At 32.5% G+C, this 72,089-nt stretch overlaps 2 protein-coding genes across 2 annotated transcripts; one reads left to right on the plus strand and one right to left on the minus strand.

Annotated features, from left to right (window-relative positions):
• Positions 1–4,848: 4,848 nt before the first annotated feature.
• Positions 4,849–39,909, minus strand: LOC126885709 (ragulator complex protein LAMTOR1). Its single transcript, XM_050652430.1, has 5 exons — positions 39,711–39,909; positions 34,513–34,589; positions 34,354–34,443; positions 31,681–31,891; positions 4,849–13,039 (listed from the first exon to the last, which is right to left on the minus strand). The coding sequence occupies exons 1-5, from the start codon at positions 39,756–39,758 to the stop codon at positions 12,944–12,946; spliced, it is 522 nt and encodes a 173-aa protein (XP_050508387.1). The 5' UTR covers positions 39,759–39,909; the 3' UTR covers positions 4,849–12,943.
• Positions 39,910–41,139: 1,230 nt separating this feature from the next.
• LOC126885710 (uncharacterized) lies at positions 41,140–47,660 on the plus strand. The gene is made up of 2 exons (XM_050652432.1): positions 41,140–41,723; positions 46,970–47,660. The coding sequence occupies exons 1-2, from the start codon at positions 41,394–41,396 to the stop codon at positions 47,432–47,434; spliced, it is 795 nt and encodes a 264-aa protein (XP_050508389.1). The 5' UTR covers positions 41,140–41,393; the 3' UTR covers positions 47,435–47,660.
• Positions 47,661–72,089: the final 24,429 nt, after the last annotated feature.

The following is a 72,089-nucleotide window of genomic DNA, read 5'->3' on the forward strand; positions in this document are numbered from 1 at the left end:
TTTTATTATAGTGTTATTTCTGTATGTTCAACAAGTTGGACGGGTTTAAAATATACGGTTTTTGAAAAAAATAAGATCAAATTATAGAGAGCATTTTTAAATTTTCTTAAAAATCTTCCTTTTTCTCCGTTAAAAAACCCGTCCAACTGTTTGAATGTAGAAATAACACTATAGTAAAAGGTATTGTAGAAGGAAAAGATGCATTTAAATTCTAGTGGATGAGGGGTTAAATATACTTCTCATTTTTCCTTAAAATACATTAGTCATAAGTTTTTTGCACCATATCTCGCTTAGTTTTAATGTAACCGACATTTAACAGTTCTCGTTTTAAAGGTCTTTTCAAGCACTACAAAAGGTATTCGTAGCATTATACCCCTAAAATCGACCATTTCTCTATTTTAAGTTAAATACACCGATTTGAGCATGAACCAAAAAAATATTTTTTCACCTACCACCCAGGCAACCAAATAACGTTTACAAAACGTTGAAAAGGCGTCATAATTATCACCAAACCACGTCAGTTTATCTCGTTTTTTCGACGTCGAAAGTCACGTGAATTTGTCCTCTCTCAAAGTTAGGCCAAGCATGGATCTTTCCATTTTTCATTGTGCTACTTGTAATTTTCTTATTGATGCTTTAGTCAATGTCAGTGTTTCAGCTCCATAAGTAAGCACCGCAAGTACGCACTGGTTAAATGCTTTTCTTTTAGCTTTATTGGGATATTTTCTTTAACACGTCTCTTAGTTTGCCATACGCTGCCCATCCTAAAGCTATTCTTCTAGATAATTCGCATGTTTGGTTGTCTCTACTTATTTGTATTTCGTGACCCAGATAAATGTATTTGTCAACTGTTTCGATGTGGCAGTTTTCTAGTTTCAATGGTCGTACAGTTGGTAGTTTATTTCCTACCCTACTTTTTGAGAAACTGTTGTAGTTCTTGCAGCATTTCGTGGGCTTCCTTTAAGTCGTCACTTATTAGAACTGTCATCTGCAAATCGTAGGTGGTTCAGCCTTTCGCCATCAACATTCAAACCTGTTTTCCCATTCTAACATCTGGAATGCATGCTGCATTGTGGCATTGAATAGTTTTGGTGACATGTCTTCTCCTTGTCAAACTCCCCTTTTTAGTTCTATTTTTTGAGTTTGGGTATGGAGGTTTATTGCTGTTGTGGCACTTGCATATCGGTAGTCGATTCTACAATCTATCAAAGCTCTTACGATGGCTACCATCTCGACAGTGTCAAAGGCTTTTTTGTAGTCAAAAAATACTAGAACTAGCGGCCGGTTGTACTCCACAGTTTTTTCGATTAGGACCTTTAGACAAGTTAGATGGTTATTTGTACCATACCCAGGGCGGAAACCTGCCTGTTCTCTTGGGTGGTATGTTTCTAGTTTGTTCTCGATTCTGGCAGTGATTATTCGAAAAAACAATTTATACAGGTGGTTTAGAAGACTAATTGGCCTATAGTTTTCGAGGTCTGCTTGATCTCCTTTCTTATGTATGAGGAGCGTTATAGAATTATTCCATTCAGCTAGTACATATATAGGGTGAGGCAGATAAAGGGCCTATTAGAAATATCTCGAGAACTAAAGGTAAGAGAATCATGAAACTTGGAATACATCGGTTTTGAGGTATGAACTATTTAATGAAAATATTTTGGTCTCTTTGCTACTTCCGGTTATACCGGAAGTTGATTATAACTTCGTTTTTTTAAATGGGACACCCTGTATATTTTTACATTTTTCGATTCTTCTCGATGTCTTATTTCTTAAAATATAAGGTTTTGTAATATTATACACGGTAGTTTAAAAGAGAATGATGGTTTTTTATAAATTTTGTAGCAAACTTCACGCCCTGTAGGATTGTACTGATTTCATATCAAAAACTCCATTTATGTTCAGGAGATTTTTAATATAGTCTATTATTATTAAAAATTGTTAATATAGCGAAATGTTTAATTTTAGTATACAGGGTTGGTCGAAACTCGGAATGAGTATTTTCTGAGTGTTCTTAAATGGAACGTAATTTTTGTTGCAATTAACGTTTGGCTTAAAGAACTACTGAATTGGGATACACAGCATCTCAGTAAACATCATATTAAAAATAAACCTTTTAATAATTAAATGCCCGTGGTAATGGTTGTTTTAATAAATACGATTAACCTAGTTTTTGCATCGATGCATGCTAGTATTTGATACAAGGTCGAGTTGCAATAATATTCAGTGGGTGTTTATTAACAGTCAGCACTTTGAATCACGGTCACCTCGGCTTACCAAAACAGTAAATAAACAATAACCGACTTTAATTATATTTTTACGAGAACAGATAAATGAATGAGCAGTTGAGATTCGACGGGGTAACATCGATTTCAAGTAAATAATTTACCACCAGTTACTTTCTGTGATATATTTAACGTGTAAATAAATGTCTTAACAACGAACTATATTTACTACATCAACCCTCATAGTCGGGGTAACCACCCCTAAGTATCCAGGGTGGCTCAGAAGGCGGGAGCCACCATACTACGAATAACTTACAAATTAAAGCAGTTAGGTATAGGGAATGATTAAGAATTAAAAAAGTACTATATAGTCCAGAAAGCCACTGCGCATTCGCTAGGAAAAATATTACGATTCGGATTTTTTGCACAATCTTACTCAAAAAGTAAATTATTTACTTTTAACAAATTTTCATGTTGCCAGGTCCAAAAATGGGTCAAAATTTTTTAAACGTTTTTTTTGTTTTTTTTTTTCTAAAATTATTTTTTTGGCATCGAACATAGTTTTTTTAGGTTTTTTGGAGCATTTCAAACAGAAAAGGTCTTTAGTGACTTTTTTCTAAAGTTGATAGTTTTTAACATATAAGCGATTAAAAATTTAAAAAATTGCAAAATCCGACCATTTTTAACCCTCAAAAACTATGTGAAACACCAAAAATTTCAATGATACCAAGGTACGTAGATATTCTAAGAATATCGATTGATGAAATCCCGAAGAGCTTTTTGCAATAGAGTATCGAAAACCCCTTTGTTTTTTAATCGCTAATCAAGCGGGAGCGACACTATTTTCAACCGTTGCATGTGTTGTAAATATGTAATGGGAGAACATTTTAAGTTTAAAAAAATTGTTTAAAATTTTTTTGACCCTGGCAACATGCAAATTTGTTAATAGGGAACCTTTTTAAGCAAGATGGTGAAAAAAAATTGAATCAGAATATTTTTGCGCACATATATTTACGCATATTACATACAATGTTGTATACATGCAACGGTTAAAAATAGTGTAGCGACCGCTTGATTAGCAATTAAAAAACAAAGAGGTTTTCGATATTGTATTGCAGAAAGCTCTTCGGGACTTCATCAATCGATATTCTTAGAATATCTACGTACCTTGGTATCATTGAAATTTTCGGTGTTTTACATAGTTTTTGAAGGTTAAAAAATGGCTGATTTTGTAATTTTTAAATTTTCAATCGCTTATATCTCGAAAACTATCACATTTACAGAAAAGTCACTTAAGATATTTTCTATTTGGAATGATCCAAAAAACCTAAAAAAATGTCCGATGGAAAAAAAATAGTTTTATGAAAAAACAAAAAATAATCGTTTAAAAAATTTTTCGATTTTTTGATCCTGGCAATATACAAATTTGTTAAGAGGGGATATTTTCAAGCAAGATGGTGAAAAAAAATTGAATCGAAATATTTTTCATCGCACATATTTACGCATGTTACATATACATACATACAACGGTTGCCTAACAATCGCCCGCTTGATTGGCAATTAAAAAACAAAGGGGTTTTCGATATTGTATTGCAAAAAACTCTTCGGGATTTCATCAATCGATGTTCAAAGAATATCTTCTTACCTTGGGAACATCGAAATTTTCAGTTTTTCACATAGTTTCTGAGGGTTAAAAATGGCCGATTTCGCAATTTTTAATCGCTTATATGTCAAAAACTATCAACTTTAGAGAAAATTCACTAAATACCTTTTCTGTTTGAAATGATCCAAAAAATCTAAAAAAACTTTGTTCGATGCAAAAGAAAAACAATTTTAGGAAAAAAAAACAAAAAAAACGTTTAAAAAAATTTTGACCCACTTTGGGACCTGGCAACATGCAAATTTGTTAAAAGTGTAAGATTTCTTTTTGAGTAAGATTGTGCAAAAAAACCCAAGGGGAATATTTTTCCTAGCGGATGCGCACTGGCTTTCTGGACTAATAAAATATCATTTCATTACAATACAAAAATACAGGGTGTTCCATTTAAGAAAACTCAGAAAATACTCATTCCGAGTTTCGACCAACCCTGTATACTAAAATTAAACATTTCGCTATATTATTAATTTTTTATAATAATAGACTACATTAAAAATCATTTAAATATAAATGGAGTTTTTTTATATCAGATCAGTACAATTCTACAGGGTGTGAAGTTTGCTACAAAATTTATAAAAAACCGAAATTATCTTTTAAACTACCCTATATAATATTACAAAACCTCATATTTTAAGAAAGAAGACATCGAGCAGAATTCAAAAATGTAAAAATAAACAGGGTGTCCCATTTAAAAAAACGAAGTTACAATCAACTTCCAGTATAACCGGAAGTAGCAAAGACACCAAAATATTTTCATTAAATAGCTCATACCTCAAAACCCCTGTATTCCAATTTTCATGATTCTCTTACCTTTAGTTCTCAAGATATTTCTAATAGGCCCTTTATCTGCCTCACCCTGTATATAGCTTGATTTTCTAAGCATATATTGAATATATGCTTAGAAGATGTAACAATAAAATGATATAAATGAAAAACACTGGTTATTTATTGACAATGAAACCTTATATACACAATCATAATAAAATACTTTATTTCTAAATAGTGTAACATGAAAATACTTTGATAAAAGCATATTAATAATAACTGTTAACTTAAAATGTAATAGATTTAGTCATATTTACTTCGATATTTACAAAATATGTTCCAGCGATGTAGCACAACATGTCTTATTTATTGAATGCATTAAAACTATTAAAAAATATGATTTATCTACATACATAGTTTATTCCAAATTATTAAAATTAGTGTCAGCAGAAATTTAAAAAATGACTAGTGACTTTTACATGTTAATCCCAACAAAAAATAAAAGAACAATCCATTACAAATCTAAATAAATGGAATTATATATACAAAGGAGGCCAGTGACAAAGTGCACATATTGGTACCTAGGTTCAAGATCGGGAAACTTTGTTGGCCATCTTCTTTTGAAGGCTAACGCCATTATAATTCTTACCTTATTAGGGGTATCCAAAAAGTTGACTTGATATACTGATAATCCAATACATATATCAATTTACGAAACCTATTCTTCATTCTCTCTGCTGCGTTTATCTTAAATTTCGTGTTTTAGATCATTATAAATATGATAGTATATTAATGATTCGACTATTAATGTTTTCGCAGTGACCATATTTTAAATGAGAAGCAAGAACACATAGATAAGCTAGTCATTTGATATGTGATGTTACAGAGGAAAAACAGACACGGAAGTATTTTAAGAAATGTGCAAAGAATACGAAATAATAAACCCAATAAAAATAAGAAAGTTACAATATCTGGACTATCTTACATCGACTACCTGGAGAAGACGACCCCACGTGTTGAAGAAAAAAGTGCTCTTCCATCATGACAACGCACTGGCTCACACCTCCGCAGTGGTCATAACCAAACTGGTCGAATTTGGCTACGAACTGCTGCCCCATCCACAGTATTCACCATATTTGGCCCCATGCGATTTCTTTCCAATTAGAGAGATATTCATAAACTTAATTATGTAATTAGGAAAATTTAAAACCAGGTCTAATGTAGGACGTCCAAAAATATTCTAGTTGATCAAGAGGAATGACATAAATATTGCATTTTGAATAAATAAAAAAAATAATGTGAATATTAAAATATAACACCAAGAGGTATTCTTGATCGATTACAATTTCAGTTACACAATTACAGAAATAAAATAACAATTTTATAAAACAAATTTTATTTACTGATGAAGCTACTCAATGACAACACAAGGTATGCAGATGATACGACGATCATAGCAGAAAATAAAGAACACCTCGAGATACTAATGAATATACACACAGAAGAGAGCAACGGCAAAGACGTAAAAAGAATTTTGTTTGTAAATTACTTGCAAACTGGTAAAACAATAAATTCTAAATATTATTGTAAACTTTAGAACAGCTGAAGGAAAAAATTCGTGAAAAAAGACACAGTTTTCAGAAGAATCATTTTCGTCAGGACAATGCATCGTGTCATATGAGCATTTTGACAACGGCTCAAATCTATGAATCAAAGTTTGAATTGTTAGAGCATCCATCGTATTTACCAGATTTGGCTCCTAGCGACTTCCAACTTTTCCTATACCTAAAAAGTCATGCGTGAAAAGTGTTTTTCATAAAAAATGAGGTCATACAGCTGTGGAAACGTATTTTTTCTACGAGCGTGCAAAAAAGTCTACTTTTCCTCACGCGTTTTAGTTTGGAAAGTTTTATTTTTCCGCGTTACTTTGCCGCACTGAATTTACATACATATTGTGCTTTTAATGCCCAATTGCTTCGTATGTCTTAGTTAGAGAATAGATGGGAGTAGTTCTTCGTCACTTGATGCCATCTATCTAAATCACTGAATTATTTTAAAATTCGTAAGTAAAGATGAGGAAAACCAAAGTCACCGATGTGGTACAAAAATCATTAAAACTGAAATGGGAATACGCTTGGACATGTAGCTAGGAGCGATCTTAACAAATTGCACAGAACAATTCTAACCTGGAGACCACACCAACACAAAAGACCCAGAGGCAGACCTCCTATGAGATGGACAGCAGTGGCGGCCCGTGAGGTAGTACCATAGAGCCATGGCACTACCTTGCTAACTATCCATAAACATATTTTTTATCTTCAAAACTTTTTAATTCCTATTAATTTTTTTGTGTGTATTTCTTTTGATCTTCATAAATTATATAAAATATGGCAACTATGGGCGCAATACAATCCCTGCCGACAGCGGAGAGTATTCGACAGGAGAATCTCCTTCGCGCCGAAGTCAGTACTGGCACGAGTAAAGAGAGAAAGATTTTACGAGCATTATATGTAAGTGACAGAGAAAGAGCTATATTGGACTATTAGTATACCTTAACATTAGAATCTCTGTGCCAGGCACGAGGGTATGAAGCCAGGTCTATTTATTTTGAGTTTCTTTACGTGCTGGTTTGTCGCTTTTATTATGTATATTTTCTGTTAAAAAGATTTTGTATTTATAATTAAACTTTTGGTGCATCATGATCGTGGGTATTTTGATAATATTTTGATTATTTCTTAAGGCTATGGGTACATAATTCGCAAATATTTTACGTGTATCCCTACTTTTTCTGTCTTTACACGGCAAATTACGTGTAGTAAAATTCACACTGGTGTGGATATGTAAACATTACTAGAATGTCATTCTACTTGAAAATGTCATAATTAATTTAAAGAGATGGCTTTTGAATGTTCTTGGATAACTGTTATTTTTATAATTGCAAATTATTAATTCAGTTAATAAATGTGATAATTTTTTCACTAACTATGTTTTCAGTGATTGTAATAATTTATTTGTACAACAAAAACTAATAATCAATCGAGAAAAGAGGAAAAGTGTTAAAGTGATTTTTTAATAATATGTTGTTATTTTGGAACGCTTACAATTTTGAACATCTCTAACAACAAAATACTTGGATCACAGGATATATCTGATGTATTCTCTGCTTGGATCTTTCACAAATAATACACAATAAATAACTTTTTATTAAGTTCACGTCTTAAATCAATTATTTATCAAATACACTATATATCAATAATATTTAATCAATTTCTCAAAATATTCCCGATGCAATGTCAAATATTTAAAATTGTCACTGATTGTCAGTGTCTGACTGACAATATATGCTGACAATATTATATTCGGTTGAGTGCGTTGTAAGACAAAGACAGATTTGGAAAATATTACCACGGCATTGTGTTCATTTTTTTCAAATCCTGAAAAAACCAATAAATATTTTTGAAAAATTTAAACGCAGAATGAAAGACTAAATTATTACCGAGGGCCGAAAGTCCCTTAGAATAAATAAAAAGTTTATTTTGAATGAGATATTTGAATTTAAAAATCACACTAAATTTTCTCTTAGTTTTTTCACCCCTGTAACTTATTAAAATAAACATTGTAGAAGTTCTCAGGGACTTTCGGCCCTCGCTAATAACGTAATCTTTCATTCTGCGTTTAAATTTTTCCAAACTACTTATTAGTTTTCTCAGGATTTGAAAAAAATGAATCCCCATTTGAATAGCATTGCAGCCGAAAATACGTTCCGATCCTCTTAAGTTTAATTTATTAATTGACAATAAAGATTAGTATTTTAAATTTTTTTTGGTGGTTTTTCGCTAGAAAAAAAACTACAAATGTTATAAGGTGTTGTGGAGCTTTCGAGTTAGCTTTAAGAGGTCACGACGAAAAAGAAAATTCAGAAAATAGAGGCATATTTAAGGAGCTGGTCAATTTTAGCGCCGAATTAGACAACGACTTAAAGGTTCATATTATTCAAAGTACCAGATCTTTCAAAGGTCTACCTTCTCCGGACATTTAGTTGCTTCTAATTTATTTATGTCGGAGAAGTTTTCTGCTTATAAGCATCAGTTCTCCGAATCATTTCTTAATGAACCATGGAGACTGGAGACAATTTTAATTTTTAAGCAAAACTCGGTTTAAAACTGAATTAGAAGTAGGTACTGTATTAGCGAGACGAATTAAGTACTACCTCTGGGGCTGTTTCGCTATCGGTTTTATTGTAGAGGGAAGGTTCAAAAAGCACATTTGAAGAAACTATTAAACTTTTAAGTATTTTAGTTACCATTCCTATATCAACATCTGAAGCAGAACGCTGTTTTTCGATGTTTATCTGCTATCTGCAGAAAAGCATTTTGTAAATTGTATTGATAATTTTAATTATAAAGTCATTGAAAACTTTGCAACCAAAAAATAGAAGAATGAACTTCATATATCGTAAACTTTAAAAGTGACATTACAAAAATTTGTGCATGTGTGTGAATAATGAAATAGTATTATTTTTATAAATTGGTAAATAGAGACTAAATCGTAATAACAATTTTCAAGCACTATCAGCAGTAAATGCTGGTGATAGGTTAAGAGGTTTTTATTATTAATTAATTTACGGAACTGTTTTGATCAATGTTGGACAATTGCTTGGCACCTCAGATCAATAAACTTAAGATATGTACATAAGATAAAAGTATCCGCGCATATTTTTTTTAGTTTTTGTTGTCAGTATACCTTTTTTTTACAATATCGTGAATCCGTCACTAAAAATTTTGGCGGCTGCCCGAGTTGTGGCACTACCTTCTTAAAGTGGTACTAGCCGCCACTGATGAACAGATGATCTGAAACGAACTGCCGCGAAAAATTGGCTACAAATAGCGTACAACAAAAAACAATGGAAAGGAAGACTTGAAGAGGCTTATGTTCAGATGTGGACGTGAATGGCTAGACGAAGAAGAAGAAGAAGTAAAGATGCGTGGAAATTTTAAAGTGTGTGACGTGCTTTTTGACAATAATTGCTTTATTTGACATCGTTGCTATGACTTTAAAATATTAAAACCTGTATTGATACACACCATTCATTACTGCATAACAGGTATTTAGGCACCGCATTTACTTTAATTCGTGATTATTATAACTTATTAGCGTTATTTTTTAATTAAATTAATTGATTAAGATTTGGTAATTTTTTAAACGCTCGTAGAAAAAGCATTGTTCCTAACTCTTGCGGAAAGTCTCTTTTCCGCACTCGACTGCTTGCCGAAGGACGCGAAGCGGAGTATCGCGAAACTTCAATCGCGTGCGGAAAAGTATGACTTTTCGCACTAGTTAGGAAAATAACTATTGCAGATTATAATTTCATAAAATGGAATCTGGTCATAACAAGTGTATTGATGCTCACGGAGACTATACTGAATAAAAAAGTGTACTTCAAACCATAAAATGTGTTTTTCTTATCGAATCGCAAAACTTATTTAACAACCTATAAGAGAATCATAAAAAAAGAATATGTGTGTACTTTGTACGCACGTAAGAAGTTATACTTCTATTATATGATTTCAACGAAATAAATATACTTTCAACAGGTTATTTGTATTTAAAGATTAATCTAATATTTACTTACTACTTTCCAAAAATTTTTATTAAAACAATACTAAAAATAAAAAAAAAGTTAGATAACACACGGAATTGAACCAGGGACCTCTCGATCTCCGGTCGAACGCGCTACCACCGATCTAAACTGCCTTTGCTTTGACAGCTTACAAGATTTCTCATACATACTGACAAATTTAATACACCAAAACTGAGGTATAAAAATACTTTAAAATTTAAAGTAAATATACTTACTATTATTATAAAATATTTTATTCTATAGAGGAAGACAAATCCAAAGACACAAAAATTATAATAACTAATACATTTACTAAAAACACTAATATATTCTTTTAATGACTTATTTGCGCTGACACATACATAATTTGAAAGATTAGCAACGAACTACATACTGTATGTCTGCGCATGCGCCAGGTAAGTATTAAATTTTCACCGTCGATCGTAAAGAAGTATAACTTCAAAAAGTACAAAACACAATAATGTAGTAGTACCATAATAAGCGGTTCGTTTAGAATCAAAAAATGCATCAAACTTCACAAAAAAAAATGAGAGTAGTGTAACTACTACTGTTGTATATTAGAAATATGCATAATAAGATGTGACAATGAAGTCTCAAATAACAATCATAATCAAAATTATATAAAAAGTTATAGTGACTATTTCACTCATCTTAAAATTTTCACATAATCTGACCAATCAAAAACCAAAGACAGCTTGTGTTATCGCGAAAACACCAACTGTCTTTCAATTCTGATTGGTCTATCAGCTTCGTGTTTTCAACGACGTAACCATGGATACCGATCGCAAAGCAAAGTTTGACGTTTGCCAAAAAAATTATTGTAGAAATGCCAAAACATTGAAGAAAATATACCGAGTAACACAAGAAAATCTAAATCTTATATATGGAGACCATTTATGATGTTCTGTGTGAATCGCAACTACAAATTAGATGCAGAAAATAACAACGAAAGACTAGCATTCATTCTAAAAGACTGGGCCTTCAACTATTTATTGTTATAGGTAAAAAATAATTATAACAAATTATTTATAGTTATAATAAATATTTCATGATTATGACTAATTGTGAATTATTCAAAAAATGGGTAGATTTGGGTTACCTAGATCAAATGTATTATTATTAAATTCCTTCCTCTCATTCTACTGAATTTTTGACCTATCACTTTGTTCGTGAAATAGTCTAATAAAATACCACTCGTGATTTAATTTATCTTATAAGTCTGTCTTTTATTTCTAAACTCAACTGAGTTGCTTAAAGAAAACACCACTCGTCCTACGGACTCGTGGTGTTTTCAAGCAACTCAGTTTCGTTTAGAAGTAAATCGACAGACTTATCGCGAAAATTGAATCACTAGTGGTATTACTATTGAAAACTGGAGCCTTGCACAATATACAGGGTGTCCCGAAAAGATTGGTCATAAATTATACCACAGATTCTGGGGTCAAAAATAGTTTGATTGAACCTCACTTACCTTAGTACAAATGTGCACATAAAAAAAGTTACAGCTCTTTTAAGTTACAAAATGAAAATCAATTTTTTCTAATATATCGAAAACTATTATAGATTTTTTATTGAAAATGGACATGTGGCATTCTTATGGCAGGAACATTTAAAAAAAAATTATAGTGAAATTTGTGCACCCATAAAAATTGTATGGGGGTTTGATCCTTTAAACCCCCCTCCAAACTTTTGTGTACGTTCCAATTAAATTATTATTCTTATGCTACCATTAGTTAAACACAATGTTTTTAAAACTTTTTGCCTTTTGGTACTTTCTCGAAAAGCCAGTTTTTATCGAGATATTTAATATTTTTCAAATCCACCACATATTTGTACATGGTTAAGTACGATTATAGAGACCTGATAATAATATGAAAATTTATTTATAATTTATATTTATAGGTATATTTTGAAACATATTAAACAAGAAGCCACATCTCGATAAAAGGTGTCTTATCGAAAAAATACTAAGAGGCCAAAAAGTTTTAAAAATATTGTGTTTAATTAATGGTACCACAATAATAATTTAATTGGAACGTACACAAAAGTTTGGGGGGGGGGTTTGAGGTAACAAAACCCCATAAATTTTTTATGAGGCGCACAAATTTCACTGTTGTTTTTTTTTAAAGATATTCCTGCCATAAAAATGCCACATGTCAATTTTCAATAAAAAAACTCTAAGAGTTTTCGATATATGAAAAAAAATCGATTTTCAGTTTATAACTTCAAAGGGCTGTAACTTTTTTTGTGTGCACTAATATTGTATATAAGTAAGTGAGGTTCAATCAGCCTATTTTTGACACCAGAATCTGTGGTATAATTTATGACCAATATTTTCGTGACACCCTGTATAATAAAAAAAGCCTTTTCAGTGCACTCTATTCTTTTTTTTAGACTTAATTACATGAGTTTGTATAACGTTAACTTTCTTGGTCTGAGAACTTTAGATTACTAAGTAATTTAAAAAGTATTTTCCCCCTTAAAAATTTATTTAACACATTTTCAAAACGAGGCATGCTGTACTACCCAATTCAAGATATATGTTTAGGAGAATGCGTTGCGTTGGCTATTATACGCTGATATTGTTTTTTTTTAACTTAAATGTAATAAAAATGTGAGAAAAGTCTCCTATCACACAAATCCGTACTCCATCACTTCTCAACAAGTCAGTCCAAACGGCACTACTAGGTCCTCTTTGTGGTCTACCTTAATATCGTTAATGCTATTCATTGCAAAATTCACAGATGACGTAATCTAAAAAAAAAAGTTCTTTAATTAATATAAGGTGGAGTGGGGTAAGATCGTAAACGGGGCAAGTTCGTATTAGCTCTAAATCTATCATGAGATACATTTAATTGTACAAATTAATAAGTAGAAATCTGTACTAGATTTAGATTAGTATGAACTGATTGACATAGATGTGTCTCACTCAGAAGTAATTCTGACACTATTTTGGCATTTATAAAATCTAAGTACATGAGTAGTAGATACCTAACCTAGAGCTGTTGAAGAAAGTGCCGGTATTTTACAGCAAATTTTGTGTCTTGTGCATTTATTTTTGGTAAGTATTAAGAACATTGTTGTTAGATATGATATTAGAAAAACGAACCGAAGAGCGCAATCAGCAGAAACAATTAAAGGAGCATTGATAGAAATTCGGACAGGCGCATAAATGCCATGCAAAAAACCATTCTTTATATTTAAATGTATAACTTTTAAACTAAGCAACTTATTTTAATCTGGCAAAAAGCATTTCATAAATGACGGATTAGTAATTCCGATTTTGTCCCATAACATATGAAGATAAATTTTATTGAGTTTTAAATAGCTGTTTACGAACTTGCCCCATTTATGGGGCAAGTTCGGAATAGTTACTGTTTTCTCCAATTTTTTATCTTTCTTTCTTTCTTTCTTTCTCCCCTTCCTTATACCCTTTCAGGTGTCGGATTTGGGTTTAATTTAGCTACATATTCACCCATCTCTTCCATTCTTTTCGGTCCTGTGCTATTAGTTTCATTTCTTCTAGCGTTTTCTGTTTGATTTTTCCTGCTTCTACTATTTGCTGTATCCATTTTTTCTTCGGCCTGCCTTTTTTCTTTTTTGTAATATTCCTTGTTTCGTGAATTTTCCTTGCTAGTCTACTAGGTTTCATTCTCATCAGATGTCCATACCAGTTTAATTGCCTCTTTATTATTTTATTCATTATTGGTTCCTGTTTAGTTATCCCTCTTATTGTCTCATTTCTTATTCTATCCCATTTGGTCTTTCCGGCTATAGCACGTAAATGTCTCATCTCAATTGCATTTATCCTACTATTATGCTTTTTCTGTAAAGTCCAATTTTCGCTTGTATACAGTATCGTCGGTATCACAATCGTATTATATATTTTAATTTTTGTTTCGTGGGACAATTCTTTTTTCCTCAGAATTGGCGCTAGTGCGTAGTACAGTTTATTTGATTTTTTAGTTCTGTTTGTTATTTCGAGGTCTATTTTCCCATCATTGGTAATAATACTTCCAAGATAATCATATGCTGTAACTATTTCCAGTTGAGTATTTTTGCATTTTATAATTACTTCATTTTCTTCCTTTTCGCCGATGACCATTATTTTACTTTTCTCGATGTTTATTTCCATTTTTAATTTCTCTATTTCTTCTGTCCATATATTTATGAGTTTTTGCATTTTTGTCACGGAATCTGCTATAAGGACTATGTCATCCGCATACAATAGGGTTTCTATTTTTATTGGCTGTAATCTTTGGTATCCTATTGTTGTCTGTATTTGGTTCGTTCTTTCTCCAGTATTTCTAGTCAATTCATTCATGACTATTATGAATAGTAGCGGACTAAGACTGTCTCCTTGCTTGATACCTCTTTCCCAATTGAATTCTTCAGATCTTTCTCCTGCTATCTGTACACGTCCTTTTACTACTCCGTATATATTTTCAATTATATTTATCAGTGTACTTGGTACTTTCATGTTCTGCAAGCATTTCCATATAATTTGTCTTTCTATAGAGTCGAATGCTGCCCTTAGATCTATGAATGCTAGAATGAGCTTTCCCCCCGAGTCAATACTTCTTTCTATTATATTTCTAATGATGTAAATGTTATCGTTTGTCTGTCTTTCTGGTCTAAACGCTGCTTGTTCTTCTCCCAGTTCTTTTTCTACCTCTTGTCTTAGCCTCTTCTCTACTATTTTCGTGTATATTTTAAAACATACCGATGATAAACATATTGCTCTATAATTTTCGCAGTTGACGTGTTCTCCCTTTTTGTATATTGGCACTATAAGGTTACTTTGCCAGTCTTTTGGGATTTGCTGCTTTTCCCATGCCTCTTTGTATATTTTCAACAACCAGTTTATCCCTTCTTCTCCCATGTACTTGACCATTTCCGGGTCTATGTCATCATCCCCTCCAGCTTTACCTATTTTTACGTTTGATACTTCCAATATTACTTCTCTATTTATTTGCTCTAATTCTTTGTTCTCGTTATCTTGATATGTTTCATTTCTATCATCTATTATTGCATTTCTAAATTTGTTTTCATAGTATTCTTTCCATACTTTAGCTATTTGTTCTGGAGTTGTTTGGATTTGGTTTGTTGTATCCCTTACGGCTGTTATTTCTTTATGTTTTCCTTTCTTCATATGTCTGATTGTTGTCCAGAAGCTTCTATTATTTGTTACATAGTTTTGTTGTAATTCTTCTCCAAACTCTTCCCACGTTTTTGTTTTTACTTGTTTTATGGTGTTTTTCGCTAATCGTCTCAGCCTTTTGTATTCTTCTTTATCTTCTTCCAGTTCGGTCTCAATGTATTTTTTCCATGCTATTTTCTTTTTCTTCACTGCTGTTTTAACTTCATTGTTCCACCATCTCGTTCTTTTATGGAGTTTGTTATGTTTTCTGATTCCACATATTTCTGTTGCTGTAGACTTTATGACTACTTTGAAGGCGTTCCATCTTTCTTCCAGTGTCCATGCCTCTTTTTGGTTTTCTAGTTGTCTTAATCTTCTATTTGTTTCTTTTTTGTAATGTTCTCGCACCTGTTCTAATTTGAGCTTATTTACTTTTACTCTTTGGTAATCTTTTCTTTCCACCTCCTTTATTTTTTTATCCTTGAGTTTTGCAGTAACCATCCTGTGCTCTGTAGCTAGTTCCGGTTCCTTTTCAGTTAAGACGTTATGTATTTTATCTTCTAGGTTTATCGTAAAACTATGTAATCTATCAAACTTTTCGCTCTTCTCTCTTCCGCCAAGAACGTATATTTGTCTTCGATGTTTTGGTTTGTAAATGTGTTTCCTATTAGTAGGTCATTTGCTTGGCAGAAATCTAGCATTTTGACACCATTCCTGTTCAAACATTCCTCTCCGTATTTTCCAATGCATCCTAATCCTTTGTTGACATCCTTGCCCACTCTTGAATTCCAATCTCCTAAAATTATGATTTTCTCTCTCGATTCTCTTAATTTGTCTAGTGCTCTTTGGAGTTCATTGTAGAATTCTGTCATCGTTTCTTCATCTCTGCCTTCAGTTGGTCCATATAATTGTATGAATCCTATTTTGTCTTTTAGGTCCATTTGGATTGTTATAATTCTAGATGATAATGTTTCATAATGTGTTATTCTTGGTTCTAGTCTCTTATTTACTATTATACCAACTCCTTCCTTTGCTCTTTGTCCCTGCGGTACTCCTGAATAATAAAGACTATATTCCTCATTTAGATTTATGTGCCCTCCTCCTACCTTTTTTGTTTCACTTATTCCCATTATTTGGATACCCATTTTTTCCATTTCTTCAGTTATTTCTATTTCCTTTCCATTTAGAGAGGTCACGTTCCATGTTGCTATTCCTATTTGTTCTGATTCTTCATTTACAAAACTAGTATTTGATTTTCCATTATTGTTATTACTACTACTACTACTATTTATACTACCTATACTACCAATATTTCCACCACCCATCCTATTTCTATTATTATGTTTAACATTTGAACTCCTAAACCTAATCTTATCACTAATCGAGTCTATACTTTTATTTTCATTGTCCAGTGTATTCGTAATTTCCTTGTTTTCTGATCCTTGTCTGGCATCTACTTCGTCTCTTCTCTGTCGCTCTGCTAGTTTTTTGGACTCGCTACCTCCACTACCTTTTCCTCATTGTAGTTCCATCTCCATTCCTTACCATCCACTGTAATTTTGTTGTACCCAATTTTCACTGTTTTTCCTTTATCTCTCATTTCCTTTGCTTTGTCTCTTAGAGATTTCATTTTTTCTCTCTCTTTTTTTGTAAAGTCCTCTGTTATCCATATTTTCTTGGGTTCAACATTCTTTAGTTTGTTCCTATTTCGTAGAATGGCTGTTTTTTCTGTTTCGTTTCCTAGTTCTATTAAGCATGTTCTTATTCCAATCTTACATGCTCTTTTAATATTAATATTTACACCTAAATGTTTTCCAATCATATTTGTTGCTCTTTCTTTCAGTGTTGCTGAATCGTCAGTATCAATTTCTAACCCACTAATAATTAAATTATTTTTCCTTTTGTCTTTGTCCATTATTTCTATTGTTCGTTGGAGTTCTTTTATATCTTCTGTTATCTTTTTATTTTCTTTTTTAAACAATTCATTTTCTTCTATCAAATCTTGTCTTTCCTTAGTCCATTCATTTTTCATTTTTTGGATTTCTAGTTTTATAATATTTATTTCTTCATGTCTTTAAAAGTCTCCATTTAAGAAACCTTTTTAAGTTTGCTATAAAACTGCCTGCACTTAAAGTGTCTTTTAACATGGTTTTAAAAGCAACTTCATAGCAGCTTTAAAACCAGCTGCTTAAGAAAACAATGTTTTAAGAAGGTTTTTATTTTTGGTTTTATTAACCTCTTTCAGTGTGGGCCCTTTTATGCTGAAAGCAGTTTTATTGCAACCTTAAGGTTTACTTATAAACCCATTGGTTTTAATTTTAGTTTTATTCTATAGTTTTAAAGCATCCTTAAAAGACTTAATAAACCCGTCCGCTGCTACTTGAGAGGCTTCTAATCTTTGACGAAGTTGTTGTATTTCCAGTATCTACAGTTGAGTCCAGGGTTCTTTACCCGTGCGTCATCATTTCAAGCATACGAAATAAGTCGGAAATTTACTAAACGCAACAGCAAGTGACAGTAAGTAGCTACTCCTCCGATCACGTGTTAAAATTTTACGTTATCAAAAAATAAAACGTTAAAGTAAGTTTTGCTTTAAAATTTTGGTGCAGAATTACAGCTACATTTAAAGTAGCTTAATAAATTGTTTTAATATCATTGATTAAAAAATAAATAAACAATTTATAAAAAAATTCAGTAACATATTTTCTTTTTGTTATTTTATTCACTTTGGCGGAACATTAAACACAAGCATTCCTTAACTGTGTCAATGAGGTTAGCTTTGTGCGTTGTCAAATTTAATCGTAAAATAACATAAACTTACCATAAAATTTTAAACTCCAATATAAAATTAGTTGTGAAAACAACTGTTTGTATACTATAAAAAACTTCAAAATGCAAAAATTCGACTAAATAACAGCAAAAAAAATTCAACAAACTGACAGCCACAAAAGTAAACAAACCAAAACGTCAGAAATTGTACTTAAAATGTGAAAATATCCCCAATCGTATTTTTTGTACCTATCTCTTTTCAATGTACTGAGTCTAGATCGTTCATAAAAATAACATGTGTTTTTACTTAATAACAGGCGGTAGCTGGATTGTCATTAGTTTCATGCGTGGAAGAGAATGATGCTAGATAAAAAGTATGTGTTTTATCTCGTCAGGTATTAATGACGCACGGGTAAAGACTCGTGGACTCAAGTGTATGTTCTGTTTCCTATCAGGATTCTTTCATTTATGACTATGCTTTATATCCACGTTTAAGTACAATATTTACAGTTCGCCATCACTCAAATTTTATTATTGTGCATGAATTAATATTATTGATTTTCATTTTAACATTCATTTTAACATTGTCTCGCTAGATATCATTTTTGTTCCACTTATTATCTTCATTCTCGTGTTTTAATCGACGAAATACTGTCAAGCATTGCTGTTATCAATAATAGACAATAATATAACACCAAATAAAATGTGAAATGTATTGTTATAGTCGGCGAATATTTTATCACCATCAACAATAATATTAAAGTCAATAATATTTTAAAATTAGTGTGGTTTTTATCAACAAAACTTTTTATCTGGTTAGTTAAACACAGGATGATTCCATTACCAGAATGAAATTTAAAAATGAACAAAGTTTATCTAAAAATCAGTTTAGTATGCTGCAGAGCTGGGTAGCATATTATGGATACTTTTTGTGTACTCGAATGCTGTATCCGGATACATTTCAAATTTTGTATCCGGTATTCGTATCTTCTTCTTTTTCTTCTAGTGAAAACTCCACTAATGAAGGTTAGCTGTAACTATTGCAAATTGCAATTCCAATGAAAAATATCTCAACAATAACTAAAACAATAAAGATTCAAAGCTGGTATATTTCGGGCAGCAGGATAAGCACATATCGAAAGAGGCCCAGGCTGAATGGAACATCCTGGCTCCAAAATCTCCGAGAGTGAGACAATAAGACATCTGCTAATCTATTTCGAACTGTCGCAAACGAAATAGTTATAAACAATAGGATAGCCAACGTTTCATTATACACTCTGGGCCAAAATTAACCGGCGACCTTAAAAATGGCTTATATCTCCTAAACCTGTTGTCCGATTGAAGTGATTTTTTTAATATGTTATAGCCTTATTCCTTGACAATATCGTTATAATAATATTGTTGCTAAACAGGTAAATTTTCATTGTATACCGGGTGTACGAATCAAACTGTGTTTTTTTCTTAAAGTTTGCATCACCCTTTGGAATATTCTAGCATTTGTAGAATATTGAAATTAAAACCTAACTATGGCCTCATGCCTTCTCAACATTCTGTTGTTTGTCTGATTCGCTTATGTTGAATAATAAAAAAGTTAGGCGCTTTAACAACTAGACATGTTTTTAATCAATACAGGGTGTTTTTAAAAATTTTTGGCAAAGTTTAAGGGGTAATTCTGCATGAAAAAATAATGACAGTTTGGTTTATAAACTTATGTTCGAAAATGCTTCGTTTCCGAGATAGGGGGTGTTGAAATTTTTCTGACAAACTGATGATTTATTAATTGCTTTAAAACCGGTTGGGATATCCAAATGCAATTTGGTGGGTTTTATGAAGTAGTTATTGCATATTTTTTGACATACAATTAAGAATTTAATATGCACCATTGGCGCGCATACGGGTAATATGAGCCATCATGGTGAATATTAAATGCTTAATTGTATGCCAAAAAATTTGCAATAACTACGTATTAAAACCCACCAAATTTCATGTGCATGTCTCAACCGGTTTTAAAGTAATAAATAAATCGTCAGTTTGTCAGAAAAATTTCAACACCCCCTATCTCGGAAACGACGTATTTGCAGACATAAGTTTATAAAGCAAACTGTCATTATTTTTTCATGCAGAATTAACCCTTAAACTTTGCCAAATTTTTTTAAAAATACCCTGTATTGATAAAAAAACCTGTCTAGTTGTTAAAGCACCTAATTTTTTTATTATCCAACATAAGCGAATCAATGAAAAAACAAAATGTTGAGAAAGCATGAGCCTATGAGCTTTTAATTTCAATGTTCTACAAATGCTAGAATATTCCACAGGGTGATGCAAACTTTAAGAAAAAAACACTACACTAGTGTACTTTGTACACCCGGTATACAATGAACATTTAACTGTTTAGCAATAATATTATTATAAAGATATTGTCAAGGAATAAGCCTATAACATATTAAAAAAGTCACTTAAATCGGACAACAGGTTTGGGAGATATAAGACATCAAAAATGACCCATTTTTAAGGTGGCCGGTTAATTTTGGCCCAGAGTGTAGCTTATTTTTACTTTGGTACGTCAAAAATTTTCTGTTTGTACTTTAAATATAAGAGAAATGAATACATGAAAGAATTAAATTCTCTACATATGATGAAGGGTTTCATGGATTTGTCTGGTAGAAGTGACCAATAACCCTGTATCATTTTTAATTGATTTAACCTCGCAATTGTTATCTGTGTTTGGTTCCAAGGTTTATTATAATCACTGATGCCTACAAGTTCTTGTCAATATTGTAATTACAGCTGATTTTAATAATACCGACTAAAAATACCCTTAGATGATATGTTATTATTATTTAGAATAGATTTGTTGATCGATTTGATATTTTCAACAGGCAAATATTGATATGTTTGGATCAATACATACAACATCGCACGTTTACCGTAAATAACACCAACACCATACGTTTAGATTCGTTTCATTATTTTCTTCCCAAACATTTTAAATATGAGTTGGATAACTTTCCAATTGTGAATGGATTAAATTAAGGAGACGGACTGGCACTGAAACTGTCCAACCTGTCTCTAGAATATGTGATAAGATAGTTGAATATAGGAAGAGGTAATCCCTTAGCAAATAAACCCATACAAATTGCCGCCTATGCCGATGACATCAGCATTACCCCTCATAGAACGGAAGCGGCTGCAGAAATGTATTCACAATTAAAAACAAGGGCAAAAGAGACCGAACTAGAACTAAATATTCAAAAGAGAAAACATCTAAGGCCGATGCCACATTATGCGGTTTGACCGGATGCGGTGAAAACGCATCCGTTTCCAACGCAACCGGACCGACCTGTCACACTATGTCACACTATGCGTTTAGTCTGGTGCAGTTTGTAAGCGCGTACCGATGACTCAAAACGCATCCGTTTCCAACGCAACCGGACCGATCTGTCACACTATGATGCACATCCGGTCAAAACGCATAATGTGGCATCGGCCTAACACAGGCAGGAGACAGGAGAAACAGACACGGTTAAATTAGAGGAGGATATTGAAATAGTAGAAAATTTCACATATTTGGTAGTTAAATTAAGCACGGATGAAACATAATAACCAAATATTTAAATGAGAATAGTAAAGGGAAACAAAGCTTAATTTACACTCGCTTATGTATTCCTCTAAAAAACCACATATTACAGATCGAAAATCAGTGCCTACAAAACTATTATCTGACCAATAGTATGGTGGGGATGGATTCCTCACATGGGTGATTGTGATTACAGAAAATATAAAAAGAAAGCTGGAAGTCTTTGACACAAAAATCCTAAGAAATATATCTGGACCTATTCACGAAAATAAAGTATGGGTATACAGGTTACAAACACGAATCTACTAACTGTTCAAAGAAGCACCGATATCAGAATTCGTTAACCCTCTCATGCATTGAGTCCACTGCAGTGGACAGATTTTTTAACTCCAAAAAATATATTTTAGTTATATGAAACTTATACAAAATGCATGAAATCCCTTTCAGTGGACTCTAATCAAGTAACTACTACCGCTATCTACAATATTTATTTTGAAAGTCAAAGTTTGTTTATGTTAGTATCTATAAATCACCTGACCGCGATGGCCACCTGTGAACTGCCTGAAATAAGTACCCGTAGTTTTTATGGAAAAGCACAAAAAAGTTAAGAAAATATTTTTCTTATAGAATTATGTATTTTACACAATTAGCCTTTGTTATAATTTCAAAAGAATTGAAAAACTCACTGAAAATATCACCTTGAAGTTATGTCCACTAGAGTGGACATCATGCAATATGTAACTTAGAATTCCACTCTTGTGGTATGTTTTATAAGTATAATTTTCAGAGGTTAGTAGGTTTCTTGTTCACATATTTTTTGTTATTTTCTTGTCAAAGATTTATTATTTATTTAGGGATTTTCGAGGACATTTTTTATGTATTTACCTATATTATTTTGGTGGAAATAAATAAATTTAATTTATTGGCATAATATTACTTCCTCAATGGGAAATTTTATTCTATTTCAGAAAGTACTTTTTGCCGATGAAGACGACAATAGGGATGAAACACCTTTATGTTTACCAGAAAATGAAGAATTTATAGGTATTGACAATGATGACATTATTTATGATTTACCACTAGGTTCAGATTTGGAATCTGATTACAATGTTGAAGATGTCACTCTAAAGCTTGCAAAAGAAAAACAAAATACAGCTGCAAAAGGTACGAGCCGCTGTGTCCATCGTGCTTTGAACATTCTCATACCAGTAACTGACGCTTCCGCGATTCCCCAAGTGCATAGTGACCACTAGAGTGGACGGACTATTTTTTAGGTTTTAAGAAAAAAATTTCATGTTTTTACACTTACTATTATACTATTTTCTAATGTTAATTATTCGTTCTTCAGTTTTGTTCTTAGGCTATTGTCTCTAATTTCTTTCACTAACAGTTTTCTGCAAATGAGACGTGAAATAAACTTACGTGCATAGAAATCGGCCCACTTAAAAATTTGGTCATTTTTTATGTCTCATATTTCCTAAACCTGTTGGCCGATTTAAGTGATTTTTTTGAATTTTTGATTCTTTAACAATACCGCTATAATAATATTGTTGCTAAAGAGGTAAATTTTCATTGTATATTGGGTGTACCAATCAAACTGTGTTTTTTCCCAAAGTTCGCATCACCGTGTGGAATATTCTAGCATCTATAAAATACTGAAATTAAAACCAAACTATAGCCTCAGGTTTTCTTAACATTCTGTTTTTTGATTCATTCGTTTATGTTGGATAATAAAAAAGTTAGGTACTTTAACAATCAGACATGTTCTTCATCAATACACGGTGTTTCTAAATAAGTGCGACAAACTTTATGGCGTAATTCTGCATGAAAAAATAATGACAGTCGGTTTTATAAACGTATGTCTGCAAATGTTTGGTTTCCGAGATACGGGATGTTGAATTTTTTCTTACAAACTAACGATTTATTTATTGCTTTAAAACCAGTTAAGATATGCAAATGAAATTTGGTACGTTTTAAGTGATAGTTATTACAGATTTTTTGACATAAAATTAAGAATTTTATGTTCACCATTAGCGTACATACGGGAAATATGATCGGTCATATTACACGTATGCGCGCTAATGGTGAATATTAAATTCTTAATTGTATGTCAAAAAATGTGCAATAACTACGTCTTAAATCCCACCAAATTTTATTAGCATATCTCAACCGGTTTTAAAGCAATAAAATAAATCGTCAGTTTGTAAGAAAAAATTCAACATCCCGTATCTCGGAAACGAAATATTTGCGGACATACGTTTATAAAGCCAACTGTCATTATTTTTTCATGCAGAATTACCCCTTAAAATTTGTCGCACTTATTTAGAAACACCGTGTATTGATGAAGAACAGGTCTAGTTGTTAAAGTACCTAACTTTTTTATTATCCAACATAAACGAATGAATCAAAAAACAAAATGTTAAGAAAACCTGAGGCTATAGTTGGGTTTTAACTTCTGTATTTTATAAGTGTTCGAATATTCCACAGGGTGATGCGAACTTTGAGAAAAAAGCACAGTTTGCTTGGTACACCCGGTATACTATGAAAATTTACCTGTTTAGCAACAATATTATTAGAGTGGTATTATTAAAGAATCAGGCTATAACGTATTCAAATAGGCCAACAGGTTTAGGAAATATGAGACATCAAAAATGACCAAATTTAAGTGTACCGATTTCTATACACGTAAGTTTATTTTTGTTCCTTTCGTGAAATGATTACTATTGTTTTCATTCTGGTGGGATATGTTATATGCCATTAGAGTGAAAACTTAGTCTTTTGCTAGCAGTTGCCGCTAGGGCATCTATGCCATTTCGTTCGTTGCAATTCGGGACTGCACGCTGGGGTTTGTTTTGGTTGGATCAGGGAGAGCAGCATATGTGCCTCCTGATGAGAGACTAATAAGTTTCGAAACCGGTAGAGGTGCTTACAGCACTCTCTGATTGGACTGGAATATGGTTCGGCTGTATTTTCGTTTTGCAACGAAATTGAAAATGGTTATTCATTTTTGATTACTATTTGTTTGATGTAGGTAACTTTCGAAGATGATAGTTACGAAGTCAAACTTCTCTATACACACAATTTTATCAAAGTTTATGTTCCATAAGCAATCCTGAGGGTGATTTTCAGGCTACCAGCGAAATCACACGCTTTGCATACTATAACCCAATTTACCGCTCAAGTTCTATTTAAAAAATGCACAGAGTGATGTCAAGATATTATGGCTTATAGACTACCAAAAGGCATTCGACAGAATATAGCATGACATACTGTCAACATTGAAAGAAGTATGTGTAAGACCTTAGAATTATTAGAAACATATCCTACAATCAAATTGCGAATATATCAATAGATTACCAGTTGACAGATCTCAAAGCAATACAAAGCGGAGTATGACAGGGGTGCATATTATTAAACAAGCCGTAGAAGATGTACAAGAGGAAATTCTAGCGAATGGAGAAAGACCCAACAACATCAGATATTCAAAGGGTACAATAGGGAACTTGACAATTTTTTTTATTTATTTATTATATTTTTCTACGACCGTTTAATAACATGCTCATTATTCGCTATTTTTTCATAGATAATAGCACCCATTACTGTACCCGTGAGTAATAATTCATTACTCACGGGCTGAAGTTACTCACGGGTCATTACTCACGGGCTGAAGTTAGATTCAAGTGGCGCATGCCACTTTTAATATTAATCGTATATAAACTGCAAATAAAATTACCTAAACTTGTTTATTTAATACAATAATTATTGTAATTTATACCAATAATTAACTTCGAAAAATTTTTAATGGAATTTTAACTGTAAAAATGTCAGTATATTTTGTACGTTTATATCTTGTTTACTAAAAATTTTGACGTTTATCATTCAATTTAGTGACAGTGACATTAGCGCATTTTGTTTATGTTAATTGGAGTTTATAACTAATATTGTGCTTGTTTTTCAAGTTATATTGCGTTAAATATGTTATAACATATTATGTATAGTTATATTATTATATTATATATAGTTAAATGTAAATATACATTATAACTATATATATGAAATACGTCCACCGATAACAGCCATTTCCTATTTATTAGATTCACTGACAGTAGGTACAAATTTAAGCTTATAATTTTTCGGAAACGAATAGAACTTATATTGACTATTTCTAGTTGTATTTTTACAATAAATAAGAATTTGGTAATAGTAGGCAACTAATTATTCAGCCACGTACTAGGGGTAAATAGCATTTAGGTATTTTTGTAAACTATTATATTTTAAATCTCGAGTAGTTAATAATTAAATTTTTTACTAATTAAAATAAAAAAAGGTCGTAGAAAAAGTATAGTATTCTACTCGCATGTAATGGCTATTACTCACTCTGATGAATTACGACACTCGCCTACGGCTCGTGTCGCAAACTTCATCATCGTGAGTAATAGCCATCATTACATGCTCGTTGAATAATATACTATTGTCTACATATAGAAACAACACATTCCAAATATCAACCCTCAAATCACAATATTTAATTACAATGAACATTTAAAGTTGTGATCGCCAGCTATCCAACACGAAAATCGCAGCACGCTATGTGACGTCACTCTGCTCGTTTCAGGACAAGAGAACAAAGAACTGACAACACTGAAAGATTGTTTGTATTTAAAATTGACAGTTTAGCCCGATCAAACAAAAATCTGACGCCAAAAAAAAATAAAGGAAGGATGAAAATTTGGGAATAGGTAGTTGAAATTATCTATTATTATATAAGAAAAGGTTTACAATTCTACATCCCCTCCATTTTACAAAAATGGAGGGGAATATCCCCTCTCGAAGGTGAAAAATATACATTCAAAATAATACCGGAATTCGATAAAATGACTGATTCTAAATAACTGATAAAATGACTGATTTTTGTTCTATAGAGTTTTTTCGCTAAGTCAATACTTCTCGAGTTATTTGCGAGTGAATATGTTCATTTTTAACAAAAAAAAGCATGTTTTTGGACGATTTTTCGGAGATAACTCAAAAAGTAAGTATTTTATTAGCAAAAGTATTACTATAGCAAAAATATAGCTTATAAAAAATTGAAAAAAATGGTGTATACATGAGGTCTGTAGACCCAGAAGAAGCAGAGTTGTAGCTAATGAAAAGTAGGTTCTTCTTCGTCAAATTCCAAATCGAATATTTCAACGTGAAATAACCCAAAAACGGAGCACTTTTCGGGGAAAATTCATTTTAACTTTTTTAAAGTGTTTAAAAAAAGGTTTATTTTTGTTTTTAAAAAACTTTTAACTTTAAAAGTAAGTGAGTTACGCTCAAAATATTGTTGGTCCCTTTTATTTTTTGGTAAAAAAAATCGCGAAAATCACCCCCTAATTAGCATCACAAATAAATTTTATCATTACCACTTGACAAGTTACTTTGCTTATGTATTATTTATATGATCTGTAAGTTTCATCGGTTCAAAGTGCTTATTTTTGAAAAAGCCGTAGTTAAAATGGTTTGAACGAGTAACTAATCACGAGGTTAGGCAAATTTTGAACAGCCATAGCATAACCAATTTTTGTCTAACGAGAAAACAAAAAATCAAAAATATTCACAAAAGCAAAACGAACATTTTATTACTCTTTTTTTTTCTCATTTTTTTTTTCAAAATAAAAAATGTTTTATTTTAAACCCAATAAAAAATGAGCACTTTGAACCAATGAAACTTATAGATAATATAAACAATACATATTATGGGGTGATTTTCGCGATTTTTTTAGCAAAAAATAAAAAAGACCAGCAATATTTTGAGCGTAACTCACTTACTTTTAATGTTAGAAGTTTTTAAAAAAAAATAAACCTTTTTTTAAACACTTCAAAAAAGTTAAAATGAATTTTTCTCGAAAAGTGCTCCGTTTTTGGGTTATTTCAAATTGAAATATTTGATTTGGAATTTGACGAAGAAGAACCTACTTTTCATTAGCTACAACTCTGCTTCTACTGGGTCTACAGACCTCATGCATGCACCATTTTTTTTTTTAGTTTTTTATAAGCTATATTGTTGCTAAGAATATTTTTTTTGCTAAAATACTTACTTTTTGAGTTATCTGCGAAAAACCGTCCAAAAATATGTTTTTTTTTGTTAAAAATGAACATATTCACACGCAAATAACTCGAAAAGTATTAACTTAGTGAAAAAACTCTATAGAACAAAAGTTACTTAGAATTAGTCATTTTATACAATTTCGGACTTATTTTGAACGTACATTTTTTCACCCCCGAGAAAATATTTTTCGCCCCGTATTTCCCAATTTTTGTAAAATGGAGGGGATGTAGAATTGTAAACTTTTTCTTATATAATATTAGTAATTTAGTAATTTATAATTAGTAATTTCAACTACCTATTCCCAAATTTTCATCGTTCCTTTATTTTTTTGGAGGATTTCGTAAAATTTTGTGTTCCCTGATCGGGCTAGTTCGTTGATTTAAAAACATTGTGTTTTGAAGGTTACATTTTTTTCGTGTATAATTCAACGAACTGTCAATACTGATGGAATGGGCATGAACATAGAGGTATATATTAACATAGAGTGAGCCTACCTTCCGCGCTTCCTGACGACAAGAGCTCATGGACTGGTTTGCGACATCTCTTTCTCACACATTGTATCGACAAACTAAGATTACATTAAGTGCGAGTATAGGCACGGAAGGGGAGGACTACTGTCGCAGCTTTACTATGCGTAAGAGTGAAACAGCACTAATCCAAATAAAAAAGATGGTGTCGTCACTTCGTTCTGAATGACACTCTCTCTATGATAATATATAACTTTATGGGCATGAAGCGAATTTAATGCGGCCAACATACAAGAGAGAGGTCCTAGAGAGAGACAGAGAATGCCAGGGAAAATTTTACAGGCCGTGTAATTTGAGTTGCCTACATAAACTTAAATCGGGGAAATGGACCTCATATTTTTTTAACTTTATTAACATAACTTAATTTTTACATACTGCCTATCAGCCCTGATACCAAGTTAAAAAAATATGAGATCCACTTCCCCGATTTAAGTTTATGTAGGCAACTCAAATTACACGGCCTGTCAAATTTTCCCTGGCATTCTCTGTCTCTCTTTATGACCTCTCTCTTGTATGTTGGCCACAATCTCGCTTCACTGTTTGAATGGGACGGGGCCATTCCATCCGTATTGACAGTTCGTTGGTATAATTTCTTTTTATCTGTGCTTTAATAATATCGATAATAATAATTGAAGCAACACAAAAACAACATTACAAATATTGTATACTTTCCATGTGTTCCAATACTACTTATAAAACGTATACCCTGAATACTATTTATTCGTGTAACTTAAGATCAAAAACGTCGTTTAACATGGTTAAAGGCATGCAAAAGAAATGATAAAGATATTTCACAGAAGACATGTGAGACATCATTTTAATGTGAGTATAAAAATCAGACTCTATTTTCATCTACATATCAGTTCAATAAGTACTTATTTTATGTTCACTTCTTTGCTACACAATTCAATAATAACATAATGCAATTATATAATACCTAATATAATATATTATAATAATAATGCAATAGACAATATAATAGGTATTTACTATAGTATTACAAAGAACCTTATGTTTTTAAGGCTATGGGTACATAATTCGCAAATATTTTACGTGTATCCCTACTTTTTCTGTCTTTACACGGCAAATTACGTGTAGTAAAATTCACACTGGTATGGATATGCAAACATTACTAAAATGTCATTCTACTTGAAAATGTCATCATTAATTTAAAGAGATGGGTTTTAAATGTTCTGGGATAACTGTTATTTTTATAATTGCAAATTATAAATTCAGTTAATAAATGTGATAATTTTTTCACTAACTATGTATTCAGTGATTGTAATAATTTATTTGTACAACAAAAACTAATACTCAATCGAGAAAAGAGGAAAAGTGTTAAAGTGATTTTTTAATAATATATTGTTATGGAACGCTTACAATTTTGAACATCTTTAACAACAAAATACTTGGATCACAGAATATATTATCCTGATGTATTCTTTGCTTGGATCTTCCACAAATAATACACAATAAATAGCTTTTTATTAAGTTCACGTCTTAAATCAGTTATTTATCAAATACACTATATATCAATAATATTTAAACAAAACTCAAAATATTCCCGATGCAATGTCAAATATTTAAAATTGTCACTGATTGTCAGTGTCTGACTGACAATATATGCTGACAATATTATATTCGGCTGAGTGCGTTGTAAGACAAAGATAGATTTGGAAAATATTACCACGGCATTGTGTTCATTTTTTTCGAATCCTGAAAAAACCAATAAATATTTTGGAAAAATTTAAACGCAGAATGAAAGACTAAATTATTACCAAGGGCCGAAAGTCCCTTAGAATAAATAAAAAGTTTATTTTGAATGAGATATTTGAAACTAAAAATCACACTAAATTTTCTCTTAGTTTTTCACCCCTGTAACTTATTAAAATAAACATTATAGAAGTTCTCAGGGACTTTCGGCCCTCGCTAATAACGTAATCTTTCACTCTGCGTTTAAATTTTTCAAAAATACTTATTAGTTTTCTCAGGATTCGAAAAAAATGAATCCCCATTTGAATAGCATTGCAGCCTAAAATACGTACCGATCCTCTTAATACTAATTATTTACGATTTTATGATTCCTTATGATTTTATCACATAATGTACCGTTGCAGCGTTGCAATACTTATGGCTTTCGCCCGGTTATAGGGACGACCAAAAAACTGTCTGACGTCACAACCGATTCCGCCCATTGAAAGAATAATTTAAATTCTGCAGTTTTTAATTGCTTATATTTATTTCATAATAATAAAATATGAGTTTTTTTGTAAACTGGGGTTTTTTAACAGCATTAGATAACGTTTATCAGTAATATTTCTGGAATATAATTTTTATGCAAGTTCCCTATTGTGTTTTCAGATAGTATGTAAGGGCTAGTATAAGAATATAAACATTAAGGACCAGAAACATAAAGGACTAGAATAACAGTAACAAAAGTCAACGAAACAGGCTAGCCCTGAATATACGAAGACTATTGATCATCAGTTACTCAATATTAAATACTCAGCTATTGGTATAAGCAATTAACAAATTGAAATAGTGGAGAGGTAGGTATACATATCCGGGTATCAATTTAAGTAACGGATGAGCCCATTCATCACATAAATTAAAACAACGGAGAGGAAAGCCACATCAGAATTCGTGAATATGAATTCTGAATGATTTGAACAAAATGTTACTTAAATGCCACATAATAGATAATACCGATTTCGCTATATGGAGTCAATGCTTGGACTCTATGAAGAACGTGGGGTCTTTTGAGATATGGTGATACAGAAAAATACTGCAGATCTCAGGTATTGCACTGTATATCTAGTGACGAATCGTGAAGTTCTCCGCAGAATGATAAAAGAATGTGAAATGCTTATGTCAATGTGTTCAATTCATTTTTAGATACCCAATTTACGCTTTCGCTGCGGATGACGTCTTTCGACGCCATCGGTACGGTCACATAACTTACTTTAGTACTTATATAGTCAGTCTCAAGTGAACGATATCTTTCAAGTCATCCGCAGCGAGTGGATTAACCTAAAATATTTAAAGCCTTCTACCACTTTCGGTTATATCAGGAGTTGACTAGAACTTTCTTATTTAAAACTTACCTTGTATATTATTATGCATTAATATGGCCAATTTTATTATGAATAAGTGTCGGAACCAGTGTTTATGTCATTTCTTGCAATAACCTACCTCATTGTCAGTAAGCGAAACATACATTGTTACAAGACTTTAAATTTTTCTAAGAACTTATTGTAGATTGTATCATTATATAAAAAATATTTAACTTACCATATTTAAATCATCGGCGTTTATTGGTTCTGAGTTTAGCACCTTATCTGGATTGGGAATATCTTGTAATATGCAATTTACCTTTTTACTATATTTGTGTTTATTGCTTGCTAACACTTGTTGGACTTTACTATTATAAATTTTCATCCTTTCTACATATTCATGTTGCTGCAAATTATGTGAATCTAAAGCAGCTACATCAATCACATTTCTAAAACAATAATAGTAATATTAATCAGTGATACAATATACAATCAAGATACAATAAAAAAAAGTAGAGACAAATAAAGATCTATATTAACCAACCTTTGGGTAACATACTTGAGCTATAAATTTGATTCGAGAGTGTCACTATAACGTCAATGTGATTCTCAACATTAATATCACAAGAGATTGAGAATAAATTGAAAATAATGCGACAGTTTTTCGAAAATTTGTTGCCTTGCAATATACACGAGAGGCTGCAGGGCTCATGTGACTATTGCTGAATGGAAACAAGTTTAAGAAACAACTTGGAGCATTATTTTCTTATTTATTCTTACTATCGTGTGATATTCGAAGATTATTTTTTAATACTTACATACAAAATTCAAGTCTTTGTAAATAAACAAAAACATTCAGTGACATTCATCACAATTAATGTTTTTCAACTTTAGCAAATATTCAGACAAAGATATCAATAAAATAGTAGTTAAAATTATTTATAAATACAGTTTTATTCATGAAATAACCTTACCAAATTACACTCAAGCACTTAAAATTGCTGATTTGTATTGTTCTCGTGGCAATTTGACATTAGATGCAGAACTAAAAGTCTATTATGGTTCATTTTATTAAATGCGACAGTTGTCAAAACTAGGAAACTAGTCATTAAACAGAAAAAAATACTTAAAATTGAGTCCCAGTATAATAATGTAAGTAGATTATTCCCAGTATAATAATACTCTGATTGCACAGAATTAAACACACGTGATGAAAAATCTTACCACACTATTGGAAAATGAAAATCATTAAAAAATAATCATCTATAATATTTAGTATTTCGGTAGGAAACATATCAGGTTCAAAGCTTTTCCCACTCTTCACTTTTGTTAATGAACGTAAAATTTCTTCTTTTGTAACATCCAGACCTATTCCAAAGTAAATTCCATAAGGAATCTTTCTTGTTGGAACTTTTACCACGCTGAGCAGATGGGACGTGAATTATTTAGAATTCCCGCATCTTAATTTCCTCGGCATCCTGTATGATTTATAATTTTTGAAAATCTCGGGAGGTTGTAACCAAAGAAAGTATTCCACCTGTTGTCAATCTGATGGTATGGGAACGTTTTCTGTGTTACTTCGATTGATAACTTATTTTGTTTTTCGGTAGATGACTCTAGTTCATCTGCGGCATTTCGTTCTTTGCAATTCGGAAAGGCCCAAAGCATGGTCCCTGGGGAAATCGGAGAGAAGAGGATATGGGACTACTGATGAGGAGGAAAAAACCTCAGAAACCGGTATAGACTCTTCCTGCACTCTCCGATTTAACCAGAGTATTATGGAGCTGCTGCATTTTCGTGTTGCAAAGAAATTGAAAATGTTTACACATTTTTAAATTCCATGTGTTCCAGGTTTCATCTTTCATCATGAAACAGCTTGTCTATAAATTCTATCCAGTGTTGAACTTTCTGATCTGTCTGTGTTGTAGTAATCCCTTGTCTATCTAGAAGAGCACAAGTGAGATTTTGTTTTCTTTGTCCTGCCATTTCTTTACCTTTCTTGTATAGATTAACCCTTTCACTACGGACGGAGTATCAGTTGCACGCAGCTTATATGGAATATTCTGCCATAGATGTGCGCCATTAGTATCGTATATTTGCAGATTGTGACAAACATGAATGGTGCGAGCAAAATGTACAATATAGAATGTACTGTTACGATTACAGCTCTCCAAAGATGCAAATACTTAAAAATGTACAGTGACAAAACCTGAAAGATAGATATTAATTTGCGTAATAGTATGGCGCTCGCTCATCAAAGCTGCAATTGAAAATTGCACTTATGTATATGGCAGCTAGCAACTAAAGTCCTTTATCTCTTTGCATATTTCTTCAAAGTATTTCTCTTTTGCCTGTTTTATCATGTTCCTAATGTCCTAATCTCATGGTTAATCTCTGTGTATTTATTGTTATCTTTGTTCTTACATTGTCTCTATTGTTTTATCATATTGGGTATTTCATCATTAATACAATCCTCTTTTCTCTTTGTGAAACTCTTCAGAATTTCTTTACATGGTTTCAGTAGACAATGTTTTGATTGATCCCAGTACTAGTCAATATCATTGGTGTCTATGTTCAGTTTACAGTCCATATGCAGTTCGTGTTAAAGGCATTATTTTACGTTGGGTTCTTTAAGCTTGCTTGTGTCTATTGTAGAAATTCTTTGATGTTTTTTAATATTTTTAAGTATGAATGTAATACTGGCGATAAGTGGGTTTTGATCTGAGGCCACGTCTGCTCAGGGATATGTTTTAACAACATTGCAGTATTTTCACTAAACTACACTACTATATGCACAGTAATGCAGTGCTCTTACAATACTAAAATCCAGAAGAATGAAAACTACTGCTGAAAAAAAAAAATAAATTGCAGAGCTGTGTAAGTTATCAGTTATTATACAAAGTATGCTTACGTTGCAGTTTCCTGTAAAATTCTGTTCAGTGCAGATTGCTCATCAGTCTTCTTAGGTAAATTATTTGAATTTCGGCTTAAAATATCTTCACTGAAAAAGTCAAAAAAATTCCATGAGAACTCAATAAGAAAGCAGCATATTGTGATTAGGTTTATTTACCTGTTTGTTATGTGAATATTTGTGCTATTTGATACTGGATCTACTAACAAATGTGTTCGTTCATTAGGCTCTCCGATCTAAAAATAAGATATATGGAAGATAATAAAGAATTACATTGTTGATACATCAAAAGTGTATAAGTATTTCATTATATTGTTTATTTCATCTCTACAGTAACATATTGTATAAGAATCATAAAATTGATCATATGAGCAACAAAAATAAATAAAAGAATACAAAACTTGTCAATAATGCAAGCCAAATAAAATGCATATAAATCATAACGTTATTTGCGTTTATCCCTGTGTGTATCATCTTTCCAATTATATTTTTTTATAAATACCTATCAGATTTTTACTCTAACGCAGCTACTTGAAAAAGGATGAGAATTCAAATGAACTATCCATAACCTCTTCATAGATTTTCCAACAAGCATACAAGAGCATTAAAAGGGATAAGATGTGGAATGCAATAGCAGAACTTTCAATTAAAAAAAAACTTATCCAGCTTGTGAAGATACATGTAAATGGCCGTAGCTCCAGAGTATGGATAGGTAACAAACTCTCAGAATCATTTCAAATAAACAGTGACATGAAACAAGGAGACCTGCTGCCACCTCTCCTTTTTAATATAATCCTGGAGAAAGTAGCAAGAACAGCACAAATTAGAACAGAAATACTGAAAGTAAATGTACAGAAATTACTAATGTACCTATACGAGGACATTGTGAGAAACAAAGTCACCAATATGAAGTAGAGGAAACCAAATATATGTACATTAACAGACAAAATAGATGAGATAGAATATAGTAAAATGTTACAATAGATCCATATAACTTTGAAAGGGTGGAGAGTTTTAAATATCTTGGAGCAACAATCGCTGTAGATAACAATATCACAGAAGAGATAAAAGGGATAATTCAGGCAGCAAACAGATGTATGTACAGCCTCCATAACACTCAAAGGCGCCCATACACACGGGCAGGGGGGGCGTGGCCCCCCTAGCTTTTCGGGAAAGATCAAAAATTAAATTTATATTACATAAACGTATTTTTGTCAAAAAATTATTGGATAATTTTGAGAGATAAATTGGAAACAACATATTTATTAATAAAAAAATTCACATATTGGGTAATTAATAGTTTAACATAAAATATGTGTGTGTGCGACAGCGGTCTATATGGAATGTGCATAATACACATTTCGCACAGTCACGGTATGCTATTAACGAAAACATTGAAAGAGATTAGAAACGTGGGAACATAATATATACTGTAATCGACACCCAAAATTACAAATTAAATGAATCATTTATCGTACTGCAAAGAAAGCATATCAGCAAGAAAGCCGATCTCTGACCGATAATCACTAATGAGAATGAGCGAATGAGCCATTTGTCTTTGAGAACTGGCACTATAAAGATAAAGTGTAAAATCTGTAAAGTGATTATATTTGTTTTCTATATTAAGTTTTGTGTACATCGAATAGAACCATCTTCATAAGAAGAAATAAATTCATATTGAAAAATAATTTTTAAAATTTATTGAACATAGTCAAATTTTAGTTTGCAAAAGTATTTTTTTAGTAAGTAGATTATTTTTAAAGTGTACATTATGATGAACAGAACAATTTTATTTAAATGAAAAACAGGTGATCTTTCATGACGAATGAGTGTTATATACAGGATACAGGGTGTCCCAAAAGTAGCGGAAAAGTCGAATAATTCGCGAAATGAACATCCGATCGAAAAACTGAAAAATACGTAAAAATAAAATAAAAATTCCATTTTTATTCAGTTGCAATGCGAAGGCAAAACAATCTTATTTTTCAATTAGAATACGGAGCGCAGTCCAGCCCTCTGAATCGACGATTTTCGACTCTTGTTGGTGTCTCATCTCATCGGAGAGAACGTAGGCCTGCTACTCCATACTCCAATTGACCAACACCGAGAGTTTATCCCCCACACCGCAACTGACGTGAATGGACTAGGTGATTAGCGTCATCTGGCAAAAGATGAAGTAGTTTTCAATCCTAATAGCAATATTAATAATATTTAAAAATATTAAAATATTACTAAAAGATTTTTATTTTATTTTTATATTGGTCGCTACTTCTTTGAGTAATTATGTAGGTCCATTTTCTGTTGGAATTTACCAGCTGAACAGACGGGGTCGTGAATTGTAAGTTTTTGAATTCCCTCTTGTCTTCTTCGCTTCAGCGTCCATCTGGCTTGAAAATTTTAGAAGCCATGGAGGTCTTACCAAGGAAATGGACCAATAAGTTTTCAATTTAAAAATCATTTAGTAATATTTTAATATTTTTAAATATTATTAATATTGCTATTAGGATTGAAAACTACTTCATCTAAAAATATGTGTTAAATATTTCTCAAAAATCTATGCGATGACACTAAATAAGTCCACCACTTCAACCCCTGGGTGTGGAGCTTTAAACTCTTAAATGGACCCCCTAATTTTTGTTGCAGATTTGGACTTTCCTTGTAAAAATAAGCAAATTTTATTCGAGCCTTTTTGCGAATTGTGGATAGATAGCGCTATAATCGAAAGAAAAAACGATATATCGTGATACCTTAGCAAAATTATAGAAACAGTCTAATATCTCGAGAAATATACTTCCAAATGAAAAACTAAAAAACACGTATTTAATATTTTTCAAAAATATATAGAAAGACACCAAACAGGATTTTTCATTCCACACTCTGGAGGTGGGGTGAGAGTTAACTTTAAAATCTTAAATAGGAACCCCCATTTTTTATTGCAGATTGAGTTTCCTCCTCAAAAAATAAGTAACATTTATTCGAAACTTTTTTAGAATTGTTGGCGGATGGCGCTATAATCGGAAAATGCGATGTATTTGCGCCATCTATCAACGATTCTAAAAATGTTTGGAATATATGTGACTTATTTTTCATAAGGATTATAAATGTGCAAAAATAAAAGGGGCACCTTTTTAAGTTTTAAAGTAAAAACTTGGTTCGACACATACTCATGGTTAGTCTACTCGCCAAAGTTGAATGCAGGGCTTTGCAAGCATTGTATTCTTTTCAAACGGGTTTTAAAGAGAGGCGCAACTTTTGTGGTATGGTTCAAGTGGAAATCAGTGGGACTGTGCATTTTATCAATGAAATAAGATATGTCTCAGACACTCTAGAAGCCGCTAACGATAAAATGTTTTAACATCGCATTAATCATTGTAAATTACTCGGCGGATATTAGTACAGTAAAAATAATAAGACGAGAACAGGACGATAATGATTATAAAGAATAAATAGGAATAATTAAAGTTTTTTCTACTTTAATGACAAAAAAGCAAGCTCATTAGCAGAAACCAATTCAAAATTATTTTGCACATCATATGTGAAACATTATTTGGTTGAAAAATCTAATTTTTGTTGGCACAAAAATATATTAATTTGTCTGGACTAAACTACAGTTCTGTTTATCTTGTTACTATCAACATTCACACAGTGTTGCCAAACTGAATTTTGTTATTTTGGGTGTAAATTTTTTCCACGGATCTCCGAGGGTACAATACCCATGACATTTCCATTTAAAAACTTGGTCTAGTATTTAAATGTATGAATAATTTCTCACAACAGGGTTCAAACTAGGTTTTTTAGGTGGTTTAAACTACAGTAGACTCCCTCTATAACGAGAACTGAAATGGTGGACTAATTATCTCGTTATAAGCAAATCTTGTTATATCAAGCAACAATAATATTGAAATGTTTATATGCCTCTTACGTAGTTTATTAGGTGTCGATGGTCAACCTGAACAGTGAACAATGAGACTTCGCCGTCATAAATTGTAAATTTCCTATAATATTCAATATTGGTCGATAAACAGGCAGAAGTTTATTACAGGTGGCCGAGTTTATTACAGCACTGGCCTTGATAATAAGACAGATGTTGGACATTTCTATGTACAGGCAGTTGGGGCATTTATTTATTTATGACCATTACAACGCTAAAAGCAGGTAAAGACACGTATTCTTTGATTTCAATTTTCCTCGTTGTAACCAAATATGCCTCGTTATAGTTCAATAGGAATTTCATGGGACACCTAATGTACCTCGTTATAAGCGAAACCTCGTTATATCTGTGTTCGTTATAGAGAGAGTCTACTGTATATATTGTAATCCGAAATATACAAAATGTAATGTGCAACATCTTCACATTTGCCCCCCCCCCTAAAAATTTTTATATGGGCGCCCTTGATAACACTACTAAATCTAAGAGCCTAACACAAACATCAAAAATCAAGATATATAAAACAGTAATTAGACCAGTGCTCATGTATGGGTGTGAGATGTCAAAGCTGACAAAAACAATTCAAAGAAAATTCAGATATTTCGAGGGAAAAATCCTCAGAAGAATCTTTGGACTTAATTATGACCCAAATAGTAATCAATACCGAATGAGAATAAATGCTAAGGTCAAACAGATGTATGAGGCTAGCGATATAGTCCAAGAGATTAAATCCCAATGTCTTAGATTGTCCATAGACTCCGTAATAACTGCCTCTCCCAGTTAATCTGGAAAGAAGGAAGTCCCGACAGGAAGAAGGCTCTTAGAACATCAATAATGTGATAAGGGATAACATATGGTCAGATTTAAGAATAGTGGGTTGGGGATACCCACTGACTCAATTATCATGGATAACCGTTCGAGATAGAGGTGATTTGTGCAGTCATCCAAGACACCACTGGTTGTAGTAGTATGAGAAGAATAAATGGCTAAATAGTGGAAAAAAATAACAAAAGAATTTTCCTTCATTCTTAACATTCCAAATTGTCACTACAAACTAAAACAATATTACTATTTATATGAGTATGTCACAGAATCAAGAACATCAGACACAAAAGGATGGGGGCCTGTGCACTAATAGAACAAAATTAGTTCTTTGTTGTTTTAATAAAGTTAAATCAAAAATTATTATATTAGTCAAAGATTACGGGTGACAACCAAGGGGTGTCACAAACAAAGAGATCAAGAAACAAACATTGACAATATTGAAAAATATCTGCTAAACATTTCAGGATGGAGAACATGTTGTAAGGAAAAGATAGAACGCAAAGTGGCACCTAAATAGTTTAAAGCACGCGGAGAATTGAAATAACAACAAATAAAGAAGAATAATTACATTCAGTTGCACACATTATAACACAAATGAAGATACCTGTGAGGAGGTTTCGTCCTTGCAAAAAAAGCTGTAACAGCACCCCATCGTAGAAAAGCACTTATTATTATCTAACTTTGTTTAACATATAGAAGGCGAATTTTTGTTATTGTAGTTTGCTACTCCGTTTTTAATCGCATATGAAGTAAAGTTTATTTACTTTACATATCTCAACTTATTCATCCAAACTGTCACTGTCATCCCCTTTGAAATTTCTGACAAGTGACAGTGACAAGAGAGTTTGCTGGTTGCCACTGTTGCCAGGTCGTTGAAAATAAATTTCAGATAAATAATAAAATTAAGCATGCAAGAAAATGAATAAAAAACCTAAAAAACACTGCTAATAATAATTATCAGAATATCCAACTTAATAATAAATTAATATATAAACTAAATGAAACTTAATAAATGAAATTCAATAATGCAAGGGGAAAATTTAATCAAATACCTAGAAAGGGCTATTAATGCAACCTGGAACAAAGGAACAAACCCTAAAATTTAGAACACAATACAATTTTTAAAAGTAGACCAGTTTTAAAAGAAAATCGTGTTGAGTAAAATAAGTAATAAAAATGTTAGAACTTACACTGTTTAGGTGCCTCTAATAGCCACTTTACACCATGCAACTAATTGCGCAATTAATTGCACAATTTCTTGCAGCAATAGAAATTGCATCGTGTCATATGCGAATTGCACAGAAAAGCTGCAACTCCTTGCTGCAAGAATAAGTTGCAGTAAATAGAACATGTCCTATTTTTCATGCAATTTTTTCTGCAATTTGGTTATATTTTTAGTAACTTTTAAGGCTACAGTGTTTGTTTTTACTTTTCTGCTGTCAACAAATAAAAGATTTTGATGACATTGAACTTCTGTCATCTTAAATTTCAAACCAAACAATTTATTAACAAAACTAGAGGAACTTTTTACCAATTTCACGCTTCACAGATAATATTATTCAGGTGAATAACTTTAATTATGCAACATAGGGATTTAAAAAAACTATTTTATTTCTTACAACTTGTTTCCTTTTGTAAATGAATAATATGTATTACATACTTGCATTAGGTATTAATTGATTTTGTTATACTTAATACATAATATTATAATTTTCTCAAATTATAATCTAACATCTTTAATCTAATATCTGATAATTCTACTCAAAAAATTACATTTAATTTGTAAAAACAAACATAACCTAAAATTTATGCTATTTTGTCAAAGTTTCTGTCTATTTCATGTCAGTTTATGCAATTGTTTGCACCGTGTAATCACTTTATTGCAGAAAGTTAGTTGCAACTTATTGCACAAGTTCTTGCGCAAGAAATTGTGCAATTAATTGCGCAATTACTTGCATCGTGTAAAGTGGCTATAAAGGGGCAATATTTTTACTGCAATATGTGGTCGCAATGCAATAGCTGGCAATATTGCCAACAATAATTGCCCGAGTATGCAATATAGGGAAATGTTTTTAATATGTCTCTGCCATATTATAGCCAGTAATAAATAACCTCAATAACAGTTAATATAGGTAATTAAGAATAGTTTAGTTAGGTAATTGTAAGTACAATAGTTTTATAGTAGGTACAAATAGTTCTCGGTCAATCGCTTGGTGAGTGAAAATACCTTCAATGTTTACTTTATTTTGATGAATCTTTGTTGTTTTGTAAAATTTCTGAGAATATAATGACTAATAATTGGACAAATGAGAGGATTATCGATTTCATCAACGTAATCTACTTACATCCTGAGTTGTGGAATGTGGAAAGCGAAATATATAAAGATCGAAATGCGAAAAAAGACGCATGGGCTGTTATCGCTGAAAAATTTATGATTTCAAGTGATGAAGCGTACAAAAAATTCAAAAGCTTGAGAACGTATGCAAAAAATGAGGAGAAGAAAAGTGGTTTTGCGGGGGGTAAACCAGTGAAATGGTTTGCTTTTGATGCAATGTCGTTTATTCTTTCTCAAGATACCCCAAATAGAGGAGGGGGCAATGAAAGTGTTACAAATTATGTAAGTATTTGTTTTTATAAGTACCTATATAGGTACCTATAGTTCATTAAAAAATTACAAATGTATAGGTTGCATTTTTTAGAAGACACAATTTTATTTTTTGTATGGAGGACGGTTAGTATAAGCTTAAGTGTAAGTTTTGTAGAATCGCCATCCTTGTCCGCCGGCCGCCATTTTTGAAAGACGGGTGCAAAGGGTTTTCGCGTTCTATCTCGTAAACTAACAACACTAAAGAAAATCTTATCAGACGTTACTTGTAGCTAATTAAATTTCCAATAACTTTATTCCTATTACTTCATATCGTAAAATGGAAAATAAAAAAATTATAAACAAAAATAATTAAAAAATTTTGAATAAATTTTCTTTGAGGCTTATAATTTTTTTTCTGGCCATTTTACAATAAAATGACCTCAGAGTAATATTGTAGAGGGTTTTTCATTGAATAATTTTCAATAATTTTTTCTTTAATTTCATTAATTTTCCTGGGTTTAACAGAGCTCCGAAGTTGTCCGGGTTCTTAAATACTCGTAGGAATACGATAAAAACGAATCATAATTTGGAATGTTCCAATAATGAATCCAACCGACCATATATTTTTTGAATACATTGAAGTTTAATGTTATGTTGCTAATTTAATAATATCATCAGAGAATGCATACAAATCCCATTTAATTTTAACAAGAATTCACATTCAACTTCCGGTCTCCAGTTACGTCTTCATGCGTATGGGAAGACTCGGACGTATTTGAGCTACGGGAAGATACTATCTCGTTATTTATAGTATCATGACTGAATCTAAGGGTTTCTACTAGAATGTACTGGGCTGATACCGGACACTCAGTGAAGCGATGGAGGAAAAGCTTGAAACCTTCGAGATGTATCAGACGGACAAAATAACCGCAGACGGACAAAAGAGAGGTGATGTACACCATTAAAAGAAGAAAGTTAGAATATCTCGGACATATAATGAGAAACGGCACTAAATAGAGATTACTGAAGGTAATCCTTCAAGGCAAATTATTCGGAAAGCGAAAAATTGAGAGAAGAAGAATATCATGGTTATAAAGAATCTGTGAAAATGGTTCTCCACAACAACAACTAATCTATTTAGAGCATCCTTTAATAAGATAATTATAGCCAGAATGATCGCCAATATTCGAAACGAATGTGCACCAAAAGAAGAAGACTGTGCCGATACACTAAGAATTCCCAGTCTTTTATAAGCCTGACGGCAGGTCTCCCTGAATCCCAAACCTACAAGGTTCTTTACTGCCTTTCTCTGCCGACCAGATACTCCATGAGTGCCAGCTATATTACCTCAGACAAGGATTGAGTATGAAATATGTTAGTGTAATATGGTGTGATTCGTATTACATAGTCTCTAGTGAAACCCATTTTGAAACGTTTCTCAAAATAAAGAGACTTTTATTTAGTTTTTTGTATTTGGTCAGTTATTAATGCGGGTACCAGTGTAATTTTGGGTCCGAAACGAACTCCTAAGACCCAATTTCGCCGACTTCATAACAAACTCTCCCATAGGATATTCGTTCTTGAACTCCAGTATGTAACGTACTAAAAATTGTAACGTGCGTCTGTCACAGTCACAGCAAATCGCACTAAACCTTAAAAAACTGTTTGTAATTACTAATGTTTAAATATTTATTACTAATATAATAATTAGAGTACTGCATGACTACCACTTTTTGGTGGACAAGTAATCGCAATATGTTCGCCACCCATTGCACCCAAGCAGTGAGGAAAATTCCAACGATTTTCGAAATCTTTCGCAATTGAGGAGTTTGCTGTAAGAAGGATGCAGCTCCATATTTGGTAATTGTTGAGAAATTGAAAAAAACTGTTTTTAATGAAAGTTTTTATTTTAACCCGAAAGACATAATATCAATCGATGACAAACAGATTTACTCAATACTTGAGACTATTTTCAAATAGATAATTTGTGAAAAAATAAGAAAAAAAAATGAAAAAAGTTGGACCTGCATCTTTCTTGCACCAAACACGTGAAATAATGCTTCTTTACCACCATTTTTGAGAAAAGAAAAACAAAAACTCTTTTATTCGGTTACAACAATCAAACGACTATGATTTGCCTACTACACAAATACGAAAAAATCTGTAAAAAGAAACAGGTTGGTGTCAAAAAATAGCATTCAAAAAAAAATAAAACATTAAACACACGGGCAAACACATCCTTCATTCATCCACCTGGTCGTCATCATCCGTTCAAGATTATTCGCTTTTCTGGTTCTCTACCATGGCTGCATCACTTGTGAGGCGAGTGTAAAAAGCCATTCGGTCCATAGGAACGAATCGTGTTGCCAACTGCATTACATCTGCATCTGCATATTTGGCTTTTTTGAGAGGTATAGGATTGCAATAGACAGGAATATCAGAAGAAACTGAGAGGTCGCTATCAAGGTTTCTCAAGATTTGGAATAAGTTAAAACTCGGAAGGTCAGTACATATACTGACTTTAATACTATCTAAATCTAAATGTTCACTGCTGTACTGGAAAATTCGATATTTGGAAATCTGGAATCTTTGCTTTTCTGCACCTGAGATAACGTTTCTAAATTGTCCTTCATAGTGACCACTAAAAAGTTCAGGATCATATTTTGTTTTACCAGAGTGGAAATAAACTGTTTGGATGATCGTTTAACAAAATCAGCATATTGTTGCGGACTAAAAACGTAGTCCTTCTTCCTTAAAAACTTTTCAATAACTCCAAAGCAGCGATCACCAGGAAGAAAGCTATGTCCTGGCTTTGGAAAGCGGTACTCATATTGTCAATAGACCTAGTTCTAACCAGCAAATACCGAAACTGAATCATTACTGATTTTTTGTTTTGCACAGCAGCGTTATCGGAGAAAAGGTATAAAACTTTAACATTTTAGGGAGTATATTCTTTATATAGTGGTACAAAAATGACACTACCTCTTTTGGTGACCTTCGAGCCGTAGTTTTATCATACATATAAAAGTGTGCTTGATTTGTCTTACGAGAATGGACGCAGAAGTTGTATGTCCACAACTGGCGTTTATAGAAATCTTCCCCAGCAGGACCTTTTGGAAGTGGAAGGTTTTGTTGGAAGTCAAAGGTCAGAACATCCACTTTGTCGCTATGCTTGCACAGTGTGGTTTTCTCCTTCAGCTCCTTGAAAAACAAATCGGCCTTAATTTCATGCAACTTCTTTTCCGCTGCTAAAACTTTTCCTTCATTTTCGTCGAGGGTCACATCTTTGATTTTGTTATCTAAGACATCACATTTTTTGCACGTATCTGATCGAGGTGAGCCAACCCTGTGGTTGAAGTTTTCTTTGAAGTATCGATAGTAGAAGTCATAGGGAACTTTGGGTATATAATTATATGACCTTACATTCCAAGAAAATCGCCGAATATTCACAATCCTTTGGTGCAAAAAGGATGCAGGTCAGGAGCTGCACCCTTCTTGCACCAAATGACTGAGGAGGCAGATTCATAAAGACGTATATTTCTTTTATTTATTATCGGATCTGCATCGTTCAGTCAATCCGCCATTTTTTTTTAATTATGGCATAAGTTTCTACCCAAAACGGTCTAAATATGGAGCTGCATCCTTCTTACAGCAAACTCATCAATTTCTCTCCACTACGTCACTTCTGATGGCATCTTAGTTACTTACTGTCCGGACGTGTCATTCATATAATTTCGGCCCAGTATCGAGCTACGTCGGTTCCATCTTTGTTGTCGAGCCACAAATCATCGAAGGTACACCGACATGAAGACAGTTTCTTTTCTGCATGTAAGAAGATGTTCCATATTCTGTATTTTTCTACGGTGACAGTTCACATCATCCCAGGCAACCAAACGACGTTTTTATAACGTAGATAACACGTCATAAAAATGACCAATTGACGCGTTTCTATGACGTTGAAAATCACGTGTATTTGTCTCATCGATTTAACGTCATAATTACGACAATTTTAAAACGTCATCGTACCTACATTTTTTTCACGTCGAGATTGTGACGATTTCCAAACGTCAAAAAGGTGACGACTTTTATACATCGGAAAATCACGTCTTTAATACTTTTATATATACCTACTTACTGTGTCAAAACTGAAACAACATGTAAACTAATAAATAATTTATTAACAAATTATCCAGCATAGGTACTTATATCTTAATTTAACACTGTCCATTAAATAATCAAAAAGAATCATGAACAACTCATTGTTGGGAATACCTGTATACAGTAGTACATGAGCGTCATTTTTCTTTGCCATCTTGTAGACTGCTGAAGCAATCTTAGAATGCTAAAAATTAATTTAGTTAAACTCGATAACACATAATTAGTTCATTATCAGAAAATAAACACCAAAAATAAATAAACATAACCTCAAATAGTTGTTAAGTAGACTTACTGCATTAAACTAACTCACTGAGCAAAAACGAATAAAAATCTCTTAAACTCGTTTCTGCAACTAAATATCTAAATGAAAAGTCTTATTTTATCACACAAGACACAAACTACGTAAACAATAAATTTAAAAAATATTTAACGTTATAATCGAAATCGTTTTGAGTTAATACAAACAAACTTTAAGCTCCTCCCAATTTTGTGACGTCAGACTTAGGCTGTCTCAAATTAAAACGTTTTTTAAACGTATTTTACCGTCATTCATCTTACGTATTTAAAATCACCTACAAAAGACGTCTATATGACGTAATGTTCAAACACGTGTATACGTTCAACCAAAAACTGACGTTTCCTCGACGTTCTATGACGTCACTTGGTTGCATGGGATATTGGTCTATTTCCCCCATTGTACCGTGTTCGATTTTACTGGAGCGATCCCCGTTCTTATCCTATTAATAGTTTTCCACGTTTTAAAGTCTAGAGATTAGCCGGTCCATTGAACCTGGGGAAGAGGAAAATACTCGGGCGGTTCATCGTCCACTGTTGCAAGGTAGCTTTTCCTGGATGTTAGTCGCTTTCGTGGAGTTTGAGCTTTGTATAGGGCATGCCACTCGTCCGCGATCTGTCCAATATTCTCTATGTGCTCTGCAACACCTATGCGTGTTGAGAGCTCTGCAAATTCCGCTGCCATATCTACCTAGATTTGAAAGTGGCGTCGGTTTCATGCATCCCCTTACTATTCTGCAATTACTATTCTGTACTGATGGCACCTGAAAAATAGTTTTAGATTTTAGTAAATTTTTTATATTACTTACTTTTTGCATTTTTAGGTGACTAAAACATCAGACACGTATATAAGTCCTGACCAAGAAGATATATTTCTAGAAGAAGAAGTCGTAGATTCGGAAACGACAGACTCTTTACGATCTTCAGTTTTCACTCCAAAACCACGTGCTTCTAAGAGGTCTAATGCAGATCCAATTTTAGGAAAAGCTCAAGACATTTTAAGTAATTTTGGTAACGAAACAAGAAATTATCCAATTTTAGACAACGCTCAAAGCATTTCAAGTAATTTTGTTAATGAAACAAGAAATGAATATGCCAGTTTTGGGGAGCATATAGCAAACAAATTACGCAAATACGACGATTTTACCCGTAGTCAGGCTGAAATGAAAATAGCGCAAGTTCTGTATGATTGTGACATGGAAATGTACAGGAAACGAGGTTTGTCTGCATATACACCGTTGGAGAGTCCAGATGACGATATCAAAGTGGAGCCAGATCATCATCATTAAGGTCATCTTCAGCCATTCGTTCAAATTCATCTCTGCAGCACAGTTCGTAAGACATTCATGGTTCTCGTTCTCATGATTTTGTAACTATAAATGAGAATGAGAAAGTTCTTACTACTAGTTATACAATATAATTATTAAAATTGCTATTTAATATTATGATTAATTAATAAAAATTTTATAAAATAGCTATTATGAGTTCAGTTTTACAAAGAAAGTCTACGTAATATTTCATTGCCTCCTTGACCTGTTATCACGAGATAGGGCACTTGGTTAGATGCATTTTTTATTCGAAGTGTTTTCAAGAAATAAAAAGTTTTTTTTACAAATCTAACAAAATACAAAATACTACTAAATAGTTAATCATAAAAATGCCACAAGGAAATCAGAACAACACTAGCATAGGTAGGTACATGACAAGGCGAAAACGGCGGGTTCGTTGGGAAAAATATTCCCATGAGATTTTTTTGCATAATCATATTCGTGAGACACCCCAGAATAAGGTTGAAGAAGTCGTCCACGCGAAAAGTGGTCCAAATTTATTTTAACAATTTTTTAAATCAAATTGCAAAAATCAATGTTTTTGGCCCGCACAATTTTTTTTAGATTTTTTTGGACTGTTCTGTACAAAAAAGGTCTGTTATATTTTTTCTCTAAAGTTGATCGTTTTCGAGTTATAAGCAATTTAAAATTTGAAAAACGCGAAAATTGCCATTTTCAAGGCTTAATAACTCGGTTAAAAGTTATTATTATGAAAGTCAGAAAGTGACTAAATCAAAGTTTAAAGCCCCCCTACAAGATCATGAAGAAATGTTTGTCATTATTTTATTACTAAGCTATTTATTTTTAAGTTATTTTTAAGTAATAATATTGAGCGCCATGCACGTGTTAGGCGGTCGTAAATGCTGAGTGCGAGAGAGATGCCATTGGCCATTCCGGCAGTCCACTTGTGCATCTTACTTGCATCCTCAATACATCAATCAACGCTTGCACTCACATTTACAGCCGCGTCAATACGATCTAACCGCTCATTGTTATTAATTAAAAATAACAGCTAAGTAATAAATTAATGACACAGATTTCTTCAGGATCATGTAGCTTTTTAGGGCTTTAAACTTTGGTTTAGTCCCTTTCTGACTTTCATAATAATAACTTTTAACCGAGTTATTAAACCTTGAAAATGGCCATTTTCGCGTTTTACAAATTTTAAATTGCTTATAACTCGAAAACGATCAACTTTAGAGAAAAAATATAACAGACCTTTTTTGTCCGGAATGGTCCAAAAAACCTAAAAAAATTTCCGGGCCAAAAATATTGATTTTTGCAATTTGATTAAAAACAATTGTTAAAAAAAATTTGGACCAATTTTCGCGTGGGCGACTTCTTGGACCTTATTCTGGGGTGTCTCACGAATGTGATTATGCAAAAAAAGTCTCACGGGAATATTTTTCCCAACGAACCCGCCGTTTTCGCCTTGTCTAAATAGCAAGAAAATACAGCAGAATGTGTAGGTATATAATCGAATCGGGAGAAAAGTAAAAAATTGCAGTGACGTGAACAATGGGGCGGATTATAAAATATAAGATAATATGTTCTAAGAATATAATATACCTACATGTATATGGAGTTAGGTATAAAACAAACTTAACTGTAAAATGTTTTATACCAAGTTCTTGAAAACTTTGGACGTAATTTTGTTTTACTTATCAGTAAAGACACAATTCCAATTTTTTTTATTTGTACTGCTACAATCACCCGTGTTGAGCTGGCCCCCCCCCCACTTGCAAAAATTAGAAAACAAATAGCCCTGATTTATGAGCTATTTATGAGCTCTCATATTCCGCAAACTAAAAATTTTGAGCTCGTTCCACTGAGCAGGAATTTAATACCCTAGTGGGGGGGGCTGAGTCAGCCCCCCCCCCACTACTTAAAAATAGGAATATTGAATCGGTTTTTGCGGCAGAATTACGAGCTATTTATGAGCTCTTGAAATTATATAGTTTCGATTTTTGAGCTCATCACCTTCACCCCCAAACAACCCTTTAATTGATTTAACTTAAGAGAAAGATGCTGAGAAAACTTAAAATATATCGTATTGCTAATATAATTCCTATAGCTTATATACTCTAAGAATAAACTATTAAATCAAGAGCATTTCGATTATTGAGCTACATCCCCTTCGCCAGAAAACCACCCTATCTTCCCGGCTTAAGAGAAAGTTGTATTTAAAATACGTTAAACTAATTATTTGGCGACTACATATCATTTAATAATTTCTAAGCTTCCAAATTACGCGCATTTAGATCAGTAAATTGCAATTTATTTTGTATAGTGCAGTCACTGAAGGTAAAAATCAACGATTACCTTCAATTTCGGTGAACCTTCATCGATTTTCACGAAAATTGGTCAGTGGTTAGAGGATACGTCAAGAAACAAAGGTGACATTGTACCACCTTGCGCCTTTACCCTGAGGGTGGATACCGCCCCTTCTCGGGGGTGAAAATTATTTTATAAAAAATAAATGCACAAATCAATAAAAGAACAAATTAAAAGCAAAATTTATTATATAAAGTTAATAAAATAAGTCAATACTTTTTAAGTTATTAAAGATCAAAGATTTTAATTATTTGTGAAAAAAATGCATGTTTTGAAAAGGTTTTTTGTAAATCACTGAAAAACTTTAAGTTTTTACAAAAAAGTTAATAGTAGTTTAATTCGTATAGCTTATATTCTAAGAATAAACTCTTAAATCACGCGTCTTTCGATTATAGAGCTACAACCCCTTCGCAAGAAAACGACCCCATATTCCCGGCTTAAGAGAGAGTTGTTCTTAAAATAATTTAAATTAATTATTTGGCGACTACATATCGTTTAATAATTTATGAGCTTGCAAAATATACGCATCTCAATTATTGAATTGCCATTTTCTTTCTATAGTGCAGTCACTGAAGGTAAAAATCAACTAGTACCTTCGATTTCGGTAAATCTCCATTCATTTTCACGAAAATTGGTGAGCGGATTTTGATACTATCAACTTTTTCTGCATCTTATTTTTCATAGGTGCTTCTAAGTACTTTGACAAGTATTTAGTACCTAAGTGTTATAAAATGCATCTCTTTCCCGTTATTTAAGCTTGAACCCTTAGATTTTAACAGTCGCGGAAAAAAATATACATTTAATTACCAATAACTTACTTTAAATTAACATTAAAGGGTTTTTCAAGTAAGCAATTTATTATATTTTTTATTAGCTTCAATTTTAGTGATGAAAACTTTTTTGTAAAAACTTACAGTTTTTGAGTCATTTATGAAAAATCGCTCTAAAGCATGCATTTTCTTTCCAAAAATTAAAATATTTGATCTTTAATAACTCAAAAAGTATTGATTTATTTTAATCACATTATATAACAAATTTTGCTTACAATTTGTCCCTCTCTGATTTGTGGGGTTATTTTTAATAAAGTAATTTTCACTCCCGAGAAGGGGTGACATATACCCCAGGCTAAAACCCCAAGTTGTTATTGTCAATTCGTGAAAATAAATGGAGATTTACCGAAATCGAAGGTACTAGTTGATTTTTACCTTCAGTGACTGCACTATAGAAAGAAAATGGCAATTCAATAATTGAGATGCGTATATTTTGCAAGCTCATAAATTATTAAACGATATGTAGTCGCCAAATAATTAATTTAAATTATTTTAAGAACAACTCTCTCTTAAGCCGGGAATATGGGGTCGTTTTCTTGCGAAGGGGTTGTAGCTCTATAATCGAAAGACGCGTGATTTAAGAGTTTATTCTTAGAATATAAGCTATACGAATTAAACTACTATTAACTTTTTTGTAAAAACTTAAAGTTTTTCAGTGATTTACAAAAAACCTTTTCAAAACATGCAATTTTTTCACAAATAATTAAAATCTTTGATCTTTAATAACTTAAAAAGTATTGACTTATTTTATTAACTTTATATAATAAATTTTGCTTTTAATTTGTTCTTTTATTGATTTGTGCATTTATTTTTTATAAAATAATTTTCACCCCCGAGAAGGGGCGGTATCCACCCTCAGGATAAAGGCGCAAGGTGGTACCATGTCATCTTTGTTTCTTGACGTATCCTCTAACTACTGACCCATTTTCGTGAAAATCGATGAAGGTTCACCGAAATTGAAGGTAATCGTTGATTTTTACCTTCAGTGACTGCACTATACAAAATAAATTGCAATTTACTGATCTAAATGCGCGTAATTTGGAAGCTTATAAATTATTAAATGATATGTAGTCGCCAAATAATTAGTTTAACGCATTTTAAATACAACTTTCTCTTAAGCCGGGAAGATAGGGTGGTTTTCTTGCGAAGGGGTTGTAGCTCAATAATCGAAATGTTCTTGATTTAATAGTTTATTCTTAGAGTATATAAGCTATATGAATTATATCCGCAATACGGTATATTTTAAGTTTTCTCAGCATCTTTCTCTTAAGTTAAATCAATTAAAGGGTTGTTTGGGGGTGAAGGGGATGAGCTCAAAAATCGAAACTATATAATTTCAAGAGCTCATAAATAGCTCGTAATTCTGCCGCAAAAACCGATTCAATATTCCTATTTTTAAGTAGTGGGGGGGCTGACTCAGCCCCCCCACTAGGGTATTAAATTCCTGCTCAGTGGAACGAGCTCAAAATTTTTAGTTTGCGGAATATGAGAGCTCATAAATAGCTCATAAATCAGGGCTATTTGTTTTTTAATTTTTGCAAGTGGGGGGGGGCCAGCTCAACACGGGTGCTACAATCACTAGATCGTAGATCAAAGGACTGGTATTAAAAATAATTAAAATAGGGAATCCCCAGAGAGCTGATAGAATTAGTCCAAGTCCATATTATTTGAGTGCAAAATTCATGTAGGTATACGTATTAATTGAGAGCAATACATCAGATGAGTTTCATATCGAAACGGGTGTAAGAAAAGGGCTTCAATTTCCCCTTTGTTACAGGGATAAAGCACAACCAGAATTAATAAATGCATGGCTTCGCTGCCAAGGGAGTGAAGGTAATGTTAGCTTTTGCTGACGATGTCGACACAATTCGAACAATCCACCAGAGATGCGAAAGAATTTTTATTTTTACCCTTTTTGAAAGCGGGGCCAAGGAAATTGGCCTTAAGGTCAACGAAGATAAGACCAAGTACATGGTAGATACCAAAAATCCAAGACAAAGAATTAGACAAAACATTTCAAACAATGAAAACAATTTGAAAGTTATTAAGGAATTCAAATACTTTGGAGCAGTCGATAACAGTCGAAATCAGTTATGAAACAGATGTAGCAGCTAGAATCATATCAGTAAATAGAGCTTATTACTCACTAGCAACACTACTTAAATCGAAATTGCTATCAAAGGCAGCTAAAACATAGGTAAACAAAACTATAATGCGCCCCATAATAACGTATGGAGTTGAGACGTGGACACTAAACCAACCTGAAACAACAAAATTATTAGTCTTAGAACTGAAGATCATCCGGACGAACTTTGGGCCTTGTAGACACAAGATAACAGGAGAGTGGTGACGAATACAAGAATTCCAAGCACTCTATGGAGATAAAAATATGGTACGATACATAAAGGCAAATCGTATAAGATGGGCAGGGCATATACCTACTGAGATCGATAAATAGGGAAAGACCCGACGATAGTTGGTCGTCCAAGAAAGAGATGGAAGGATGCAATAACGAGTGATCTACGTAAGATGGGGTATAACAATGGGAGATAATTACACAGGACCGGCAAAAGTGGCCAAGAACCACTTAGAGTTGTAGAGCCAAGAAAGAAGAAGAATAAGCCTACAAACGTACATAGATATCCAAGAGTTTAAAAGCATTATTCTAATAGCTTTTCAGAGTTTAATAGCTATTTATCTGTGTATTTTATTAAAAAATAAGGTCAGTTGTAGTTTTTGAGAAAAAACGCTGGACGGAAGGGTCGCCCGAGAACTTTATCGTACCGATCTATTATCGTTATGGTACTAGATACTGGCATTCTATAAAAATAACAAAGTTACTCGTTATTTTGATATTTTAGAATTTCAAATTAGTTCATTTTTCTAGAAATTAATAGTTTACATTATTTACATTTCATTCTATTTCGATTATGCCAGTCAAGATATTATCTCCGAATTCTATCCTACTGCATGGATTTTAAGGAAATTTTGGGAGTAGCCCAATCTCCTAATTCAAAGTCAATCCTATATACTATAGCGCTTTTATCATGGGGGCGGTTCCCACCACTTCTCAGGGGTGAAATATTTTTATTTTCGAATTACATGGAGAAAAAGGAAGATTTTTAAGAAAATTTAAAAATTCATTCTATAATTTGATCACATTTTCTACAAAAACCATTCATTTTAAACTCGTTCAACTTTTTGAAAGTAGAAGTAACACTATATTAAAAGGTATTGCAAAAGAGAAACAATACATTTAAATTATGTTGGATGGGGAGTTAAATGTATATACTTTTCATTTTTCCTAAGTACATTAGTCATATATATTTTTACACCATATCTCGCTTAATTTGTATGTAACCGACATTTAACGGTGCTCGTTTTAAAGGCCTTTTCAAACACTACAAAAGGTGTTGGTAGCATGATACACCTAAAACCTACCGTTCCTCTGTTATTTTAAGTTGAATACACCAATTTGAGCATGCACCAAAAAACAAACTATTTTCACCTACCATATCTCTGTTTGTATTATAAATAGAACATTTACGAAGGAACGAATCTCTTTATTATTTATAATCTAAATAATGTTTTATATAGTGTTTTTAGTTCGATGCATAGTTTTTAAGGTATTCACAAAAAATCCGTCCGAAAAGGTGTCATTTTTCAATGAAAATGGCCAATTTTCAACTACGCATAACTCAAAAAGTATTGAGTTCTCAAAAAAAAGTATAGACCAGTTTTTGCTTAGACATAGGTTCTTTAGCCACTTCCGTGCTTATTTTGACCAACAAATTTTCCACCCCCTTGAAGAACCGCCCCAAGATAAAAGCGCAATAGTATATAGGGTAGATTTTGTTTCTTGAGCTATTCCCTACTTACTGTGAAAATATCAAGTACATCAATGTAGTAGGATGGAATTCGGAGCCAAATACCCTCACTGACTGCCCTACAATAATGCTCTGCTATGATCGCGTGAGAGAGGACACACTTAAGATTATAGCAAAATTTCTATTTACCGTAACTTTTCGAGTTTTTGAGGTACAGCAACGAATTTTATGTCATTGGAAAGGTAATTTTGCATTATTTCAAAATATGTAAAAATATACAGGGCGCATCTAAAAAAATTAAGATTTTTTTATTCATTTCCGGTTCAACCGGAAGCCATATTTTTGGTAAAATTTATTGTGATAATAGATAATAAAGTACCATATATGTCTGCAAAATTTAAAATTTAAGTTTCTATTATGAAGGAAGTTACGGGCACTCAAACATTTTTTTATAAAAAATTCATAACTCGCCTCCTGTAGGGAGTTAAGAAATCTTACTAATGTCATTCCATTTACCGATAGGATATCAAAAACATATCAAAAAATAAAAAAAAAATCCTTTGAGCCATTTTTGAGAAAATCTAGTTCAAATTTATGTCAAATTTTGACCCCTTAAATATAGGCAACCCGTAACTTTTTCTGAAAAACGATAACATTCTTCTTATAGCCCCATATTTAGGCTATATAAGGACGTTTTCAAATTAAACTTATCTTAAACAAGTTTTTAGATAGGTAGCGAAATGTGTCGGGTGGGCGGTCGGCCATGTTGGCCGCCATTTTGAATTTGGAAATGTCAAATTCCGTATTTTTATTTACCTATCGATGAGCTTACTTTGAGTTGAATTTCATTCATTTCGGTAAAAATTTGCAAAAATGGGCCCTAAATAACCCCCCTATTTCGGACCCCCTTTGAGAGGTTTTTTTAAAAGCTTAGTTTCTCGACAAAATTCTCTTAAACTTACTCATACCGAATTTCATCAAAATCGGTCCGGTAGTTTTTGCTGGGCGGTGGCGACATACGTACGTACGTACATACTTCCGACATGTTTTTTTATTTGCTTTTTAGACTCAGCGGGACTCAAAACGTCGAAAAAAAGTGAAATCTGAAAAATTTTTTTTTGCACGATCCTATAACTTTATCTCTTATATTATACTGCGTATATAGTACGATAAAGTAAAAATAGTTTCAAAATCAACAGCTTTCCTTTCTTTCTTTTTTATTCGTACGGCTACTTACCAACAGGTAGCGACTCACTTCCAAGATTTGTTTTTCCAATTTTCCAAAGGAATTTTATCACTTGACACAGCTACTTACAATAGTTGTTGCCAAGCAACGGATAAACAGTTTTTGCCAGAATACCTAGTGTTTTTCACCTTTTTTATTATACAGATATCTAGATACTGATTTTACATATTAAAAAATGGAAGATGTCAAAGAAAAAAGTATTCATCATATGACCGTTAAAATTTGCGAGGAATTAAAGAAATCTCCCTATCATACAAGATTATTTGAAGATATACAGGTTGTATAATTATTGTTGTATTTAATGTTTTCACTTTCGTTTGTCTTCTAATGCAATAATGTGTGCACTATTAGTGCATTACTGTGTTGCATTAAAAATAAAATGGTAACATTATCATATACACTCACCGGCACAAAATTCCGCGACCCAAAATTTTTGATTAAGTTTGACAATTAATAATTTTATTATTTGTACTCCGATTTTCAAGATGCTTGCACCAGTTTGTAGGTACATGTTTTGGTGTCGTTTTTTATTGTTTCGGTAACAAATTTTTTTTGCTTAGATGGCATTATACGGGGGTGAATGGAAGCGTTATATTTTATCGTAACTTTAAAAAATTCTGTGGAAAAATTGGAGGGCTGATTTTGTTACATTTCGAATTCTTAGAGTCCGAATTCATAACTCTACCAAAAAACAACGTCCGAAAAACTGTAGCGATTATAGAATGATAAGCCTTATCAGCCACTCTTTGAAAATCTTTCTACGTATCATCCACAGTAGAATCAGAGATAAATGTGAAGAAGACCAGGATGAAACACAATTAGGCTTCAGAAATGGACTGGGAACCCGGGACGCACTCTTTGCACTAAATGTATTATTGCAGAAATGCCGAGATCAAAGGAAAGACGTCTTTGCTATATTTATTGACTATGAAAAGGCGTTTGATCGTGTACAGCATCACAAATTAATTGAAATATTAAAGGATAAAGGAAATGATGATCAAGACGTACGAAAATAGGGAGAAAAGCTCTTCTAGCTACCCCTAAAACTAGGTGGCTTAACCACATGAAGTAATACAAAGGATGTCCCATTACCCAGGGCATCCAAAGTAACGTTAAGGTCAACGCCTCCCCATTCGGTATGTCCTTCGATGGGGAGGGGTGGAGGTATAGCTTGGGGGTCAGATAGGTACCACTCTATTACGGGGTGTGACCGGTTTGATCTTCGGACATGTGGGTTCCACTTTTCCATTGGAACACACATGTCCCTCGGGGCTGGGGTTGATACGAGCATGTGTGTGTGTGTGTCCCAGCAAACAGGTTTGAGCCCAGTTACGTGATGATTACGTTAAATTTACGGCGAATTTCAACGAATACGTAACTCGGTGATTTATGACGGGAAAAAAACGTATTTTAGTGCCAAATCATTCACCTATATATTAGTGCCTCCTTTATACACGTTTGACAGTAGAATAATATAAAATCATAAAATCGTAATAAAAGGTACGTTTATTTCACGTAATAATCACGAAACAGAAATAACTTCCTTTGGTTAAATTTTGAGAAATATTTTGGAAAACAAAATTTTACAACGGTGTTGGTTAAATACGTATCGCTTGAATTTTACTCACTGTATTTTATGGACGTCGAAAAATTAGATGAATTTCAAGTAAAAGTAATGTAAATAATACCAATATTTTTACAAAAAGTTTATGATTTCACTTTTAAAATCATTTAGCATAACTATTTCAATCCAACCTTGATTTGAAGCTATTTTTGCTATTTTTTTCTTTAAAAATATCACAGGAGCTAAAATGATGACGTACTACCAAGCCTTTCTCCTCCTTCTTCTTCTTCTCTTCATTTGAATGGCCTTAGCTGCCAGGGCTATCCGGCCAGGATCCGTGAATATAGACTTGAATATTCAAGAGCCGTACCTGAGGTACATCTGGGCTTAAGCTCATAGCTCCTGAATCTGAAATATTAAGAGATAAAAAAAAACTTTGTAATTGTTTATAAGTTCCATAACTAAAGTTCTACTATTAATGGTCTAGTTCTAGTACTACCACGCAAAACCGCACTAAGCACAAAGCACATGCATTGCAAGCAAGCATAAAGTCATAAAGTTTTTAAGCAAGCTACACACGAGTCATTCAGCCCTGTGATGGATGACCGAAGTTATCGTTAACGTAAAGTTATCCTGTAGTTATGTTATAACCATCGAATTGGTGTGATGTATCATACTTAACTTAACTATTTGCGTTATTTCTTGACAGTTCTTGAGTTATCTGGTCACTTTATAACGCGACGTTAAACCTCAAGTTATGAGATAACTCTGTAGTTATGCAAGGTTAGGTTCATCTTTTGACTTGTTTTTAGACAGAAATCTATTGAAATGTTAGCTATCCTGATCCCCAAGTATATGTAAATCAGGTTGGCAATATTGACAGTTGAAGTAGTGTAATAAAATGGTCGTCACGAAGCGTTGCATATGAATTATGTCTCCCAGTAAATATACCTAATTAATAAGTACTCGGCAAGCTTCCTTCTCCAAAAGGTTATGGACTCCAGTTTTACATGCCAAGAGTACATTCAATAAGAAGTAAAGTTTTTTAGTGTTGCTGTTTATACCGACCGGCAGTGTTGTGAGTGACCGCAAAAAAATGGCAGTCCAAGGTTTAAATGGCGCGAATTCAACCGTGAGTTTGTATCCGCAATTAACATCTACGAACTTTTCGTCATGGAAATTTAGATTAGGCAATCTTCTAGATGCCAAAGGTGTTAAAGATTTTATTACCACTGAAGTAACTGCAACGCAATTCACACAATTATCAAGAGACGAGCAAAATCAACATAAAAAGCATGATGCAACAGCAAGATCGATCATTGTCACATGCATTACAGATGAACATTTAGAATATATTCGTGACTGTGACTCAGCATTCGAAATGATAAAAAGTTTAGAAAAAGTGTTTGAAAGAAAAAGTATTCTTTCTCGTTTATATGTGCGGAAAAAGTTGTTAACGTTGAAATATAAACAAGGTATCGATTTACAAAAATTTTTCGTTGAATTCGATTCTTTAATCCGAGAGCTTGAATCGACTGGAACTACAATCGAAGAAGATGACAAGGTATGTCACCTTTTGTTGACAATGACAGATACGTTTGAGAAGACTTCTGTATGAGCTTTCGTAACGTTCGGTTGTGTGACAGTTCAGTGTGGAAGTGATAATTCAAAAAAAAACGCAGGCGACAAAAACAAAATAGGAACTACATAATAGAGGTAACTAACAAATTTCCTATCTGTTGAATTCCTAAATTTCCTGTACTTTCTTTGAATAAAATAAATTATACATTATCTAGTTAGGTAAAAAAGAGACAGCTTTGCATTACACGGTTAATTATGGGGGATACTACCGGGGGGGCTAACCCCCCCGGTGATGAGGAGATGTTAGATAATATAGAAAACACTGAAAATAATAGTAGTTTAAAGAATACACCATTACTTGATAGCAATGCTAATTCAATCACTAATAATAACAATGAAATAAAAAAAGGAAAAAAACATTTCTATTATCAGTACACTGATACCGGTCCCTTTGAGGTATTTATGGAGTCAAAAGGCGATAACGTCGGTAATTATAGTTTTTTGAAATTAGCAAAATACATAAATGACAAAAAAATCGAGAATGTACTTAAACTTAGCAAAAAAGGAAAAAACCGAATTAGCGTTGCTTTCAAGAAATGGGAGGATGCTAATAAATTTGTTTTAAATGACGTGGTCAGAAATGATGGATATGAATTGTTTATTCCGGCAAATAACGTAACATGTAGGGGAGTCGTTAATAATGTAGATACTAGTATATCGGATGCAGATCTAATCAAATTTTCGGGATTGGCTTCGGCCAACATTAAAGTACTAGAAATAAGACGATTTAAACGGAAGTCTAAATATGACACGGAGAAATATATTGATACAGAAACGGTCGCATTTACCTTTTCGGGAAAAGTAATCCCGAAGGAAGTGAATATATATGGGATCCCTTTTAGGGTAAAACCATACATGATACCAGTGGTTCAATGTTATCGGTGTTTTCTTTTTGGACACACAAAAAATCTTTGTAGAGGGGGAGAAAAATGCAAAAACTGCGCGGAAAAAATACATGAAGGGGATTGTTCGATGAAATGTTTACATTGTAATAGCAGCTTTCATATAAGTACCTATGAGGAGTGTCCAGAGTATGTGAGACAGCGGAATATTAAGGCTGTCATGTCTCTGGACAATCTTTCATACTACGAGGCATGCGAGAGATTTCCTTATGTTTCTACTAGAAAATCGCAAGAGAATAATATATTCAGAATGAGCCAGGAGGAATTCCCAACATTACATAAAACTCAAATAAATAATTTAGAGACAATTCCCATCAATATGCGATGGATAGAAAATGTAAAGAGTAACCCTGAACACCTGTTTAGTAGAAAAATGGAGAATAACTCAAACAAAAATAAAAGAAAGGCTAATGAAACAAATAAGACATACAATAAAGAAGTACACAATCAATATTTATTATCTCCAAATGGGAGAAGCGAAGAGAGAGCTCGTGCAGTAAACAATGAGACTCCTGGATGTTCCCGTACAGAGCAACTAGAGAGGGACACAGAAAAAACACTGAATGCGATATTAAAAAAACTAGATTGGAAACATAAGGAACATATAATCAATTACTTGAACCAGCTATTTATACATGAAAGCTCATCGAACCAAAAGTTGCTAGATTTAGATGGATATCAAGAATCCACTTATTATCCAATGGAACATAAAAAGTTTAAGCAGTAACTATAACAGTCTGAAATATTTCATAAGCGAACATAGACCCAAATTAATTCTATTAAATGAAACTTGGCTAAAAAATAATCATCACTTCTATCTAAGAGGATATGAAATACATAGGTTGGATCGAGGGGATGGTTATGGTGGCCTAGCTACTGTGGTTCATAATAGTCTGGATCACAAAATAGTATATAGGTATAATAATAATGTTAGTAAAATTCAAATTTTAGCAATAAAAATAATAGATTGGGACATTACAGTTATTAACATTTATATCCATCCTAGGGCAAAAATAAATTTAAATAGTTGGGTTGGACGCATAAATAAAATCAGGGGAAATAAAATTTTAATGGGGGATATGAATGCACATAATGCACTTTGGGGAAGTCAAGTGTCTGTTAATGTTAATGGAAGAATAATTGCTGAATCCTTAGAGGATTTGGATCTAGTTTGCTGCAATGATGGGAGACCCACGCGGATTACCCTACCTGGACAGAATGCCTCAGCGGTAGACCTAACACTAATTTCCTCGGAAATTGCAAATATATGCCAATGGGATGTGTTAGAGGATTCTGGAGGCAGTGATCATTTTCCAACTTCTTGCAAAATCGCAATTGTAAATGAAAATATAGTAACACAAAAAAGTCATAAAAGAAATACAAAGAATGTCAATTGGGAGAATTATGCTTCAAAAATGGAAGACTTGATGAAGAATGGGTGTGAAGACTATAATTCATTTACACAAATTATGGAAATGGTGAGTGATGAGGAAATACCTCTCTTGAAAACAGAAAAATCTATAAGAAAAAAGAAAAGCCCTCCCTGGTGGGATAAGGAATGCTCTAATTTAATAAAAACAAGAAAAGAAAAAATTAAAAAATATAAGGAAGAAGCAAGCAATGAAAATTATATTGAAATCAAAAAAATATTTGCATACAGTAAAAAAATATTTAAAACAAAAAAAAGAAATAGCTTCAAAAGCTTTTGCAATGGATTGACAAGGGACACTCCTCTATCTGAAATATGGCGAACAGTTAAGCTATTCTCCACATATCAAAATGCTGTAATCCCTGCTAAACTTCCCAACAAAAACATAGCTCAGAACATATTAAATAATTTGGCAATTGACATAACAGATCCTGAGTTCATGGTTACCCTAACTAACGAGGATGTGGAGGACATTTCAAGGCAAGAAATAATAAGTGTCATAAATAAAAAGGATAAGGCTACTGGCTTAGATCTTGTAACATATAGCATGATAAACAGACTTCCCCTGGTGGCGCTAGATACATTGTCAAAAATATTTAATCAAATAGTTAAAAGAAACACAGGTTTTCCACAAGAATGGAAAAACACCCTTGTCATTCCCTTTTTAAAACCCAATAGAGACCCTTTATGTGAGGATAATTATAGAAACATAGCTCTAGAGTCATGTGTAGGCAAAATTTTGCAAAATATAATTAAATTAAGAATAGAACAAATAACGGAAAAAAAATCGATACTAAGCCCTAAGCAGTTAGGTTTCAGAAGAAACAAAGGGTGCAACGATAACTTAGCTTTAACAATTAATTATATTAGAACTGGATTTAGTAAAAATTTAAATACAATTGGAATTTTTTTGGATATCAGTAGGGCATATGATACAGTCAATATATATTTGCTATATAAATACTTATTAAAGTATGACATCCCAATAACTTATGCAAACTTGATCTTGCAATTTTTGCTCAACAGAAATATCTACGTTAAAGACAAATCAAATAATATATTAGGCCCAATGCAAGCATCCACTGGATTGCCTCAAGGGTCTCCACTCAGTCCAATATTATTTAATCTCTATACTAGATCCCTACATGATTTAATAAACCATGAGATGGAGTGTTTTCAATATGCAGATGATTTTGTAATTCTGGTGCAAGGATCTGATATATACAAGCTAATTAATTCCTTAAATACCCATATAATAAATTTACAGGAGTGGTTTGAGAAACACAACTTTAAAATTTCAGCACACAAATCAAAAGCAATAATATTTAGAAAAAGAAGTCAGGCTTATAACTTCCCACATTTGATATATCAAAATATGGAAATTCCATGGAAAAATGAAATAAAGTATCTGGGATTTCATTTACAGTGCAATTTGAATATGACAATTCAAATTAACGACATGATAACTAAAGCAAACAAAGGAATAAATGTCATGAGAGCAATTTGTGGTACAAAATGGGGAGCTGACCCGAACATTCTTTTGAGTTTATACAAAGGAATAGTTAGATCTCATTTAGATTACGCAGCCAATCTTTTAAACCCCTGCAGTAAAAGTTTGATGATGAGGTTGGAACAAGTACAGAATGTTGCCTTGAGAATCGTAACGGGTTGTCTACGTTCTACACCCATCTTAATATTGCAAGCAGAATGTTCAGTAACAACGTTACAAGTTAGAAGGGAGATACTAGCACATAAATATATACTCAAACAAATGCCGGAAAAAAACAATATCATAGTAAAGAGTCTAAATAAGCTAAACGAAGCAATAAATGCAAACAATAGATTCTGGAGGAACAAGGTCATACCTGATTACTCACTAGCATATACAAATATACTCAAAAAAACAAAAAACATAATTAGATATAAAATCAATCCTATATATGAGGTAGAAAGAAAAACTCTTCTATACCCCATTACAATTAAAAGTCTAGAATTTGAAAAATATGAAATTGAATCGAACGAAAGGTTCATAGCTAAATATGGTGGAATATATAATAATCATACCCACGTATATACAGATGGATCAATAGACCCACAAACAAATCAATCGGGATTTGGAATTTACATCCCAAGCATCAATTATAAATATTCGTCACGACTCCATAACTACACACAAATCTGCACAACTGAAATAATAGCGGTATACAAAGCCATGTCGGTATGTATTGAAAAGGAAATCATGAAAGCAGTGATCTTTGTAGATTCAAAAAGTGCCTTATCCAAAATATCTAGTCACAAATGGGACCAAATGGATTATGTAACTATAATGACCAAAAAACTACTGGTAGATGCAAATAATATGGGATTTTCAATAGGATTAGAATGGGTACCGGGACATCAGGGGATTAAAGGCAACGAGGTGGCAGATAGCTTGGCCAATATTGGGAGAGAATTAAGAGTACCATATGATGTAAAAAACATCAGCACAGATATCTTTTGTGTTACAAAAAAGAACATCTTGACTCAATTTTACAATAACTGGTATTCCCAAATTAAAGGTAAATATCCGGACTATTATGGACTGCAGGATAGTTTCCCTATAAAACCTTGGTATAACAAATGTGGATATTTGGGTAGGAACAATATTACTAACCTTAATCGTTTACGAAGTGGACATTGCAAAACTCCTTGTTATCTCCACAAAATAGGCAAAACGGAAACACCGATATGCGAATGCGGTACTATGGGAACATTGGTACACATCATCTTTGAGTGCCCCATAAATAAACATAAAGATATGGATTTGTATCTAGAACTAATAAAAGCTGGAACAGACAGTCCAATATCTTTACAGAGCATTTTATATAAACCCTCGAATAAAGTTATTAAGATAATCAATAAATTTATCAAATTTTTTCAAGTAGATCTATAGAATTTTGAAAAAATAATAATAATAACAATAACAATAAATAAATACTTCAGAAAATACAGGGAATCTCCTAAAATGTCAAAAATTATATTTGTATCCTTAAAATCCTTAATCCTAACCGAAGGTAGCCAGCCCTAAACCTATGTGAAAATGTTTGGAAGCTACCCCCAAACGAGAAAAGTCTTAAGTTAACCTTAAATGTTGTAACACTTTTCCCCCTCTAGCTACAGAAAAACAAGAAGAAGGACAAGGACCACATAGGACCAAAAAAAAAAAATAGATCTGAAGTTGACAGGACACCTGGTTGTGCATTGCCTTGAGCAAGACGCGCATAACCAACAACATGTACTGGGTAAATGATTAAAAAAAAATCGAAACCCAAAAAAAAGGAAGAAGAAGAAGAAGAACAGATACGTTTGACACCGTGATTACTGTCCTAGAAACTTCAAATGATAAACTATCTGTTGATTTCGTTAAAGCAAAATTATTAGATGCAGAATTGAAGCTGAAAAATAATGTACAAGAAAGTGAAGAATCCTCTTTTTATACGAAGCAATACAATAAAAAACCCCGATGCTCATTTTGTGGACTTGAAGGCCATCTAGTGTCCAATTGTTTCAGAAAAAACAATAATAATTATAGAGGTAACAATAATCGAGGGAGATTTTTTCGAGGAAATAACTATTCCCGTGGCAGAAGAGCCAATAATGATACACAAGGTAAACAGAACATCCATGTAGCCGAAGACGAAGTAAGTTTTATCACAGCCCTACCAGCTGAAAATCTCAAGAATGATGACAGCCAAATTTCGTTTATAATAGATTCTGGAGCATCACAGAATATGTGCAGCAATAAATATAAACAATTTATAAGTAATATTATTGAAATTGAGCCTGTTGGCATTAAAATAGCAGATGGAAGAGTGATGACGGCTCGTACAAAAGGTAAATTAAAAGTTTATTACAATGAAACTCCTATTAACATTGATGTTCTCATTTTAAATGAACTAGAATATAATTTATTATCAGTCAGTAAACTAAACAGTTTAGGTTTCACAGTTGTATTTAAAGAAAATAAGGCTGAAATAAGAAAAAAGAACTTTAAACTTATTTGCTATAAACATAAGAGTAACTTATTTGCTGCAAATTTTCAATTAAATAATTTTCAATCTAGTTTAGTAGCAAAGCCTAGCGATAAAGACTTATGGCATTTACGTTTAGGACACGTAAATAGAAGGGGACTACAATTGTTGGGACTTCCCTATTCAGATAAACTATGTGACTCGTGTCAACAAGGAAAAGCCACAAGGCAACCTTTTAAAGAAGTTATATACAAAAAATCCTCTAGAGTTGGGGAACTTTTACATGTTGATACTTGGGGACCATCCACAGATCCCACATTTTCTGGTGAAAAGTATTACTTATCAATTATTGATGATTTCTCACATTTTAGTGTTGTATATTTAATGACAAGAAAAAGCGAAAGCGAATCACATCTTATTAATCATATTGAAAAATTAGCTGCAGAAGGCAGGAGAGTATCTAGAATAAGAATGGATAAAGGTGGAGAGATGTCTTCTAAATATTTTAAAAACTATTGTATACAACATGGTATAGTACAAGAATTTACTGCAGGGTACACACCTCAGCAGAATAGTATAGCCGAACGACTTAATCGTACTATTTTAGACAAAGTAAGAGCAATGTTTGTAGAAACAAATCTTCCAAAGAGTTTGTGGGGAGAAGCAGTTAGAACAGCTGTTTATCAGCTTAATCGAACTCCATCACGAGCAATTGAATTACAAGTACCAGCAGAAATATACTTAGGCAGACTTGACTTGTCTAAACTTAGAATTTTTGGTTCAAAAGTATGGTACTACAACCTACCAAAGCAAAGTAAATTAGAACCAAGAGCAAGTAAAGGTGTAATGGTTGGATACAGTGGTGCTGGTTATAGAATTTGGAATCCACTGACCAAGCAAATCAAAATTTCAAGAGATGTTGTTTTCGATGAAACACAGTATAAATATTCTCCAGAAATATCGTCGAATAATCAAAATGTTGAGGAAATTTTACCAAGCCAAAATGAATTGGAAACATTTGAAACAAATTATGAAGAAAGTACAGTCCAAACATTAAGAAACACTACTGAAATTAATTCACAAGATGAAGAACCAGTAAATTTACAAAATACCAAAATTACTTCCTCCAATAGAGAAATAAAACAACCTTCGAAGTTCAAAGACTATGAACTTTATTATGCATATTGCTTAGTTACATCAACACCAGTAACTTATGAAGAAGCAGTAGAGGAGGATGAATGGAAGCAGGCAATAGAAACAGAACTAGAATGTCTTGAAAAAATGAACACGTGGAGTGAAGCCACAAAAATACCTCATGATCAACAAATCATAAATACAAAATGGGTATTTAAAACAAAAAGTGATGGCACGAAAAAAGCTCGCTTAGTCGCCAAGGGTTATGAAGAAGAAGTGTTTTTAGATATATATTCACCGGTAGCTAAGATGGCAAGTGTAAGAATTTTATTATCACTGGCTCTCAATAACGACTGGAAGGTATACCAATTAGACATTCCTTCAGCGTTCATCAACGGAGTGCTACAACATGATGTTTATATTCATTGTCCTAAGGGTTATAAACGACAAAGCAAAGTTCTCAAACTACAAAAGGCTTTATATGGACTAAAAGAATCACCCAAATGCTGGAACCAACGATTCAACAAATGGGCAATCAAAATTGGTTTTAAAAGTGCGGAAAGTGACTGTTGCGTTTATACAAAGAAAAATGTGTGTATGTGTATATGGGTCGATGATATCTTATTGTGCGGTGAAGATAGCGATTCGATTCAAAAAATTATTGAAAGTTTAAAAAGTGAGTTTAACGCAAAAAATCTTGGTTGTGTAAACAACTTTTTGGGTATTGATTTTGAATATTCTGTAAATAAAAATGATGTAAAAATGTATATTTCTCAAAAACCCTTAATCAATAAGATAATTGAGAAATTTAATATGACGAATTGCAATGTTAGCAAAACACCAATGGAAACAGGTTTTCAGGTTGACAAAACTAATGCTAATAATCAAATCTCTGTCAATGTGCCTTATAGGCAATTAATTGGAAGCTTAATGTATATTGCATTGGGTAGTCGCCCTGACATAATGTTTTCAATCTCTTATTTGAGTCAATTTCTCGATTGTCCTGATGATATATTATGGAAAGCTGCTAAACGTATTATTAGATATTTAAAAAATACAATTAATTTCTGTCTTATATACAGTAAAAATATAAAAAGAAAACCTTTAATATTTGCATATTCAGACTCAGATTGGGCAGCAAATGTAAATGATAGAAAAAGCATGTCAGGAGGTATAGTATATTTTCTAGACAATCCAGTTTCATGGTATTCAAGGAAACAGAGCACTGTTTCATTGAGCAGTACTGAGGCCGAATATATTTCATCAACTGTTACATGTTGTGAGTTATTGTTCACAAAAAACTTAGCAGAAGAATTATTGAACGAGAAAATAACTGGTAGTATATTATATATAGATAACCAGGGAGCTATATGTATTGCAACAAATTCATTTAAAGGTAAAAGGTCTAAGCATATAGACACAAAATATCATTTCATTTGAAATTTAATTGAAAACAATGTAATTACTTTACAGTACATAAATACAAAATCAAACTGTGCTGATATTTTCACTAAAGCTCCTTCAAATGAAATATTCTCATGTCTCAGAACTTTGATCAAAATTCAAGAATGTTGAAAGTTTTTATAGATTAGTACTTTTATACTTTAGGCACAACTCATGTGAATTATCTATTTGCTTTTTTTATTTTTTTATCATATTCTCATGTTAATATTTTTTGAGTTAATGAAAGTTATTTTTTGAATATTTTTCTATATAGGTATGAGTTGTAACCTGAGTAATGTAGGATGTATAAGTATGTTTTTATGATTTCATTTTGTTCAATTATTGTCAAGACTTGGTTAGAGTCAAGATTGTTGTTTAGTCGACAATTCATCCAAATTTACTATTTATGTAAATGTTGTATAAATTGAGAGGGGGTATTGAAATGTTAGCTATCCTGATCCCCAAGTATATGTAAATCAGGTTGGCAATATTGACAGTTGAAGTAGTGTAATAAAATGGTCGTCACGAAGCGTTGCATATGAATTATGTCTCCCAGTAAATATACCTAATTAATAAGTACTCGGCAAGCTTCCTTCTCCAAAAAAATCAAGTGAATTTAGAAGCTAGTAATTTAATAATTAAGAATAGAAGGGTAATACAATTTTAAAAATTATACAAAAATCAAATCGAGCGATATAAGTTGAAATTTTATTTTAAGTACCTACTGAGCTTTCTATCCAGAGTTGCCAGATGATATTTTATAAATCCCCCACTTAGAAACTGAAATTCCCTGAAATTGAAGCTCAAATACCCCAAAGTCCCCAAATTTAAATTGTTGCCGCATTTTAATAAATTACTAGTCAAATGAAGAGAACAGTAAAGCAAAATTCATACTACAATATCAACGAGGGCCATGGAAATAATTCATAGTTCCTATCGTCTTCGATTATATGGGAGTATAATATACAGTTCTATGTACATTCGCAAATTTAATTTACCATGACCCCTTAAAATCATCCATAATTTTCCGCCCCCAAAAAATCCCACTACAATTTCTGCTTAGAAAAATTTCAATAGACGCTTTCAAATTAACCCAAAATTTTGGGAAAATACACCAATCTGGCAACCCTGTTTCTATCTACCGTTTGAAAGCAACTTAGAAACACCAAGGAACCCAAACAGCTGTTTGCTGTTCGGTCATCGGCAGTAGCCGACGACGGGTATGTTCGGAACAATCTCTCGCGCTCACTCCAACTTGTACTATTTGTACATAAGGTTCTCTTTGTTACTTCAAAATTTGTTCCTCAAAACTTCTTTCTAATATAACGTTGATGATATAACTATTTCATAACTGGGAGCGATACATCACACCAAATTTTACCTATACAGTTATGAGCACGTTATTCCTGAGAGTTATCTTAACTTTAACTCAAACGTTAAACTTAACTTCGGCCATCCATCACACGACTGATTGTTGATGTTAAAAACTTTTGCACTGCGATTAATGTCTTTGAGTTTAAATTTTTAAACAACACATCAGTTAACGTCGGATCACCTTCTAGTTCTCCTCCTTTAAATACTATCACGTGACCACGGTATGTGATTAACATAGTTGGTTCGAAAACTAAATTAATCGATTTATCGAATAATAGATACGTTTCGATAGGATTATTTTTTTATATTATTTTGGTATTGAAATAGATTTTTAGTAAGACCAATAAGTTAATAGTGGAAGAAATTTAAAAACAAAAAGAAAATACGTAATACTAATTTAAAGTAAGTAGAATAGTTTAACTGTAATTTAAAAATAATCGATTTTTATAATCGATGATCGTAACCTGTAAAATATCAACTTCTCACAACAAAAAGTGAAGTGAAAGTGAAACGTGAAGAGCTTTATTTCCCTCGTTTTATTTTAGGCGGGTTTATTTATAATAATGTCTTTCACATTAACGTTTACCTCACTGCTCGAGGGTTGAAGTGCCGCGATGATGCAATTAGAAAAAACAAGAAAGTGTCCTTCTGGAAATAAAAAGTGACCTGTGTTGTGTTTTGTGTTGGAAAATTTTTTAATGTGTCTTTAGGTCGGTACCATTTTTCGTTCATTATCTTGTATAATAATTATACAGGACAAATGTTTTAAAGTCTCTAAATTCTACTAAATAAATACATTGTTAATACTTTATATGCTTGTTTTATTTATATCATATGAGGATAATAATTATGTGATCCATAAGATAATTAAGGTCGAATTATTTACGTGAACCGAGGACGTATCTTTCACGTGAATACTAATATATACATTTACTAAAAGATACGCTAATCAACACGTATTTGCAACGTGAATTTCCCGAAACATTTTATTGCTATTTAAGGTAAATAACACGTCAATTGAAGACGAGTTTTTCACGTAATTTAAAGACGTATTTTCAATGTGACATTCCAACCAAATTTTCACGTGAAATTCACGTAAGCAATTTACATATATTGGTGACAAATGTACCCAAAATTCACGTAATTAACACGTCGGTCTGTTTGCTGGGGTGTGTGTGTGACGTACGAATCATAGAAAAATTATACTGGCGTCGAACAGCGACAACTTGCATAAATGGAAAATCAACAGAAACATGTAAAATTCAAAGAGGTGTCAAACAGGATTGTATACTGTCCCCACTGTTATTCAATTTATATTCAGATAGAGTATTTAAAAAAGCGCTGCATAATTTGGAATGGGGCGTGAAATTTAAAGGAATCCTGGTAAATACAATCAGATATGCAGATGATACAGTTATTTCAAGTGATAAGATGAATGGATTGCAATGTCTTTAAATGCCATTGATACAGTGGGAAGAAAGTTTGGCCTAAATATAAACTGTTCAAAAACAAAATACATGGTGTTCAGCCATTTAGCACATCAAGACTCACGGTTATATGTTGATGGTCATAATATAATTCAAAAATTACCAAGTTTTAAATATCTTGGTTGCCATATTACTGAACAACTAGATCCAGATAAAGAGATAAAATGTAGAATGGAGATAGACCGCACAACATTTTTAAAAATGAGGTCATTCTTCTATAATGATAACTTGCAACTTCAGCTTACCAGCTTACTTCAGGAGCACCGACCATATCAGGTCAAAGTCAGAGTTCGTAAAGACGTTTCTGAATTTCATGAATGCACTTCTGGCACTTTTTATCCGACATTTAATTTTCATATCCGACATCCAGTCCTCACATAGCCAGGTTCACAGGTACTTAAATTTTCGTACGCGCTCTACATATTGGTTGATATATTATGCTAGTCTTGCATTTTGATGTTGGCATAATTGACGACTGATTATAAGGAAACAGACATCCACCATTAATCGTTTGGAGGCCTTTGAAATGTGGCTGCACAGACGTACATTAAAAATACCATTGACCGCTATGCTGACAAATGTGGCAGTCCTTAAGAAAGCAAATGCTACTCGCGAGCTTCTTGATAATATCAAATGTAGAAAGATGGCCTATTGTGGACACGTATTAAGGGGAGACCGATATAATATTCTTCAACTTATTATGATGGGTACAATCGAAGGACGCAGAGGAACTGGTAGAAAACAAGCCTCTTGGTTGAAGAATATCAGGGAGTGGACAGGTATAAACCCAGCAAATAGACCGACGTGTTAATTACGTGAATTTTTGGTACATTTGTCACCAATATACGTAAATTGCTTACGTGAATTTCACGTGAAAATTTGGTTGGAATGTCACATTGAAAATACGTCTTTAAATTACGTGAATAACTCGTCTTCAATAGACGTGTTATTTACCTTAAATAGCAATAAAATATTTCGGGAAATTCACGTTGCAAATACGTGTTGATTAACGTATCTTTTAGGGAATGTATATATACTAGTATTCACGTGAAAGATACGTCCTCGGTTCACGTAAATAATTCGACCTTAATTAACTTATGAATCACGTAATTATTATCCTCGTATGATATAAATAAAACAAGCCTATAAAGTATTAAAAATGTATTTATTTAGTAGAATTTAGAGACTTTAAAACATTTGTTTTGTATAATTATTATACAAGATAATGAACCAACAATGCTACTGACCTAAAGACACATTAAAAAATTTGCCAACACAAAACACAACACAGAACACAGGTCACTTTTTATTTCGAGGAGGACACACTTCGACACTTTCTTGTTTTTCCTAATTGCATCATCGATCGGCACGTCAACACTCGAGCAGTGAGGTAAA

This window comes from Diabrotica virgifera, chromosome 5, assembly GCF_917563875.1.
Source record: "Diabrotica virgifera virgifera chromosome 5, PGI_DIABVI_V3a".
Taxonomy (NCBI): domain Eukaryota; kingdom Metazoa; phylum Arthropoda; class Insecta; order Coleoptera; family Chrysomelidae; genus Diabrotica; species Diabrotica virgifera.

What these genes read in the sequence shown, in the direction of transcription:
- LOC126885709 (XM_050652430.1), bottom strand. Translation starts at nt 39,758, where the DNA reads ATGGGGTGCTGTTACAGCTTTTTTTGCAAGGACGAAACCTCCTCACAG. An exon ending in ATTTTACAGGAAACTGCAAC is followed by an intron (nt 31,892 to 34,353) that starts GTAAGCATACTT and finishes TTATTGTTTTAG; the next exon opens with AAATGTGATTGATGTAGCTG. An exon ending in ACGCCGATGATTTAAATATG is followed by an intron (nt 13,040 to 31,680) that starts GTAAGTTAAATA and finishes TTTTTTTTTTAG; the next exon opens with ATTACGTCATCTGTGAATTT.
- LOC126885710 (XM_050652432.1), top strand. Translation starts at nt 41,394, where the DNA reads ATGACTAATAATTGGACAAATGAGAGGATTATCGATTTCATCAACGTA. An exon ending in ATGAAAGTGTTACAAATTAT is followed by an intron (nt 41,724 to 46,969) that starts GTAAGTATTTGT and finishes TTGCATTTTTAG; the next exon opens with GTGACTAAAACATCAGACAC.